This window comes from Ovis aries, chromosome 3, assembly GCF_016772045.2.
Source record: "Ovis aries strain OAR_USU_Benz2616 breed Rambouillet chromosome 3, ARS-UI_Ramb_v3.0, whole genome shotgun sequence".
In the NCBI taxonomy this organism is placed as follows: domain Eukaryota; kingdom Metazoa; phylum Chordata; class Mammalia; order Artiodactyla; family Bovidae; genus Ovis; species Ovis aries.
In genome coordinates, this window is record NC_056056.1 from 216,537,769 (window position 1) to 216,599,238 (window position 61,470).

At 50.5% G+C, this 61,470-nt stretch overlaps 1 protein-coding gene and 5 non-coding genes across 6 annotated transcripts; all 6 read right to left on the reverse strand.

Annotated features, from left to right (window-relative positions):
- Positions 1-25,353: 25,353 nt before the first annotated feature.
- Positions 25,354-25,488, reverse strand: LOC114114246 (small nucleolar RNA SNORA2/SNORA34 family). The gene has a single exon (XR_003589076.1). It is a non-coding gene; the product is annotated as a small nucleolar RNA SNORA2/SNORA34 family (small nucleolar RNA).
- Positions 25,489-28,190: 2,702 nt separating this feature from the next.
- On the reverse strand, positions 28,191-34,551 carry RPL3 (ribosomal protein L3). The gene is made up of 10 exons (XM_004006999.4): positions 34,384-34,551; positions 33,243-33,435; positions 32,316-32,484; positions 31,645-31,780; positions 30,538-30,724; positions 29,908-30,068; positions 29,306-29,407; positions 28,859-28,954; positions 28,492-28,611; positions 28,191-28,286 (listed from the first exon to the last, which is right to left on the reverse strand). The coding sequence occupies exons 1-10, from the start codon at positions 34,534-34,536 to the stop codon at positions 28,242-28,244; spliced, it is 1,362 nt and encodes a 453-aa protein (XP_004007048.2). The 5' UTR covers positions 34,537-34,551; the 3' UTR covers positions 28,191-28,241.
- On the reverse strand, positions 29,050-29,143 carry LOC114114264 (small nucleolar RNA U83B). Its single transcript, XR_003589094.1, has one exon. It is a non-coding gene; the product is annotated as a small nucleolar RNA U83B (small nucleolar RNA).
- Positions 30,385-30,478, reverse strand: LOC114114265 (small nucleolar RNA U83B). Its single transcript, XR_003589095.1, has one exon. It is a non-coding gene; the product is annotated as a small nucleolar RNA U83B (small nucleolar RNA).
- Positions 31,781-31,836, reverse strand: LOC114114277 (small nucleolar RNA U82P). The gene has a single exon (XR_003589105.1). It is a non-coding gene; the product is annotated as a small nucleolar RNA U82P (small nucleolar RNA).
- Positions 33,881-33,944, reverse strand: LOC114114229 (small nucleolar RNA SNORD43). Its single transcript, XR_003589059.1, has one exon. It is a non-coding gene; the product is annotated as a small nucleolar RNA SNORD43 (small nucleolar RNA).
- Positions 34,552-61,470: the final 26,919 nt, after the last annotated feature.

Here is a 61,470-nt window from a genome sequence, read left to right on the forward strand (position 1 = left end):
CCTGCGATATATTTTAATTGTTGGACACGTGAGCAGCAGCCTTCAGCAAGTGAATCATGTTTTAATTTGTTTCCATTGTCCCCTCTTCTTCTCCTCCTGTCACTCTCTGAACCTGGGACATGGAGGGGGATTTGCAGGTGTCCTGGGGTTGGGGGCAAGCTCCCTGGGAGCTAGAGAGATGGAAAAGGAGAGCTACCCCCTTGAGGCCTGCGGTATGTGTCCAGGCCCCAAGCGTGCGACCCTTTCAGTCCTCACAAAAACTCTGGGAGGTGAGGCTATTATGACCCCATTTAGGAAACTGAGCTGCAGGACCAGAAGTTATGGAAGGTGGCTCAGAGCTCAGGGCCCAGGTTTCCACGGCGTCCCTGCTCCTCCCTTTCTCTTTGTCCACTAAAGATCCACCGTCTGAGGTCTTCTTGGCCCAACCCAGGCCCCGGACCCCTGGCGCCTTCTTCAGACTCCTTCCTGAAAGTTACGAGGGCAGTTCCGGACCCCCAGCCACACCCTCATGCTCCTGCCCATTGAGCTGGACTCAGAGCGGCTGGTTTCCTTCCAGGAATGGCTCAACCCCAGGTCTGGAAACCATCTGGATTCCAACCAGAAGCATTCCCACCCCTGAACCTCCAGTCTAGCTGGGGGCTACACAGACCCCAGTGGAGCCTGAGTCTAGGACCCCCCAGTGCAGCCTGTCCAGGGTGGGATTTGCAGGCAGGATACCTCAAGAATTCATAGTGTCCCCTTAGACAACACAGCATCATCAAGAGGCTAGAGTCCCACTGATTCCTCCGATAAGGAGACCAGAAATGTTGTGCCATCAGCCTAAAGTCACACAGCAAATGGGGACTTTGGGCCAGTCACTTCCTTGCCAGGTCTCAGCTTCCTCCGCTGTGGAGGAAGATAGAATGACACGTCCTAGGCTATGAAGGGAAGAAGTGGGGGTCCACATGTGAACACAGACGGAAAAGAGGCTTCCCGAGCCTTAGAAGCTCAGGCTCCAGAGACGAATAAACAGGCTTGACTCTGAGAGTGAGGAACTCAGAGAAAGGGAGCTGGGAGCCCAGGGAATGCCCGAGGCCAGCCTGGGGGTCAGTAAGGACTTTCGGAGAAAGGGGCACATGGAAGGCCCTGGGGCAGAGCAGTTAAACTGGGTGAGTATAAGCCCTCAGGAGACCCAGCTATGACCAGACAGAGCAGGAAGCCCCTGAGTGGGGCTTTCTGGGCGGAAGTGGAGGTGGGGTTCCTCAAGGTGGAGAATGAGGTCAAGTCTTGGCCAACACCAGCAGGTGATTCCTTCTAGCCAGTTCCTGCCCTGTCCAGGGAGGTGAGCCCACCCCAGGGGGCCTTCCTCGTCACCAGCCAGTAGTCAGGCCTGGGCTGCCCAGTGCCCCCTGTGCTGACTCATATCCGCCCGGTTGGCCTTGGCTGAGGGAGGGGCGGACCCCATGCCACACTTGACCTTATCAGGCCTTGCTTGCATCCAGCGCCTGGACGTGGGCAGGGCCTCTGCACCTCCCCACCCCCTCACTGGCCTGGCCGCACAGGGCATGCCTGAGCTCATGGGAGCCTGAGGCGGGGACCAGAAGCCGGGGCAGTGGCCCAAGAAGCGGGGAGGGCAGTAGCCTGTCTAGGGTGCCCAGTGGGGCTGCCCATCGGCCCCCGGCCCGCTGGGACAGGGCTGGGCCTGGGCTATTTTTAGTTCCCAAATGAGGAATGGTGAGACCCGGATGTAACAGCTGCTACAGGGAGGGTTTTCACTGCCTCAGCCTGCCCTCGGGAGCACAAACCCACACACACGGACAAACCTGTGTACTTGGCACCCATGCCCCTCCACGGGCACATGTACACAAACATGCTTGCGCACAGAGGCGTGCACGCAAGCACAAGCACTGAGATATACCCGCGCCACGTATACCTACAGACATGCGTACATGGATCCTCGTGAGCACAGCCTGGCCAAAATACTCAGAGGCCTTGCACGCAAGACTCATGCAAGGGCACACTCAGGGGGCACAGGCTGGCTGAGGGCCACGCAGCCACAGCAAGCAGCTCCAGGGCCCCCACCTGTGTGCACACATCCCGTCCTCCCATGGGGCTCTTCAACCCCTTGCCAGCCATTCTGTTGATGCCCTTGAGGAGCTCCCAGCCTGGCAGCTATAAACAGGCTGTGACCACTCAGTGGGACCCATGTCATGGTGGGGAGAAAACAGGAGGCTGTAGATGCACAAAGGTGATAGCAGCTCAGCCTGGGATGGTCAGGGAAGGCTTCCTGGAGGAGGAAGCCCCCAAAGGAATGATCAGTGAAGGATCTGACTATTTTAATGAAGCCTGGAGTGGGTCATTTTTTTAGTGCTTACGATAATAATAATAACGGGCAACCACAGAAGCTGCCAAGCACCGTGGCTCGCACTCTGCCAGCCCCTCCACCCCTCATCTCATTCCACCCTCTCAGCGCCTCTCAAGGCAAGTGCTATTACAACCACTGTTTGCAGAGGCAGAAACAGAGGCTGAGAGAGATCTTGGGATAAGACTGGTGGGACTGACCCCAAAGCCTGTGTTCAGGCACTGGTGCTGATTTTTTTGGCTGTGGGGGTGTCTCAGTTAGCTGTCACTGTGTAACAAATGACCCCCAAATTTGTTGGCTTGAAACAAGAGCAAACAGATCTGCAAGTTAAGCAGAGCTCATCGGGGAAGGCACAGTCTTGCTCCAGGAGGCATCAGCTGGGGCAACTCGAGGGGGGACTGGAGGATCCATTAGCTCTGTGGGTGTGAGGGCCTCTGTTCCCCTCCACATGGCCCTTCCATGGAGCTGGTGGGCTTCATCACAGCATGGTGGTTGAGTTCCAAGTGTAAGCAACCCACTTTATGGGTAGTGGAAGCTGCCATTTCTTACAGCCTGGGTCTGACACAGCATCACTTCCACCATTTTGCCCAAGAATCCCCAGAACCCAGATTTAAGGGAAAGGAACACAGACACCTGCCCCCACCTCTTATAAGAAGACTGTCAGATACCAAGGGGCAGGGCATCTTCTAAAACCACCAAATTGAAGACAGAGGTGGCCCCAAGGCAGGAAACTACTATCTATCCCAGACCCCCTGAGCCCTGCCCCAGAGCCCAGCCCTCCAGCCACAGCTAGCAGATCAGTCCTAGAGCAGGTGGCCCCATTTCCCCTGTTCCCACCCTGCCCTCCATTCACGTCTCCTTCAGTGCCACGCACTGAGGGACCAGTGTGCGTGGCCATAGAGACCCAGCTGGCCCTGCACCCCAGCTGGAAAGGGGCAGCCTCAATGGGGCAGAAGAGCCGGGTGCCCAGGTTGGGGAGGTGCCTCGCTCTTGCCAGGGCTCTCCCAGGGCCCACCCCACCCCCAGTCCTATCTCCTCTGCTTTCTACTTGCTCACCCCAGAGGGACTCAGAGTGGTCACCTTGAGTCACCCCAAGTGAGACTCCAGCATAGATGTCCTTTCCAAGGACCCTTCTCCCTCTCACCCTCACGATTCTGGGGTTGGAAGTATCCAACACGATAAACACCTTCTCAGGTATCTAAGTTTCTAACACATTTTAACTCAATTTGACAAAACCAGTAGAATTGTACACAGGCTTACCCTTTGATTCAGGAATTTTTCTTCTGAGGGATCTTCTGTGCCCCGGAAACCATCAGGCATAAGAGATAGTGCAAAGATGCTCACGGTGGCGTTGTGCACACGGAGCAAAATGGAAACCGCCTGCACAGCCACCCACAAGGGCTCACTACACGAGCCGTGTAGAATCACGGGGCGGACTAACTACGGGTACTAGAAATGATGAAGTCAGCTGTAGGAGTAAGACCCTGGAGCCCTCCCCAGACACAGTGGACGGCGATGACAGCCACTTACAAGACGCGATGTGGGGTGTGTGTCTATCTGAAAAGCACAGTCTCTTGTATACAAGTTGGGTCTACATGGGGAGCAGAGAGAAGCCGTGGAGGGACAGACAGGGGACTGGGAAGGGCTCTGGGACGAGTCTGCAACGGTTTCCTGGGACTGCTGTAACAAACAACCGCAGACCAAGTGGCTAAAAGCAAGGGACGTTTATTCTCCTAGCTCCAGAGACCGGAAGTCCGAAAGCAAGGTGTCACAAGAGCCCGGCTCCCTCCGAAGTCTTAGGGCCGAATCCTTCCTGCCCTCCCGCAGCTGCTGGTGGCTCCCGCCACCCTGGACTTGTGGCCACGTCCTTCCCATCTCTGCTCCGTCTCCCTCTGTCCCTGTTTCCTCTTTCCTTGTTTCCATTTTCAAATCCCTCTCCTTTCTCTTATAAGGACATTGTCCTTGAATTTAGGACCTGCCCAATTCCAGGATAATCTTATTTTGAGATCCTTATTCTAATTGCATCTGAAAAAAAAACCAAAAACCTTTATTCCAAATAAGGTCATAATTTGAGGTTCTGGGTAGACATGAATCTGGGGGACACTATTCAACCCCTGCGGGGGCAGGTGAATGTGCCTTCCTACACGGTAGGTTGTCTTTATGGACTTTGATTTTACTTGCATTGTTGCATTTTAACTGTTTTTCTTTTTTGGCCCTGCCATGTAGCTTTTGGGGTCTTAGTTTCCCAATTAATGATCGAACCCGTGCCACCTGCAGTGAGAGTGTGGCGTCGTGACCACCGGACTTCCAGGGAAGTCCCACATTTCATCTTAATTTGAAAGAATTCTAAAATCTCAGAAGACCGGATGCATTCCAAGATCCCTTGCCTCCCAGGGTCAGCGTCTCAGGTTTCCTGGGAGGTCCAGTCTCCTCAGCAATGAGGTAAAAATTGTCACCGTGGGCAGGACTGAGCTCTGCCACACGAGCCCTAGCTGACCAAGCTAACAGTCGCCAGGAGACCTCAGATGACCAGATCAGGAGCCTCCCATGTTACTGGAGGGATGGCTCCTGGTATTCACAGCCCAGCACCTCCCCGGGAGGATGAGCCGAGCACCCAGTACATGGTGGGGGCAGGGAGGGGAGCGGTGGGCTTGGGGCTCCGCATGGCACCAACGACCCATTCTTTCACCCATTAAAAGTCCCCCCAGGGTCCTGGGCATTCACTGATGCGACCCCTCATTTTATACATGGGGAAACCGAGGCTGGAAAATCAGAAAGGATTAGGCCAAGGTCAGCCCTTGAATTAGGAGTCATGAGTCCGGTCCCGTCTCAGCAAGGACCTGCCCCCTACTTTCTACACCCACCATCTGCATTTCCACTGGAAGCTCATTCTTCCCAGGTGCCCCTGTGAGGCAAGCTGGGCAGCGAGGTAGGTGAGGGAAATAGGTGCAGCCCAGCGAAGAGCCAGAGGGGGTCAGAACCCAGCTGGGCCCGTCCCGTCCAGTCGGCAGACCCTGATTGGGCTCAGAGGGCCCTCAGAGCTGGCGTGGAGGTGGGCACCTATGACATCCAGCTCCCAGGGCACCCCGGGGGTCAAACAGACCCATGAAACAGAAGCCAGGACAGGGCACTGCAGCCCTCCTTGCCCTGCCTGGCCCCTCGGTTCTGTCCTGGCCCCCTGCTGCCTGCGGGCTGTGTGGTACCCACGGCCTGGGGCGGAGCAGTGAGAGTGACTCCTCTAACTGTCTCTGGGACTTGGGCGGGCCCTGCCTGTGTGTCCCCCTGCTCACCCTGGGAGCTGGGAGAGGGCTCCTGGGTCACAGGCACCCAGGGCACTAGACCGAGCCCCTCTAAGTCTCGGTAATTAATTAACCATCAGGCTGTTTAAAGGTTAACGAAAGCAGAACAGAGGAGGAGGAGCTCAGCCCTTCCCAGGCGACCCCTGGACAGGGTGACACAGGTGGGGTGTGAAAAGGCGGCTGGCTCTGAACCCCCCTCCTCTCTCTGCCTCTGCCCTTCCCGGCCTTACCTGGGGCAAGAGGGTTCCTCCAAGGACAAGATCCCTGGGCTTAGGGCCTTCTTGGTCGGGGAACTAAGAGCCCACCCACACCCCCTGCATACACCCCAGTACAACACACCCCCTCAAAAAACACCTGGAATCTTGGACTTAGGTCAGACCTCCTCCACCCACAGGCATTTAACTGGGCAGTGTGACCTTAGGTGGGTCACTGCCCCCAACCCCAGAGCCTCGCTTTCTTCACCTGCCAAAATGAGGACATGGCCAGCAGGCTGGTTTGAGGATTCTCTGAAATAATGCCTGCCAAACGGATATCACAAGCCAGGCACTTAGTAGGTGCCTGTGATGTTCTCCTAGCGGTTTGACACCCTAAGTCCTGGCCCTGAGTCCTCCCTCCACCCTCCATGGCAGAGTCACTGTCTTTATAAAACAGCCAAGTTCAAGTTCAATTCCAACCCCCAGGGAAGAGAAAGTGGCCCTTTCTCCAGGGCCAGATGGGGAAGGTGAATCAGCTTCCTCACCTGGGCTGATTCACACCTGTGCAGAGTATAGGACAGGAGGCAGGCAGGCAGACAGACAGACAGGGACATATTCCTTCCTTTGCACTGAGGCAACCGCATCCACAGTCCTTAAGTGGCCGGTTCCGGACAGCCTCTTCTGGAAGGTGGGATTCTAGATGAACCCCCTGAGGGGATGGTGTGATGCACCAGAGGCAACACAGAGTCAACACCCCGTGTCCAGGGGCGGACCCCCTCCTTCTTTCCCCCATCTCGCCCTGCACCGTTAGGTAATAGAGCCCCACCCTGTTTGCCAGCCCAGCCAGCTGCCTCCTTTCCTCCAAAGGTGCCCAGGGGCCAGTGAGTTAGGTGTGGGTGACTCAGGGGTGGGAAAGGCCCATGAAGTCATCCAACAGCCTCAGCCACCTCCGGAGTGCAGGAGCCTGTCTGGTCCTTGGACTCACCGGCTGGGGAGTTCCCTAGGGAGGGGGCTGTCTGCACCCCTTTCCCGTCCCGCCCTGGCTACAGGTTAGAGACAGCCCTGCTGGAGGAAGCGCCCAGCGCTGGACTCCGCTGGCCCAGACTGCAAGCCTCCTAGCCCACCCAGCTCCTTTCCTCACCCCAGCCAGGGAGAAGAGAGAAGTGGACGCCTTGAATGGGCAGTGGGCCAGGGACTCCAGGCTGTGCTGGTGTGAGAGTCAGGGAACATAACTGTTTCTTTTATTACTTGCTGGCCATTCCAGCTGAGCATTCTGAGCTTTTACTACCGTGATCATCTAAAAAGCTGACAATAAAGTGTTGCCTACAACCAAAGTCCTCAGACGCTGGAGTAACAGAGACAGGGGTTCAAATCCTGGCATTCTCTGGCCGCAAGGCTCGGAGTCATTCATAAACCCTCTCTGGGCCTCAGTTTTCTCGTCTTAAAATGGAGATCATGAAGATACCTGGCCTGGTGGCTGGGAGGAAAGCAAGTGAACGTATCAAGGTCCTGGCAGGAAACAGAGATAGGGCCTTTAGGAGAGGAAATCTTGGGGAAGGGACCCCTCTGAGCTATGGACAAATGAGATGTGAAGCCCCTGAAAAAGTGTCCGCGGAGTTGTGAGCTTCCCCAGAGCCGTGGAGGGACAAGGAGGCCTGAGGGTCTGCAAGCTGGTGAGAGGGGAGGCAGGGCGCAGGCCACACACAGAGGGGCTACAGCTGTGGCGGGCCCAGCTGCGACCAAGGAGGGGAACGGGGACAAATACCCCTCCTCCATCCTCCCACCTGTCCACCCACCAGCGCTTCCCACTGGCTGAAACCCACTGGAATCTGCTGAGCCAGAAACCCACTGCCCCGAGAACCCATGGGATGGGGCAACCAAAAGGCAGGATGAGAAGAGCAGAGAAAGGGCCTGGGGGCAACAAGCAGAGAATAATCCACATAATATGAATGCAGCTTCATTCAGCAAACGTTTCCTGAGCACAGCCACAGCCAGGCTTTGTTCTGGGCCTGGGGACAGAGTGGTGACCCAGACAGACCAAGTCCCCACTCCACGGAGCAGAATGAGGCAGAGTGATTCTCATGACTGGGCCATGAGAAATGTTTTAACCCAAGGAAATCCCTACAGGGCCATCAGAGACCATCTGCACAAACGGGGAAACGAGGCTGGAGGGAGGCAAGGGCTTGTCCAAGGTTACCCCGCAAGTCAATGGCACGGGGAAGCTCCCCCTATTCCCCTCGCCCTCACTCTTCCAATGCCCAGGAGGTTGCCTTGCAGGAGATGCGGACCCAGGAACTCCTAGCCTGCCTCCCTTGGCCATTGCGGGATACACACCAAGTGTCGCCGGGGGGGAGCCCCCATCAGGGAGCAGGCTGTGTGGGGAGCAACATGCCTGCATTCCCAGACAGGCTGGCACATTCCTGCTGGGGAGCCACTGTGCCACCCGCCCGGCCCCACCTGCTCCCCTACACACAGAGCCATTGTCTGCCCCAGACACTTTGAGCAGCCGCTGCCCCCGGCCGCCAACACCGCTCCACGTCCTCTATTGCCAGGTGGGGTTCCAGGAGCGGAACACCCCTGTCCCAGTCCCAAGCCCCAAAGGGCAGCCACACCACCTATCTTGGAGCCAAGCAGGGATCAGAGAGTGGAGATGACTTGCCCCAAGTCACAGAGGCCAAAATCCAAATCGCTGGACTCCCTACTTAATTACTGTTTCTTAAGAACGCCTCCTCTCCTTTATACCTGCACTCCTGGGCTGCTGGACACCCCTCCAGTGGGTCAGCCCTGGACTGGCCCTTGACGACCCCTCCCCGAGTGTGAATATCCCCATTTTACAGGCCGGGAAGCTGACTGGGGAGGAAGGAGTTTGCCAAGGCCACCCAGGCACAGTGATGAGATATAGCCCGGGTCATGAGTCCCAGCCCACACCCTCTTCTTCCTGCAAGAACAGCTCTGAGCTGCACCCAGGGGGAGAAATGTCCAAACAAATCCTCACGGCGAGGATGTGTGCCTGATACACAAAGGCCGGGCAGCCTGTCAGAGATTGTTCACTCACCTGGCACACGTGTGCCCAGCCCATGCCCAGGGGAGACACAGCTGGAAGCTTCAATGCAGGGTGAGGACTCAGGGCAACCCTGGCCCAAGGGAGACGGGAACCCCTTCAAGAGAAAACAACAGGTGCAGATGGGGTCAGATAAGAGGTGCTCTTCAAGACTTGCCTGGTGGCCTGGTGGCTAAGACTCCGCGCTCCCAATGTAGGGGGCCTGGGTTCCATCCCTGGTGGAACCGGGTCCCACGTGCCGCAACTAAGAGTTTACGTGCGACATCTGAAGATGCTGCATGCAAAAGGAAGACTGAAGATCCTAAGTGCTGGAACTAAGATGCAGCATAGTCAAACAAATTAAAAAAAATTTTTTTTAACCAAGTAGGGACTTCCCTGGGGTTCCACTGGTTAAGACTCCATGCTTCCATTTCAGGGAGCTTGGGTTCCATCCCTGATTGGGGCACTAAGATCCCATATGCTGGGTGGCACGATCAAAATACAGAGAAATCTCCCCGGTGGTCCAGGGCTTACAAGTCCTCCTTGCAATGAAGGGGACGTGGGTTCAACCTCTGGTTGAGGAACTAAGATCCCAGTGGAGCAACCAAGCCCATGCGCTGCAACTAGAGAGCTCATGCCCCACAAAGAAAGATCCCACGTGATGCAACTGGGACCTGAGGCAGCCAAATAAATAAAAAAAATTCAATTTAAATATATATATATATGTTGTGCGTGCATGCTCAGTCATGTCCAGCTCTTTGCAACCCCGTGGACTGTAGCCTGCCAGGCGTCTGTCCACAAAATTTTTCAGGCAAGAATACTAGGGTGGGTTGTTGTTTCCTACTGCAGGGGATCTTCCTGACCCAGGGACCAAACCCGCTCATCTCTTGTACTGGCAGACAGATTCTTTACCACTGCACCACCGGGGAAGATGTGTGTGTGTGTGTGTGTGTGTATCAGTCCCTAAAATGACAACCTCCAATGCCCCTCCTCTCACAATGACCTCTTCTAACCCCGCAGGGTGGATCAGGACCCTGTCTTCATCTCTCTTCTGAGGGCCGTTGCTCGCGCTGTCCTCCCAGGCCCCTTTCCTCACTTCCTTCCTGTCTCATCTCCCTGAACCTTCATCCACGCCATCCTAAGGGCTACAGTCCATGGGGTCGCAAAGAGTCGGACACGACTGAAGCAACTTAGCATGCATGCTTGCGTGAAGTAAAATCAAAACTGATAATTTGGTGTTTTTTTTGATACAACCTACCCACAAAACCGGCTCCAAGATCAAGACAAGATCTCTTCCGGCCTCCAGAAGCATCCTTGTTCTCCCTCTGGTCGGTACCCCGTCCCTGCCCAGGGAGAAACACCTGCCTGCTCTTGACTTTCACACACGTGCAGCCACAGCCCATGCTCCTTCCATGCCCTGGCTTCTTGCCCGCTGAGTGAGATTTGCCTGCGTAACTGTGGGCAGTAAGGGGGACCAGCGGGTTTTAGCCTAAGCAACAGGGTGGGCATGACGCCCTTACTGAGCTGAAGACTGCTGGAGAGGAGCAGGTGTGGGGGTCTAGAGCTCTGTCTGGGGCCTTGGGAGGGGAGCAGGCAGCCCAGCACCGGGCTGGGTTATGCATCAGCTCGGCTCAATGATGCCGTTAAAGCCTGAGTAGGGAGCGTTCGAGATGCCCCTGCTCCCAAGGGAACCATCCCTTTCTGCTGCTCACTCAGGGCCACCTGCCCTGGGTCAGGCTTCCCACCTGCTCCTCACTGGAAGGGCCTTCAAGGACCCAGTTTGGAAACTTACTCCTGTTTCAGGAGAGGAGTGGAAGCCCAGCAAGGAAGAGTGACTGGCCCAAGAGCACACGGCACAGAAACTCCTCGCTCTGCTCTGGAGACCCCTGCCCAGCCCTCTAGGCATGCCAGAAGGACCTGGAGTGGCTCGACTGGCACGCAGATGAAGGTCTAGCCCACAGTGAGGGTCTGGATTAGCTGAGAGGGTGTTCAGAGTCTCAGAGTAACCCACAAAGGCTCCCTATAGGATGCAGGCCAGAGGAGCCTGAGGCAGGTAACCCCCACCTGAGGTCACCGTCTCCCCAGCAGTGACATCACTGCTCTGGGCCACATAGCTGGAGGACCAGGCAAGCTGAAGGGGGGCCAAGCAGGCAGCTGGAAATACGCCACCAGCCCCGAGGCCAACCTCCCCAGCAGCCGAAGGCCCCTGGAAGATGACTGGCTCCCATGTGCCTTGGACACCTGAGTGAGAAGCCGGTGGGGTGGAGGAGGTGGACCCATCGTGGATGGTCCCAGTGTCTCATTTTATAGATAGGTAAACTGAGGCCTGGAGAGGACCACACGTCTCCCAAGGTTACACAGGAGTGAGGGGCAGATGTTCTCTGGGACAACATGCTGAGCCAAGGACCACAGTCCCCAGCACCCAGTTGGGTTAGGGTGCTAGGGGAGGCATGAGTGCTAGAAGAGGGCTGAGTTCAGAATGATCCAGAGGCTTCAAGGTCGGATGGTCCTGACCCCCAGGAGCTCACAGTCTGGGGAGCAGGTGCTGAGGGAGTACAACTCAGATGTGTCTGCCTTCATCATCTGTCTGCACCCAGAATATAAGTCCCCTGTGGGCAGCTTTTACTCACAGGTGTAGCCCAGCACCTAGTGCAACGCCTGGCACATAGTAGGTGCTCATTAAATACTTGAATCAGTGAATCCATAGAAGCGTATGTTGTTGTTACTGCTCAGTCGCTCAGGCGTGTCCGACTCTTTGCGACCCCATGGACTGCTGCACGCCAGGCCTCCTTCACTATCTCCTGGAGTCTGCTCAAACTCATGTCCATAGAGTCAAGGATGCCATCCAACTATCTCATCCTCTATCGCCGCCTTCTCCTCCTGCCCTCAATCTTTCCCAGCATCAGAGAAGGACATAGCAGGACCCTAAAGCCGTCCTCATCTGTACACAATGGCACTGGAGACAAGGGCTGTGGGACGTGGTCAGAACCCACTTCCCCTTCTGCTTCTTCCTCTCATAGGCCTGTCCTGCCTTGGGTGTCTCCAGACCATGGCTCCCTCCCAACCAACCCCCACTCAGTCCTGACTTCCAGACTGTTCTCTGCCCCTTCCCACCACTCCTCCTTCCCTGGGGGCTTGTTGGGAGCAAGCTGGAGGAATTCCTGGCCCGAGTCAGGGGAGGTGCCCCAGCAGGCGGGAGGCAGCGCGCACACGCCAGGGACCGCTCCAAATTCCAGCTCCCACGAGCCTGCTGGGAGGGAGCCAAGTGGGGCCGTGGGGCAGGGTGGGGAGGCCCTCCCCACGGAAGCCAGGAGGGCACAGGGGAGTCTGGGGAAGGGCCAGGGGCCAAAGAAGCAGACAGTCAGAGCAGATGTGGTCAGGGCCCCAGGGGCACAGGGCACACCTCCTCCAGGACACAGGCGGGAAGATTGAGGCCCCCAGGTATCAAACTCTAAGCTCCTGACCCGGGATGTTGTGGGAGTGAGAGTCTATGACCAGACACCAAACGTCTCGGGAAGAAGAGGGGTGTTTGAGGGGGTGCATAATGTGAGACCACATGGAAAGAGCCCTGGACTGGCAGCAGGAAGCTGGGGACAGGTCTTGGACCGCCCCTGTCCTCAGTGGGACCAGGCTGCGCCCAGAGTCCCCTACTTGTTCATGGGGGGCAAGGGGGTTCCCCTCAATGGGCCAGCACTCTCAGCTACTGGGAGTTCAGTGGGCAACGGGAGAAGGGTCCCAGGGAAGGAAGGAGGTGGCGGAGTGTCTGGAAAGTTCTCAGCCTAGCCTCTTCTGGGTCCCCTCCCAGTCCTGGGTCAGGGCCAGGTGCCATGAGCTCAGACAGCCGCCCCTGCCCAGCTGTCAGCAAGAGCTGCCGCCAACACCCACACCAGCGCACCTGGCCTGCCACCGTGCCACCCCCAACCGCCCCCTCCTCGGTGGCCCTCCTGCCCTACCACCAGCTCCTGGGCCATCCTCGACACAAGGTGTGGCAACAGGACTACAGGCAACTGGATCCAGACGTCCAGGACCACAGCGTCTGGGAATTAGAACACTCTAGAACCGTAGGTTCTCATAACCAGAAAATCCCAGGACCATCAGATATTGGAATGCTTTTATTCCAGGCCCCCAAGACTCTTTGAACCAAATAATTTCAGAAATGCAGTCTCTCACAGCCAAAGATGAGGACCACAGACACTTGGAGTTCCACGGTTTGGGGTTCTGGGACTCTCTGTCGTAGTCGTTTAGTTCTCTTTCGAGACCCCATGGACTGTTGCTCGCCAGGCTCCTCTGTCCGTGGGATTTCCCAGGCAAGAATACTGGAGTGGGTTGCCACTCTCTTCTCCAGGAGATCTTCCCAACCCAGAGATCAAGCTGGAGTCTCCTGCACTGGCAGGCGGATTAAGCAGAAAATTCCCAAATAACAAGCACATTATCCCAGAGGACACAAGCCCGGGGAATCTTCCCACCACCCAGACTAACAACCAGGAGCAGACCAAGCCAGGCCTTGGTGGGGTCATTCCACTGGCCCCTGCTTTGGGCAGGTCTCTCTGCTCATGGAACAGCAAAGGCAGGAAGGGAGAGGGGGCGCTTCTGAGCAAATCGAAGGAGCTGAGGGCCTCTCCTCCACGCCCTGGGCGGCTTCCTTTTGCCAACAGAGAGGAGAAGAGAAAGAAGGCCCTTGATGCTGCAGGTTCGGGAGGTGGGTGTGTGGTCACAGGGGTGGCAGGGTCTACCCCCTCCCTGGCTGGAGGAGCTTGGAATTTTCTCCTGGCAGGAAGGGCCCACCCTCCTAGGAATGGAAAACAATCCCTGGCATCTGGCCCCCGAGGCGTACAAGGTTTTGACAATCAAGCATTATTATTCTCCCTGCCTCGCCCCAGCTCTATGCAGAGGGGAAACCGAGGCAGGCGGGCTGTCTAAACCAAGAATCTGCCCCTGGCAGATTCCAGTCGTCCCCTTCCCTGACCGCGGAATGTCAGAGCTGAGACAGCCGTAGAGCACCTGGAGTCTGAGACCAGAGAGGGCAGCCGTTCACCCAAAGTCACCCAGCTCGCTGCAGCAGTCGCTTACAGCTTCCACTAAGGCTCACTTCCAGGGCATCTTCCTCCAGGAAGCCTTCCCAGATCAGGTTCCCCTGGGCCTCTCTGCCTGCTTAAGACTTCACTCCTCCACTAAGCTGCATGCTGTAATTACTCAGACCTTGCTGTCTCAGTATTGTGTACAAAAATGTCTCATCTTCTCAGCCTATGCTGGGAGGGTGCCTCCTCATTAGCCTGGAAGAAAAAGCCTTGGGCTTCCCTGGTGGCTCAGATGGTAAAGAACCTGCCTGCAATGCCGGAGACCCAGGGTTCGATCCCTGGGTTGGGAAGATCCCCTGGAGGAGGGCATGGCAACCCACTCCAGTATTCTTGCATAGGAAATCCCATGGACAAAAGAGCCTGGTGGGCTACAGGCCATGGGGTCGCAAAGAGTCAGACATGACTGAGTGATTAACACTTGCACTTTCTTCAGAAGCCTTGGGCAGAGGCCTCCAAGCCCCTGCTCAAATACCTCCCTGGCTCCCTGCTGCCCAGGGACAAAGTCTAAGGCAGCTCGGCTCTCGTTAGGGCTCTGTGGCTGCACTCAGTCTCATCCTATGATCCCACAGGCATGGGTCTCACTGAGTTCCTGGTGGCCTCTGCCAGGCCGTTTCTTTCCCTGCAGCTTCCTTGACTCCCCCATCCTTCCCAGGCCAGAGCATCCTCATCTCTGAGGCCTCAGTGAGACCACCTGCCTGGGGCCAGTGTCTCCTCTGGACCACCTCGGGCTTCCGCTCTGCAGCCCCACTGCCCTGCCAGTGGCGGCCTCTGCCGGGACACCCACTCCCCAAGGCTGGGCTGGGTCTTACCCCACCTGGGTCTTAGACTAGTGGGGACTGTGGGTCTTTACTGAGGCCCCACGGCTGGTTCCAGCCTCTCACAGGCCTTCACTCATCAGATCCCAGCAACAAAGCTAGGGACGGATTCTGGGCTGATCACGCCCATTTTACAGATGATGAGACCAAGCCCAGTGTGGCTGAATGGCTTCCTTAAAGTCACACAGTCAGCAACAGAGCTGAGATGGGGACCCTGAGAATCTGGATCCAGAGCCCACGTGCTGTCCTGTTAGGTCACATCGCCCTGGGAAGGCAAGGGACGGAAGCGCTGAGCCTGCAGCAGCACTGGGGAGTCTCGAGACCACTTAGCTCAACCCTACAGCCCACAGAGGGCAGAGCACTTATTTCAGGATCCCCTCCGCCCACCACCCACATACCTGTGTGCAGAGAAACACACACAGAGAAAAAGTCACACACATGCACACTCACACTTGGACACAAGCCCCCAGCCCCTGGGACCCGCCTGCAGGAAACCCTCAGCTGCCCAAGCCTTTTTCACTTCAGCTTTTTCCTAAATTTGCTTTGAGGAAGTTGCTGGCCTCTTGGAGTTCTCTCTCTCACGCGCTCCAGACCACATCCCTTTCCACGCACTTCCACCTTCTCTGGAAACCTGAGTTCCAACTTCTCAGAAAAACCTGAACTCTCCTGGAGAACAGGAGAGGGGGCGACAGACAGTAAACAGGATGCCTAAGTCCCTTCTGCAGATGGTAGTGAAACCGTGGAACGTGGTTTGGGACCTGAACCTGCAATCTTTTCACTGAAACCACATTCTTGGAGTCAGGACTTCACGAAGCTCAGGTTCTTGATGTCTCGTCACAGAAAGAATTCAGTAAGGGTCAAAGTGATAGGCAAGAAGCGGATTTATCTGAGCACCACCAGGGCCTGGGGGTTGTCAGTTTTTATAGGGGAGGGTAATTTCATGGACTAATGAGTGGGAGGAGTATTCCACCTATTTGGGGAAAAGGGTGGGGAATTTCCAGGAATTGGGTCGCGCTCACTTTTTGACCTTTATGGTCGGCCTTGGGACTGTCATGGTGCCTGTGGGTGTGTATTTAGCTTGCTGATGTGTTATAATGAGCATGTACTGAGGCTCAAGGTCTAGCAGAAGTTGGCTCATCTGCCATCTTGAACATATTTGGTTCTAACCCGTATATGTTGTGTCCTCAGGCTATGTCATTCTTTTAAAGGTTGTGCCCTGCCCCTTTCTCTCTGGTTTCAGTATCAGGGGACAGGCTGCAGAAGAAAGGTGTGGAGGGGTAGCAGGTCAAGAGTACCGGGGAAGCAGGTTCCAGCAGCAGTAAATAGGGTGATGTCTGCGGTGAGAAAGCAGCATCTCTCCCTGGGTCAAGAAGATCCCCTGGAGAGGGGAATGGCAACCCATTCCAATATTCTTGCTTGGAGAATTCCAAAGACAGACCATGAGGTCGTAAAGAGTCGGATACGACCGAGCAACAAACACACTGCAGACTTCTAAGCAGAGGCCTTGTGGGAAGAGGAAAGAGCCAGTGCAAAGGTCCTGGGGCAGGAGTGGGCCTGCCATGTCAGAGGAACAGAGAGGTCAGTGTGGCCGTGGATGAGCATGAGTTCGGGGAGAGTTAGAGAGGTGAGGTCGGGGTGGTAGGGTGTCTAGGGTGGCCCAGGCTTTTCCTCTAGTGACGGCATTGATGGGAACCATGCAGGGCTCTGAGCAGAGGAACGGTGCCATGTGTGTGCATGTGTTAAAATACAAGTAAGATGAAATATACCACCTTAACCATTTTTAAGTGCACAGTTCAGTGGTATGAAGTATATCCATGGGACTCCCCTGGTGGTCCAGCGGCTAAGACTCCACGCTTCCACTGCAGGAGGCCAGGGTTCGAGCCCTGGTCAGGGAACTAGATCCCTCGTGCCGCAACTAAAACCCAGTGCGGCTGAAGACATAAATCAATAAATACTGGTATACATTCACCCGGTTGGCAGCCACCACCCATCCCTGTCACTCTTCTCATCTTGTAAAACTGAAGCTCCATATGGAGGGAGGCAACCTGACTTGTGTTCTAACAGGGTCACTCCGGCTGCACGGTGGACCCTCCACAAGGACGTCCAGGCAGAAGCGGGAAAACCAGACAGAAGGCAAGAGGCAGGAGCCCTGGGTTCCCCCAGGGCCCCGCTTCCCTGACTACCTCGATGACCTTGGACAAACCATTTCATTCATTCTTAAGCTTGTTTATTCATGCCTTTGGTCAGTTGGTCTTTCAAGAAGTATCTGTTGAACACCTGCTATGCACACTGTGCTGTGTACAGAGGGCACAAAACGAGCAGAACAGACTGGCCTCTGACTCGGGGAGGTGCCGTGTGGCTGGGAAGACAGACATGGAGCAAAGAGCAGCAAAAATAATGGAGTGATAACGCTGGTGCGGATGGTGCAGGAGAAGCAGAGAGAGCGTCAGAGGGAAAGCATTCTAGCAGAAGCTCTGAGGCGTGGGCCTCCTGCTTCTGTGAAAAACTTCCTCTCCCTTCCCTCTTCTAGATAAAAGGGAGCAGAGGAACCCCAGAGGTCCAGCCCGGATTCCTAGCCTGTGAACTGGCTGTCCTCTCTGTGCCGGCTGCCCCTCTAGATGTGACGAGTAACTGAGCCAATGCAGGGAATTCCCTGGGGCTGCAGTGGTTAAGAATCCACCTTCCAAGGCAGGGGACTCAGGTTCAATCTTGGTGGTGGAGCTAAAAATCCCACATGTCACAGGACAACTAAGCCCGTGCCCTGCAATTACTGAGCCCACATGCCACAGCTAGAGAGAAGCCTGAACACCACAGTGCAGATCCCGTAGCATGACTAAAACCCGATGCAGCCAACAGAAAAATCAATGTTTTTTTTTAAAAAGAGAGAGAGGCGACTTCCCTGGTGGCCCCACGGTTAGGAATCTGCCTTCCAATTCAGGGGACAGAGGTTTGATCCCTGGTTGGGGAACTAAGATCCCACGTGCTGCAGGGCAACTAAGGCCCTAAAGAAGCCTGTGCATCACCAAAAATAAAAAATAAAATATGAGAGAGCCAATGGGTGGCAAGCTCCAGATACACAGATACACAAGGCCACGAGGCCCCACCCCCACCCACTCCAACCTGGTCTGCAAAAGTGGGCTCCCTCCGATGAGGTGCAACGACAGTCTCAGGGGAGACCTCCCACCAGCCACCCCCAAATCTCTCTCGACTTGCTTCCTGCTGTGCCTGAAATCCCTGTTACAAACTCATTCCTTTGCTCTGTGCTTTCCTACCCTTCCAGAACCACACATTTATTCAGGTTAGCCCTGGGCTGGGTGTTGCTCAGCTTTCAGAGACTCAAGCCTCCCTCTTTCAGGAAGCCTTCCCTGACTATTGCTGCCTGTGGAATCTCTCTTTCCCTCCCTTTTCCTCACTCTCTCTTTCCTTGCTCTGTGCTGGCTTTTGGCTTTCACTGTCTCAGCTAAAAGGGTCCTGAGAAATCCAACCCAGGCTGCCCTGAGCCCCCATTCTTTCAGATGAGGAAACTGAGGCCCAGATACTGAGTTCTCATGGCAAATGGTTTGGTCATCTGTGGAACAGAAGTAAAATACTGCCTCTTTGGGGTTCTGTCCAGACATTCAGTATTTACTGATAGGGAGTGTGGATTGGACATTGAGTGAAGACTCAGGTCAGTGGCGTGTCCCATAGAGGACCTGCTGAATCCTCACTGCGGTTTCCGGGGGCTGTCACGGTGCTAGAAGGGGCTGAGCTGGCATCCAGCCTGACTCACCTCATGAGGTCATCACAGCACAGCCAGAAGGCCTGGGCAGGATGACTCTGGTGGCCCCACATGACCAGGGCACACCAGCCTTCAATGAGCTGGAGGTTGACTGGGGCTAAATGGTGATACATGTTGAATGCCACACCAAGGTGCCTGATGCATTGCTGATGTTGTTCAGTCGCTGTCATGTCCAACTCTTTGCGACCCCATGGACTGCAAAACACCAGGCTTCCCTGTCCTTTGCCATCTCCCGGAGTTTGCTCAAACTCATGTCTATTGAGCCAGTGATGCCATCCAACCATCTCATCCTCTGTCACCGCCGTCTCCTCCTGCCCTCAATCTTCCTCAGCATCAGGGTCTCTTCCAGTGAGTCAGCTCTTCGCCTCAGGTGGCCAAAGTATTGGAGCTTCAGTTTCCGCATCTGTCCTTCCAATGAATATTCCGGGCTGATTCCCTTTAGGATTGACAGGTTTGATCTCCTTGCAGTCAAAGGGGCTCTCAAGAGTCTTCTCCAGCACCACAGTTCAAAAGCACCAATTCTTCGGTGCTCAGCCGGATGCACAGGATGTGATAAATACAAGTTTTTGCTGTATGCACAAAGAAATGTGCTGCGGAGAGTCATGGAAAGCTCTTGAGCAGGGTAGGGCCCTGCCTTTGACGGAACACATCTTGGAGCACTCAGGTGAGCGGCTGACCCTGAGGAAACAGGAGGGCGTGCTGTCTCCAGGGGCCTTCATGTCGCTGTGCTGGTGTGCTCACAGTCGGATGGAACCAGGTGACTGGGTCAGGGTGGAGGTGTGCTTGTGGGCACTGGGGCGTGAATGGGCTGCTATGCTCCAGGGAGCTGCTGTCCCCTTCTGCTCAGGCTCCCCACATAGAAAATGGGGGTGATAAAAAACTCCCCTCCTGTCACCTTGGGGGGCAGGGGGCAGGGACTTTGAGAATGGACAAGTCACATCCCTGCCTGGCCTAGCGCCTGGACAGTGGGGAACCTTCACATTAGGACCACGGCCTGGGTCCCTGTGTGATGCCCCAGGCTGGGTGACGAGGCTCTGGGGAGCGGCTGCTGTGGGGTGGGGGCCTGCTTGGAGGAGCCCGTGGCGGGGGACGAGGTGGTGGCCAAGGAGATGGGGAAGTTGGCCTGTCAGCTATCTTTAGCGCCTTCTCTCACAGCCCTTTTCCTCTGCCTGGCTACAAGGGGCTGGGGCAGGGAGCCAGGAGAAGAGGTCACTTCTCCATAGTCACATGAAGCCCGGTGACCCAGAGGCCAGCTGTGGGGCTCAGGCAAGTGGAGGGGGCCGACTGTGGTACCTGGTACCCCGCCAGTGTGCTGGCCGCCCTGAGGGCAGCATCCCCTGGTGCCCCCCATCGTGCCACCTCTCAAGCAAGCAGAGGCCGGAGTCGGGCATCTACGAGGGGTGGTCGGTGCCGTGGGGCTGCTGGGATGTGGCATCCTCTCTCGCTCCTTGTTCCTCGCCATGAGCCTCCAGGCCCCCATTCAATGAGGGCAGTGCAGTGCAGTGGTTAGCACCAGCCTCCTGGGGCCTGGACTTGGCTCTCCACATCAGCACTGCTGAGAGTCCCGTCTGAGTGAGGGCCTCTGATTTAGTCTCCCAGGTCTCAACGTCCTCACTGTGAAAACAGGAGTGACGCCAGGAACCTCGTCACACCGCTCAGAGGACTGTCACAATCACCCAGGGAGACAGCATCTAAGATGCCTGGCGGAGAACATTCTACCTCTCTGACCTGGAAAGAGTCTCTGAATCTCTCTGGGCCTCCATTTTCCCCAACTGTGAAATGGAAATAGTGGTTGCAAGGATTAAATAGAGTAGCTTTGAAAGGGTCTAACATAAGGTTTGGCACACAGTAGGTACTCAACAAATAAGCCTCCTTGGGCACTTTCCTGGCATTCCAGTGGTTAGGACTGCATGCCCCCCACTGCAGAGGGCAGGGGTTCTATCCCTGGTCAGGGAACTAAGATCTCGCATGCTACATGGCAATGCCCAAACAAAAACCAAAAACCAAATAAGCACCAACTCCTCCTCCTTTGAGCCAAAATATGCTTTGCAGGTCCTAATACCATAGGATTAGGGTGAAGAGATGCTCAGGTTCAAATCCCACCCCACAAGTTATACACTGTGTGCCCTTGGGCAAGTAGTACACTCTCTCTGAGCCTCAATTTATTTATAAAATGGGGGTAATAATTGGAGCTGCCTCAAGGGGTGATCCTGAGTATAGTTCAGTTCAGTTAAGTCGTTCAGCCATGTATGACTTTTTGCGACCCCATGGACTGCAGCACACCAGGCTTCCCTGTCCACCACCAACTCCCAGAACTTGCTCAAACTTATGTCCATCGAGTCAGTGATGCCGTCCAACCATCTCATCTTCTGTCACCTCCTTCTCCCACCTTCAATTTTTCCCAGAATCAGGGTCTTCTCCAATGAGTCAGTTCTTTTGCATCAGGTGGCCAAAGTATTGGAGTTTCAGCTTCAGCATCAGTCCTTCCAATGAACATTCAGGACTGATTTCCTTTAGGATTGACTGGTGTGACCTCCTTACTGTCCAAGGGGCTTGCAAGAATCTTCTCCAACCCCACACTTCATAAGCATCAATTCTTTGGTGCTCAGCCTTCTTCATAGTCCAACTCTCAGAGCCATACATGGCTACTGGAAAAGCCATAGCTTTGACTAGACAGACCTTTGTCCATAAAGTAATGTCTGCTTTTTAGTATGCTGTCTAGGTTGGTGATAGCTTTTCTTCCAAGGAGCAAGCGTCTTTTAATTTCATGACTGCAGTCACCATCTGCAGCAATTTTGGAGCCCCAAAAGATAAAGTCTGTCAGTATTTCCATTGTTTCGCCATCTATTTGCCATGAAGTGATGGGATCAGATGCCACAATCTTCATTTTTGAAATTTTGAGTTTTAAGCCAGCTTTTTCATTCTTCTCTTTCACTTTCATCAAGAGGCTCTTTAGTTCCTCTTCACTTTCTGCCATAAGGGTGGTGTCATCTGCGTATCTGAGGTTACTGATATTTCTCCCAGCAATCTTGATTCCAGCTTGTGCTTCATCCAGTCTGGCATTTCACATGATGTATTCTTCATATAAGTTAAATAAGCAAGGTGACAACATACAGCCTTGACATAATCCTTTCCCAGTTTGGAACCAGTCCATTGTTCCATGTTCAGTTCTAACTTTTGCTTCTTGATCTGCATATAGATTTCTCAGGAGACAGGTAAGGTGGTCTGATATTCTCATCTCTTTAAGAATTTTCCACAGTTTACTGTGATCCACACCGTCAAAGGCTTTAGTGTAGTCAATGAAGCAGAAGTTGATGTTTTCCTGGAACCCTCTTGCTTTTTCTTTGATCCAGTGGATGTTGGCAATTTTATCTTTGGTTCCTCTGCCTTTTCTAAATCCAGCTTGAACATCTGGAAGTCCTCGGTTCATGTACTTTTGAAGCCTAACTTGGAGAATTTTGAGCATTACTTTGCTAGCATGTGAGATGAGTGCAATTGTGAGGTAATTTGAACATTCTTTGGCATTGCCTTTCTTTGGAACTGGAATGAAAACTGACATTTTTCAGGCCTGCAGCCACTGCTGAGTTTCCCAAATTTGCTGGTATATTGAGTGCAGCACTTCCACAGCATCATCTTTCAGGATTTGAAATAGCCCAGCTGGAATTTCATCACCTCCTTTAGCTCATAGTGATGCTTCCTAAGGCCCACTTGACTTCACACTCCAGGATGTCTGGCTCTAGGTGAGTGATCACACCATCGTGGTCATCTGGGTCACGAAGGTCTTTTCTGTACAGTTCTGTGTATTCTTGCCACCTCTTTTTAATCTCTTCTGCTTCTGTTAGGTCCATACCATTTCTGTCCTTTATTGAGCCCATCTTTGCATGAAATGTTCCTTGGTATCTCTAATTTTCTTGAAGAGATCTCTAGTCTTTCCCATTTCTATTGTTTTTCTCTGTTTCTTTGCATTAATCACTTAGGAAGGCTTTCTTATCTCTCCTTTGGAACTCTGCATTCAGATGGATGTATCTTTCCTTTTCTCCTTTGCCTGAGTATTGAGTTTATATATATGAAGTACATAGGACAGTGACCGATAGGTATAAATTATTCATAGTTATTACCACCTGCTAACCCAGGCACCACCCTCTGGAGGCCTTCAAAGTCAACATGAGCGCTGGTTATCAAGGGCAAGGAGCTGGTGAAGTTGGGCCCTGGGCAGCATGTGGGTCCAGACGGCTGATGGGTGCCAAGGGCAGTCATTCAACATTTAACAGTTCTGATGTTAACAGGGGCTTCCCTGGTAGCTCAGTGGTAAAGAATCCGCACGCCAATGCAGGAGATGCGAGTTCAATCCCTGGGTCAGGAAGATCCCTGGAGAAGGAAATGGCAACCTACTCCAGTATTCTTGCCTGGGAAATCCCATGGATAGAGAAGCCTGGCCGGCAACAGTTCATGGGGTCACAGAAGAGTTGGACACAACTTAGCGGCTGAACAACGTGTTAATAGGGCCTGGAAGTGTCCTGAATGCCACCTCCCTCATTTCTGGGCTCATAGATGTTAACCCTCTCTCCTCGTAGGGGTCCAGCTCAGGCTTTGGAGCCTCTGCTGGAAGGACAGGGAGAGCTCTTGGGGTTCCTGGGAGCAGCCAGGAGTCCGGATCCTGGAAGGCATAGGGAGCTGGAGGGGACAGCAGGCCCTGAGTGCCAGCCTAGCAGCAGAATGTCGTAAGGAAGGCGGGGGACCCACAGAAGCTTCAGACAAGCCGCTGCGTGCCGAGAGCCGATGGGAGAAGGGTGACGTCGCTAGAAGCCAAGGCCAGGCACCTGGGGGCCAGGGGCAGGGCTGGGGGTGATGGCGGATGAGGACTGAGGGGCAAGGATTGGGGAAGAGCACCTCCACCCCCAAGCCCGTATCCAGGTGAGCTCCACAAAGTTGCTGGCTCTGCCTTTTAAGGCAATGGTGGCTTCTGCCATCTCCATGTTCTCACTTGCTCAGAAATTTCCAGCATTTTCTTTATTCTTTTTTTTAGGAGGAATGGAATGAAGCTCCTTGTTTTGTCACCGCAGGATTCCGGAGAGGCCTGTATGGGGTTCTGGTGACAGGAAACACAGACCTCTGGGCACTTGGAGACCGCTCTCCGTGACACGCACAGACATGGATCTCAGGAGGCCCGGATGCCTGTCCCGCCCACTGCAGGCCCACGGAAAGGCCTGGGGACCCCCGTTCGGGACACCCAAGCACTGATGAGTCCCAGAGATGCAGGGAACGTTTATTGAGCACCTGCTACATGCCCACTCACTCAGACTTTCCCCTGGAGAGTTGTTTCCTTTCAGAGCTCAGATCTGAGCCCCAAAGCCTCGTTCCCACCTCAGGGCCTATGCACCCACTGGTCTTTTTGAGTGGGGCATGTTCACCCCTTAGAGCTCCACGAGGTTGGATCCAATACACCCTCAGGTTTCAGAAAGGCCTCCCCTGCCCCATCTCTCTCGATCCCTGTTTTATTTCTTTACAGCATTTAGCACTTCTTTTTTAAAAATTAATTTATTTAATTGAAAGCTAATTACTTTATAATATTGTTGTGGTTTTTGCCATACATTGACATGAATCAGCCATGTGTACATGTGTCTCCCATCCTGAACCCCCCTCCCTCTTCTTTTAAAAGTGCATTTAGGGGAGTTCCCTGGCAGTTCAATGGTTAAGACTCCATGCTTTCACTGCCGAGGCCCGTGTTCAATCCCTGGTCAGAGAACTAAGATTCCACAAGCTGCACAGCACAGCCAAAAAGCATATACTATGAAAGAAACGTTCTCAATCAATGTCTGTAATATAGAGCCCTTCACTATCCAGTGTGTGTGTGTGTGTGTGTGCGCGCGTGTGTGTGGGTTGCTTCAGTCATGTCCAACTCTTTGCAACCCTATGGACGGTAGCTCATCAGACTCCTCCGTCCATGGGATTCTCCAGGCAAGGATACTGGAGTGGGTTGCCATGCCCTCCTCCAGGGGATCTTCCCGACCCAGGGATCAAACCCACATCTCTTTAAGTCTCTGGCGTTGGCAGGCAGGTTCTTTACCACTAGTGCCACTTGGGAAGGCCCTCATAATCCAAGACTCAGCTCAAAAAGTTTAACAACCCAATAGTAAATATAAGTTTCCAATTTGAATGAAGAGTAAAATATACCAGTCAGGGCCCTGGTATACCCAGGACCTTACAAAATGATAATATTCAAAAGAAGCTCACAGTTTGGAGGGCTTCCCAGGTGGCCCCAGTGGTAAAGAACCTGCCTGCCAACGTGGGAGAAAGAAGAGACACAGATTCGATCCCTGGGCTGGAAAGAGCTCCTGGAGGAGGAAAGGGCAATCCACCCCAGTATTCTTGCCTGGAGAATCCCGTGGACTGCAGCTACACAGCACGCACAGTTCAGAATCATCCTACTGGTTTTAGACCCACAGCAATTCTTTTTGTAATAATTGGATTTAACAGTATCATAATTCTAATGAACAAGTTAAATCATGTGTGTATGCTCAGTTCTGTCTGACTCTTTGGGACCCCATGGACTGTAGCCCAGCAGGCTCCTCTGTCCGTGGGATTTTCCAGGCAAGAATACCGGAGTGGGTTGCCGTTTCTTCCTCCAGGGGATCCTCCCAACCCAGGGATTGAACCCATGTCTCCTACATTGGGAGGCAGATTCTTTACCACTGAGCTACTTGGGAAGCCCCAAGTTATATCAGGGATCTCTAAATTCTGGAATCGACTAACAGATGCATCAATCAACTACAAGTAAGTATTACCCCACATCTATCACCAATGACTCAGATGTTTCTTTTGAATCATTCGACTATTTCATTTTCAAAGTTCTGAAAAGGCCAACAGACCATACAAAGATTTCTTTAGGCTCCTGCTTAACATTGACAGCTTCCGCAAACTGCTGGCCTTGATTCAGGGCCAAAGCATCCATCGCTTCTATTATCTAAATAATAAACCTTAGCAGACCAACGCTTTTTTTTTTTTTTAAACTTTTTTACGCTGTGAGACACAGCCTAGGAGATTATTTCCATGACCAGGGATAGAATCTGTACCCCCCTGCAGTGGAAGCTCGGAGTCTTAACCACTGGACCGCCAGGGAAGTCCCTCATCACTTCTAAAACTGTCCTGTTTGCCAGTGTTTACTGTCTGCCCTCCCCAACTAGAGGATAAGCTCAAGAGCTGGGCCTCTAAGCTCAGCACGGCTTCCCCAGCACCTGTGTGCCTGGCGGGCACTCAGGGTTTCTTAAGAGTGAAGCTGATCCCACACACATGGGTGGGCTTAGTGCTGCCCCTGGGAAGCCCAAATTCTCATTCTGACCACAGCTCCAGTGGTTCTGTGAACCCACTGGGTCCACCTTCTGCACTGGGTCCCACAACCCCCACTGCCAAGGTGTCAGTCTCCAACCAGCTGAGGCTGAGGTTCAGATCTGTGACCTGGAAGGTGCCCAAGATCACTCCCTGGCCAGGGGCAGGGCAGAAACAAAGAGGAGGATGGGGACACAGGGATACAGGGATGGTCGGCAGACAGGGGCTCAGTCAAGCAAGCCTGCTCCTGAAGTCTCTCTGTGTGCAGGTGTGGGGCCAGGAGGGTGCGGTCTGTCTCTGCTGCCGGATGCATGTGCGCACGCATCAGCCTGTTCTCTGGGCCCCATCTCTACAGTTGTCATCCTCTGCAACTGGGCAGATTCCTAAAAGGGAGTGAGGCCCAGCCAAGACATCTCAAACCAGCAAAGCCTTTCCTACCTGGGCTGGATGGGCAGCTAGGCTCCAGGGCTGACATAAGGTCCGCGCAGGCCCCCGGGCTCAGAGGCCAAGGGCAACTGGGGTGGGCAAGGGGACCAGGTGGGGCCTCAACCATCTCAGCACCTTCCCCAGGACGGGAGAAGCTTCTGCAGTGACAAGACCAGGAACCCAGCTCCCATCCTCTGGTTCTGCCAGAGCTGCCTGGTGGCCTTGGGGCAGGTCCTGACCCTCTCTGGCTGCAGGCTTGACTCCGGGGACTATGGGGCATCTGAAGCGGCCCTGGTTGAGGAGGGAACTGAGCCTCCTGCAGTCCAGAGCCCTCCTGCAAGGCTGTCCCAACAGGGAGCTGCCCACTCTTGCCCCCTGGTGGCTGCAGCCTTGAGTGCAGCTCAGGGCCCGGGTCCTGGGAAGACGGGTGTTGCAAGGGTAGCAAACTAGCAGAGGCGGGCTTTAAGGCCCACTGCCCGACTCAGCTCAGAAGGGACTCCAGGAAAGCTGGGCAAAGATGGTGGGGAGGGGCCCCAGGCTTAAGGGTTCTTGCTCAGCCTCCTCTACCACAGAACCCAACCAAGTGTGGAGGGGGCGGGGGGTGGTGTGTGGGGGGCATGTTTATTGAGAACCAGAGGCTCAATTCAGGCCACCTCCAGTAATCCTGACACAGAACCCGCAGTGCCTTGAGTTAGGTTCCTTGGTCAGGGAGATCCCATGAAGGAAATGGCAACCCACTCCTGGACTCGTCTGCAAAATGGCACAGGGGAGCCTGGCATCTACACAGTCCATTGGGTCAGAGTCACACAATGGAGCACATACGCTCACTGGGCCAATCTTCCCATTACAACTCCTCCAAAAGAATAGAAAACCAAGGCTCAGAGAATACCAGAACCAGCCGGCTGCTAAGATGCTGGGCAGGGATGTCAGAAGTGCGGGGGCTGTGGTCTCTGCCCTGCTTAGGTGGGGCCAAGGCAAAACATGCCACTTAGATGACATGGGCAGCTGGGACTGGAAAGGAGATGCTGGGATTCACTGCACCAAAGGGTGGGCGAGACCCCAGAAGCCAGCGCAGAGGTCCAGGAACCAAGCTCTCAACAGCCTGGGTTCGATCCCTGGGTTGGGAAGATACCCTGGAGAAGGGAAATGCTACCCACTTGTGTTCTGGCCTGGAGAATTCCATGGACTGTAGTCAGTCCATGGGGTCAGAGTCAGGCACGACTGACTTTCACAATGCACTGCGGCACTCCAGGTTTCCCTCACCATCTCCCAGTTGTTTGCTGACTGGCCTACAAGATGCCAGATGCTCAACAATGGTCAGCACAACAGGAGCCAGAGACCAGAATGCAAACAGGGTTTCAATAACATGACAAGCCATGTGAGCCAGGTCCAAACACTTAACCCCCACCAACCCATATTCTCATTCTAATGAAGTCACTTTTAATCACCAGGGGCTTCCACAAAGCAAATTCTTGTTCTGGGCCCCAAGGGACATGCAGGCCCTTCGGCTGTCAACATCCATTCTCTCCCACAGCCAGAACCTGGCTGATGGCTATGAAAGAACCTCAGCAAGCCCCAACTGGAATCCCTCCAGTGATCACTGACTAAACCATGTAGCTGGACACTCAGCAGAGCCAGGGTCTGCCCTGCCAGTGGGTGACAAGGACTCCAGATCCCCACTGCCTCATGCACTGCCACACAAGCAACCAAGACACCTTGCCCAATGACAAACATTTCACACAAAGCTCACTCCCCAGGCTGGCTGGCTCTCAACTTCTGCTCATCTTCACAAGGCTGGGGCCACCGTGGTAGGGCAAAGAGCTGGGGGGACCCAGGGAGCATGAGGGCCCAAGGAAGTGGCCATAACTGAGAAAGCAAAGTCAGAGGCAGATGTCACTGGAAAATAATTTTATTGAGATTCTACCAGCTGTATAATCTGTTCTATTAGGCCCCTTCTTCCTTTGCAATTCGGTCCTTCTTAAGTGGTCCCTGTGGAGAGAGAACCAGCAACATTAGAGGCAGAAGGCAGCAGTCACAACTTTCCCAACCCCAGTGGGTCAGACTCTGGAATGGTCTCCCCAGCCCTGGCACAAAGAAGCACCTTCTGTATCAGCACCACATGGGCAGGCTAACAGGTAATAGCAGCTGAAAGCCACCCCCACCCCAGCCTGAGGGCAGCAAGCTAAGTACTTACCATGAAGGCTTTCTTCTCCTCCACAGTCTGGAAGCGACCATGACCAAATTTGGAGGTGGTGTCAATAAATTTGAGGTCGATCTTCTCCAGGGCCCGCCGTTTGGTCTGCACCAGCAAGGACTGTGGGCCAAGAGGGGAAGGTTAGAGAGCCAAGCCTTTCCCTGTACCACCTTAGTTCATAGCCCTTCATCTTAGAGGGATGAGGTGAGAATACAGATGAGGAATATATACATATATAGGCAAGCAACAAACATCTGGGCCAAGCCAGCCGGAATTTTCTCCTCCCAAGACGTCAGGCATAGCAATTCCTGCTTTTCCTCCCAACCAACTCCCCTAACAGAGCTCGGCATTCCCCTCCCAGCCTCACCTTGCGCAGAGTGAGCACTCGCTTCTTGGTTCCCACCACGCAGCCTTTGAGCATGACAAAGTCATTGGTCACCTCACCATAGTGGACAAAGCCACCCTGGGAAGGAGCAAGGTCACCGGGTCAGCACAGATCAAGCATGAGGCTGTAGCCAGATCTGACCACGCCCACACCCTGGTCCTGGTGGGCCCAGAGCTGTTCTCAGAAGGAAGGCAGCGAGGAATACTTCCGCAGTCTGACTCGGGCGCTGTGCCCAGCGCTCATTCCAGGGTCTCATCACTGAACAGCTGGCCCCACCCCACAAACAGTCCCCACTGTGGCTGGATGCTGCCCAGGGGACCAGTGAACTGTGGGGAAAAACTGATCTTGAGCCCCTAAGGGAGGCCTGGGACTCAGGGAAATCCCCCGCCAGACCAGACAGGATTTGCAAGGACAGCTCCCATTACTCACCAGAGGGTTGATGCTCTTGTCAGACAGATCGTAATCAGTAGAGGCATTGTTCTTGATCAGTTTGCCGTCCTTGATGAGGTAGCCCTGACCAATCTTGTAGATCTAAAGGAAGAAATGAGCATAAATATTTGATTAACAAGAAAACAAGGCAGGGACTCAAGCTGACTGGAGGCAAGGACTGCCATCAGGGACAAACGATTCCCCAACTTGGGGGCAGGGGAGCCTACAAAGGACTCTGGGAAAGCAGTTATGACCTTGACCCTCATGATGGGGCATCCCAGGCTTGTAGCAAAGAAAAGCTGCCTGGGCCGAACAATCCAGGGAAATAAGGGATGGGGCCTCACCAACACCATGGGACAGAAGAGGATAAACGAGGCTCCCATCCTCAACCTGACCAGAATCACCTTCAAGGATGGCACTTTACAAACCAGGACACTAACGAGTCACAACGGTGCCACCAGGCATGAGCAACTAAGTCCATGTGAGGCTCCACCCAATGGACTGAGGATGACAAGGACTAGAACCCCCCACAACCCCCAATAACGGAGCCACTCAGCTCCCCTAAGGTTTAAGTCTCCACAGGGGCCCCACGTGCACCTCACCTTCTTGTTGATCTCAGTGCGGTGATGGTAGCCTTTCTGCCCAGCCCGAGCCACAGAGAAGGCCACCCGGGCAGGATGCCATGCCCCAATACAGGCAACCTTGCGCAGCCCTCGATGGGTCTTACGGGGCAGCTTCTTGGTGTGCCAACGGCTGGTGACACCTGGGAGAGACAGTCTGTTAACACCATGCCACTGGCCCTTTCATGCTACGAATGCCCAACTTCAGTTCGCGGTGCTCTGTCCACCACCACCTGACTGCAACAATCCTCTCCCTCTATATGCCTCCATCCATCCAGGGTCATTATCAGCTTAGACATGCACCGTTTCAGCAACAAGATCAGGCCTTAGAGAATCATCCCTGTACCAGAATATCATGTGGACCCAAGAGGATTTACGAAGCCTGGAGCCCATTGTTTTGCAGTGTGTTCGAAAGCCATTCACCCCAGTCCCACACACTGACCCAACCACCTGACCAGAGCTATTCTCAGAAGGCAGGCAGCAAGGAACATTTCCGCAGTCTGACTCGGGCGCTGTGCCCAGCACTCATTCCACGGCCTCATCACTCAACAGCGGGGCCCAGCATCACTCTCCCAGGGTAACCACAGCAACTCAGGCCACTGCAAAGCTCACCTTTGTAGCCTTTACCCTTGGTCACCCCAATGACATCAATCATCTCATCCTGGCCAAACACTTGGCTCACAGGGACCTGCTGCTCAAGCCTCTCGCGGGCCCAGTCCAGTTTCTCGGCCACAGTGCCTCCGTTCACCTGGACCTCCATGAGGTGGGCCTTCTTCTGGCGCAGAGGAAGCAGGCGCATCTAGAAAGGCACAGGGAATTCAGTGTGAGAGGACCTCAAGCCGGGCCAAACATCAAGAACCTTCCACCAACCAGCTCCCTGTTCCAGACGTCCTTTTGGCCAGTGCCTCTGGGGTACCCGCTCTGGTTTACCCTAGCCGTCTAGCATGCTCTTTACTGCCAACAAGCCACTTTTAAAAAGAGCAGTATAGCACTGCAAATACAAGCTATGAGGAACAAAATCTAAACCAAGCTTTTTAAAAGCTGGCCGGTGCTATAATACTGAGCTACCTTCAGTGGACACAGCACGAGGCTGTGGTAATGTGTCACCACTAACCACACAAGACGACTCTTCACTTAGAAATGACAGGTAAACACACAGGTTTAACAACCCAGATTACACCCAGTCTAACCCAGAAAACTAAAAGCTAAAGCTAATTCAACTCAAGCCAGGTCTGAAGTGCAAACTCAAGTCAGCCTCTCAACACTATTTTCAGTTAGGTGCTAGACTACCTACGTAAGTTATGACTCACCAATTCCTTCAACCAGTTTTCCTAAAAACGGGGCATGGTTTTATCTAAGTAAGATTCACTGGGGACACAGTGCCCTCTGCTGGTAACAAAAAGCCCTGCGTGGAGCCACTGGATGCCTTCTCAAGCCACCGTGTCCTTAGGTTCCAGCCCCAGGAACCCAGGTCTCAAGGCAGGGCCTTGGCTGGACTGTGTTGCTTTTAACAATCTCTCACCCACCAGGAAAATACATTTAAAGACCTGAAAATCTTACTATTCCTGAAATCATGAGGTCTGGCACAAAACGTTGAGCACAGAATCAATTCAGAAGATAACAGAGTCCCCCCAAAGCCACCGGTGACCACGTAGGCCACCGCCCTCACAGACGGGCAGCAGCGGGTAGTCACCCTCCTCTTGGCCCTGGCCAGCTCACCTGGGTGTGGGCAATGACACGGATGACCTGGCAGTACTTCTTCATGCTGCTGAAGTCCCTCTCAAGCTGCTTCTTGCCATCTACGTCCTGCCACTTCTTGCAGTATTTGGTGAAGGCCTTCTTCTTAGACTTATGCCTTCAGGAGCAGAGCAGAGTTGGGGAGGGGGCCCAGGTGCCAGCCTTGATCACCCCTCCACCAGGTGAGGGGGAGGCATACAGGCACCGTGTGGGGATGGGGCTCATTGCCGGCTTCTAAGGAGCCTTTTCCACCGGCAAGCGGAGCCTGGATGGAGCTCATCGGGCAGAGCCGAGCGGAGCTGAGCAGAGGTCCACAAGGTTAATAATGAAACATGACATTTGGATACACAAATTCTTGCTCCAAGTTAGCCATTAACCAGACCACACACCTGGGGTGGGCTGGGGGCGTTAGTCACCGCTCTGTAGACCCCCATACCTGTCAGTAACCAAGAGGCTTGCTGAACTGAGGCAGCACCCAAGGTCTACACCAAAGGAACTGTCCGGGACGCTGCCCCCATTGTCCCTGAGAACTGTTCTGCCCAAGAGGAAACTAAGCCTGACACGAGAGCAGCTGCCCTGCCGTCGGCCATGGAGCTGAGGCCCTACACAGCACACAGCCCTTTCCCCGCGGAGCCCAGCCGCGGCTCCCTTACCAGTTCTTGTAGAAGCGCCTCTTGCACTCGTCGCTGATGTGCTCAGCAAAGATGGTCTTAAAGGTCCGGAGGCCTCGGGGTGTTTCCACGTAGCCCACGATGCCCACGATCACCATGGGCGGAGTCTCCACGATGGTCACGGCCTCCACAACTTCCTTCTTGTTCACCTCTGCAAACAGAGCGAGCAGTCAGAAGCTGAGCGGACCAGCGAGGCCCTACACGTGCCCTCCCAGGCCAGCAATCTGCCACAGGACAGGGGTCTGCAGCAGTCTGCACCTCTCAGGCCTGTCCTCACTACAGACTGTTCAGCTGGCGCGCAGATATTTTCAACTCAATCAAACCCATCTGGACCCTACTCAACCACGTTAAGTCTGGCTCCAGGTCTGGTCAGTTATAACCACCTCTAGAGACTAATTCCTCATTGCTTTCACAAGAATACCAAGTATAGTAAGGTAGTAACACCGGAGCCTAGAAACCATTTTAACTGTCCAACGCTATCTGTTTCAGTACTCAGTGCTACGTGTTCTACTCAGTCACTTTTCTACTTCAGTTTCCCAGGAAAAAAATACTGCAACGTGCTGCCATTTCCTTTTCCAGGGATCTTACCAACCCAGGGGTCTCCAGCTTGGCAGGCAGGTTTTTTTTTTTTTTACCACTGAGCCAGCAGGGGAATCCTTCTATTCTTTGGCTCTTAACAAATTTACTCGCCCATGCTCCTTGACTTCATTACACCCCTCTGCCTATAACAATGCCAGTCACCTGAACTCTGGGGCACTAATCAATCCTAAAATATATTTCCATTCTCAAGTCCAGAGGTTCTGTTGATCTCCCCCAAAGCCTGCTCCCTTCTGACTGCTTGGCCCCATCTAGTCAGTTCCCACCAACTCCAGCTCTCCCATCAGCTAGAAAGATGCAGCATGTACTTACTGGACCCTGGCCTATCGACCTCCCTCACAATGTGGGTCATGCCAGCCTTGTAGCCAAGAAAGGCGGTGAGGTGCACGGGCTTGGAAGAGTCATCCTTGGGGAAGCTCTTCACCTTCCCGCGGTGCCGGCTGCTGCGCTTCCGAGGCAGGAAGCCCAGGGACCCGTGCCTGGGAGCAGAGAACTTCCTGTGAGACTAAGAGAAATAGAAGAACGTTAGCACCTTCTGAGGAGCTTCGTTCCCAGAGGCCTAGGTTTCAAGAGGATTTCAAGCAATGATGACTCCACGCCAGCAACCCAGGTTAAAAAATTTACATTCTGAACTAAGTTAAATTCTCTGTAATCACACATCCAGAAGGCATTATTCAGCCACACCTGAATTGAATATTTACCTCAACCCCTCACCTTATAACTTAAAAGGAACCATCCCCTTTGTCCTCTTAAAGACAAAGACACACCAGAGAGTCGCATTAAGAATGGCTTAACAAGCCTTACGCTCAAGATTCTGATCATCATTGTTGCCACTTTGCCCAGGGACTCCTTGTCAAAGGGCTGGGTGGTGGGCAACGGTACTGAAGGATTCCCGATGCTCCCAGCGGGAGCCAAACTGGAAAATGGAGGCCACTAGAACTCGGCAGAGCCAAATCAGAACATGACAATCAGCACAGCGTCTCTGTCCGCCCGTCAATAAGTTCATCATTTCTGGTTTCTGACAACTCTAGAGGCCAAAGGAGCTGTACCAACCTTCCCAGACGTTTCAGAATGAGGCCTCAACAACTCCTGCCCCGAATACCCTCCCCAGCCTGACAGCCTGTATTTCTGCACCTCTTTAACACTCGAGCCAAACAATCGCACACACTGTCCTCCTGCCAAAAGGCTCAAGACTTGAATCTCGAATGCTGAGATCGAAATCCAGGAAGTCAGTCTATGGTTTGAAAATTGTCGGGCCCAGGCCTCTCGGCCGCCCCCACACCATCCTCAAGTCCCAGACGTTTCCAGGAAATAGACCTGACCGCGGGTTCCGCTGAGTGCCCCGTGCTATTACAGCAGAACCCCGGCGCCGGGTGAGCCGAGATGGCGGCGATGTGCCGCGGATTCAGCCAGGCCACCACGACAAAGAGGAAGCCGCCATGACACTACATACCATCCTGCCGTCGGAAGCTGCCGGTAGAGGTCGGCCCGCGGGCCGCGCGAGATATATAAATGCTAGTCTGGCTCCGCCCCTTCCGGCGTACGAGCGCGCACCCGCGGCAGACGTCGGGTCGCGGAGCAGACACTGGACTCCATTTCCGCGCATGCTCGTTCTCGCCTTGCTTGCGCTCCGACCAGGGCGTCAGTTTGGTAGGCGGGATTTAGAGGTCCTACAGCGAGCGGCTGGGATCACACTTCGAGAAAATTTTCGGACGCGCCGGCATAAAATGAAAGTACTGTTACCCTACAGCGTTGGACAGTAGCCAACTTTTAAGGAAACGTTGAAACGCGCTATTACGCTGAAAGGAGATGGTCAGTCACCTCTGGAATTGAATAACCCTATCGGGGCTTCAGTTCCTAAGCGTTTTCACACGTGGTATATCCTTTCCCTCCAGCACTCTGGATCATCGATGTTGCCATTTTGCAGGCATATTGGGAAGTGGAATCAGTTCCGCAGCCCCCACCAACTCAAAGTTAGAAAAGACTGAACCCCTGGTTTTCCTGGTTCCCAACTCAGAGGCTCTTCCCGACACCAGCTTGCCTTTAATACGTGCTGATTTGGGATTTCCCCTCCCTCTAGCTCCATCTAGGCCATTCCTCCCACTATCGGGCTGCGGGGCCTGGCTCTTGATTCTGAAGGTCTGAGGCGGCGAAACCCTCACCAGCTGCCGGGCGTCACGAAGCCTGGCTCTCCCTGCCTCCCAGATCCTCTGCATGAAGGACCCTCGCTCATCTCTGCCTGGGCTCGTCGTCACCTAGGAGTCTCCTAGTTGCTCACCCTCCCGCCAGGCTTGTCCATCCAGATCTAAAAATCGTATTATCTTTTGGTTACTTCCCGTGCCCTTCCTCACCCCCACTCCTAGTTATTTCCTCTGGTGTAAGGCTTAGCTCCTGAGCCTGCAAGCCAAGAATCTGCCCTAACTAGCTGCTCCAGCCTCTTTTCTGTGGGTGAACACACACACACTTTCCCACCTTCTACCTCCATCCCACCCCGTTCTGTTCTTTGATTCTGGGCCTGGCCATTGCTCACACCGTTATTAAGAAAACGTTCTCAACTAACCTTCACTCCATCCCCCAGTGGCAGTGTTGAGAGTCCTCAGCCCCTTATGGGAAATCTTTGAGGCCAGATCTGTTTCCAAATTGAGCATTTTCCATGTTTTAGATAATATCATGCAGTATGGTGCACATACTGTATATTATGTAATCCTCCCTAAGCTCTTTAATGAAACACATTAATTCTGTAAAGAGACATGAATATTCACATGGAGTGGAATAAATAGCCCCACAGTTCAAGGCTAACGTTGCTGCCTAAAAAATTCAGATTAGTTTCGTTTTTGCCGCCAACTGACTTAAGTTTTTCATAATTCAATTTACAGCAATATGGATGGACCTAGAGAGTACTCTTGCCTGGAGAATCCCGTGGACGGAGGAGCCTGGTGGGCTGCAGTCCATGGGGTCGCTAAGAGTCGGACACGACTGAGCGACTTCTCTTTCACTTTTCACTTTCATGCATTGGAGAAGGAAATGGCAACCCACTCCAGCGTTCTTGCCTGGAGAATCCCAGGGATGGGGGAGCCTGGTGGGCTGCCGTCTATGGGGTCGCGCAGAGTCGGACACGACTGAAGCGACGCAGCAGCAGCAGCAGCAGAGAGTATCATACTGAGTAAAGACAGAAAAAGACAAATACTGTGATATCACTTGTGTGGAATCTAAAATATGATACAAATGAACTTACTTACCAAACAGAAGCAGACTCACATAGAAGACAAAGGTATGGTTACCAAAGAGAAAAAGGGTTAGGGAAGGAATGAATTGGGAGATTGGGATTAGATACAAATTGCTGTGTATAAAATAGAGAAACAAGGTCCTATTGTATGCCACAGGGAACTGTATTCAATATCCTATACTAAACCATAGTGGAAAAGAATATGAAAAAGAATATATGACCAAATCACTTTCCTTTATACCAGAAACTTAACATTATAAATCAAAACTTTTTATTTCAGAATGGCAGACAAGGAATTATGGCCCACACTGTCCCCTTTTACAGAGAAAACTAAGTTCAGGCCAAAAAGGAATAATTTGGCAAAAGTCATACAATTAAGAAAGGACAGAGCTCAAGTCTGATTCTAGGTTAGGTTTTCATGACATCAGACTCAGGGTTCAGTCACCTCTTCACTGGAAAAGGAGCTCTGGGGTCCTGAGTCACTCATTTGCTCAATAAGAAATTCTTCCTGGAGTCTCGCTGCATCTCAGATGCTGCACCAGGCTGTGGGAATGACGCAAAAGGGAAGGGGGCAGGGCACAACCTTTGAAAGAATGACACATCCTGAGGACACCACGTACTGATTAAAACCAAATAGGTCCAAGATAACAGACTAGTCCACTTCCACTAGACCTTGAGCTTCAGTATGTGGTCACTGGAACACATCAGCAAGCTACCTGACACACTCGCCAGTTCCAAGGCCACCCATCAAAGACGAAAAAGTGGGGCATTGGCCCAATTCCAGGCCTTTCACATGATGTACTCTGCATATAAGGTAAATTTTCAGTGTGACAATATACAGTCTTGCTGTACTCCTTTCCCATTTTGAACCAGTCTATTGTTTCATGTCCGGTTCTAACTGTTGCTTTTCTTTTTTTCCAACTGTTGCTTCTTGACCTGCATACAGGTTTCTCAGGAGAGATAAGTAAGGTGGTCTGGTATTCCCATCTTTTAAGAATTTTTCACAGTTTGGTGTGATCCACACAGTCAAAGGCTTCAGCATAGTCACTGAAGCAGAAGCAGATGTTTTTCTGGAATTCCTTTGCTTTTTCTATGATCCAACAGATGTTGGCAATTTGATCTCTGGTTCCTCTGTCTTTTCTAAATCCAGCTTGTACATCTGAAAGTTCTTGGTTCATGTTCTGTTGAAGCTTAGCTTGAAGGATTTTGAGCATGACCTTGTTAGCATGTGAAATGAGCACAATTGTACAGTAATTTGAACATTCTTTGGCGTTGCCTTTCTTTGGGATTGAAATGAAAATTGACCTTTTCCAGTTTTGTGGTCTCTGCTGAGTTTTCCAAATTTGCTGAAATATTGAGTACAGCACTTTAACAGCATCGTCTTTTCCAGTTCTGTGGCCTCTGCTGTTTTCTAAATTTGCTGGCATATTGAGTATAGCACTTTAACTGCATCATCTTTTAGAATTTTAAATAGCTCTGCTTGAATTCTATCACCTCCACTAGCTTTGTTCATAGTAATGCTTCCTAAGGCCCACTTGACTTCACATTCCAGGATGTCTGGCTCTAGGTGAGTGACCACACCGTCATGGTATCAGAGTCATTAAGAACTGTTTTGTATAGTCCATCTGTGTATTCTTGCCACTTCTTAATCTCTTCTGCTTCTGTTAGGTCCTTGCCATTTCTGTCCTTTATTATGCTCATCTTTGCATGAAATATTCCTTCAGTAACTCCAGTTTTCTTGAAGAGATCTCTAGTCTTTCCCATGCTACTGTTTTCCTCTAGAGATATTGCCTTAGGCCTCAGCTTTCCCATCTGTCAAATGAAGGATTCATTCATTCATTCAGCAGATGGGGATCAAATTGCCAACATCCACTGGATCATCGAAAAAGCAAGAGAGTTCCAGAAAAACATGTGCTTTATTGACTATGCCAAAACCTTTGACTGTGTAGATGACAACAAACTGTGGAAAATTCTAAAAGAGATGGGAATACCAGACCACCTGACCTGCCTCCTGAGAAATCTGTATGCAGGTCAAGAAGCAAAAGTTAAAGCTGTATATGGAACAACAGACTGATTCCAAATCAGGAAAGGAGTACGTCAAGGCTGTATATTGTCACCATGCTTATTTAACTTCTATGCAGAGTACATCATGAGAAATGCCCAGCTGGATGAACCACAAGCTGGAATCAAGATTGCTGGGAGAAATATCGATTACCTCAGATATGCAGATGATACCACCCTTATGGCAGAAAGCAAAGAAGAGCTAAAGAGCCTCTTGATGAAAGTGAAAGAGGAGAGTGAAAAAGTTGGCTTGAAACTCGACATTCAGAAAACAAAGATCATGGCATCCAGTCCCATCACTTCATGGCAAATAGATGGGGAAACAGTGGAAACAGTGTCATACTTTATTTTGGGGGGCTTCAAAATCACTGCAGATGGTGACTGCAGCCATGAAACTAAAAGACACTTGCTCCTTGGAAGAAAAACTATGACCAACCTAGATAGCACATTAAAAAGCAGAGACATTACTTTGCCAAAAACGGTCCGTCTAGTCAAATCTATGGTTTTTCCAGTGGTCATGTATGGATGTGAGGGTTGGACTATAAAGAAAACTGAGCACTGAAGAACTGATGCTTTTGAACTGTAATTGTTGGAGAAGACTCTTGAGAGTCCCTTGGACTGCAAGGAGATCTGACCAGTCAATCCTAAAGGAAATCAACCCTGAATATTCATTGGAAGGACTGATGCTGAAGCTGAAGCTGAAACTCCAATACTTTGGCCACCTGATGTGAAGAACTGACTCATTTGAAAAGACCCTGGTGCTGGGAAAGATTAAGGGCAGGAGGAGAAGAGGACGACAGAGGGTGAGATGGTTGGATAGCATCACTGACTTGATGAATATGAGTTTGAGTAAGCTCCAGGAGTTGGTGATGGACAGGGAAACCTGGCGTGCTGCAGTCCATGGGGTCGCAAAGAGTCAGACACAACTGAACAACTGAACTGAACTGAAAGATGGGAATAAAGCAGAAGGGCTTTCACTATTCCTTGCAAGCCATCAGGTGGGTGACCAGGAAAAGGACCCTGAAAGTTGACATGAACGATCAGAATCAGAAGATCTTTAGGATCCATAGGATCTGGAGACTATTTGTATGAGTCACTGTGAGGGACCTGGGAGAGCAAGCAGAGATGGCAGGAGTTAAGATAACCATTTTGGAATATTGGATAGATAGTGTTACTTTTGGGGCTTCCCTGGTAGCTCAGCTGGTAAAGAATCCACCTGCAATGCTGGAGACCCTGGTTCAATTCCTGAATCGGGAAGATCCCCTGGAGAAGGGGTAGGCTACCCACTCCAGTATTCTTGGGCTTCCCTGGTGGCTCAGATGGTAAAGAATCTGCTTGCATTGCGTGAGACCTGGGTTTGATTCCTGAGTTGGGAAGATCCCCTGGAGGAGGGCATGGCAACCCACTCCAGTATTCTTGCCTGGAGAATCCCCAAGGACAGAGGAGTCTGGCAAGCTACAGGCCATGGGGTTGTAAAGAGTCTGAGCAACTAAGCACAGCACAGTGTTACTTTTACAAAGGATAGATTAACTTCTGTGTATAGGTTTAGATGCAGAGTACATCATGAGAAACGCTGGACTGGAAGAAACACAAGCTGGAATCGAGATTGCCGGGAGAAATATCAATAACCTCAGATATGCAGATGACACCACCCTTATGGCAGAAAGTGAAGAGGAACTAAAGAGCCTCTTGATGAAAGTGATGAAAGTGAAAGAGGAGAGTGAAAAAGTTGGCTTAAAGCTCAACATTCAGAAAATGAAGATCATAGCATCCAGTCCCATCACTTCATGGGAAATAGATGGGGAAACAGTGGAAACAGTGTCAGACTTTATTTTGGGGGGCTCCAAAATCACTGCAGATGGTGACTGCAGCCATGAAATTACATGAAATTACGCTTACTCCTTGGAAGAAAAGTTATGACCAACCTAGATAGTATATTCAAAAGCAGAGACATTACTTTGCTGACTAAGATCCGTCTAGTCAAGGCTATGGTTTTTCCTGTGGTCATGTGTGGATGTGAGTGTTGGACTGTGAAGAAGGCTGAGCGCTGAAAAATTGATGCTTTTGAACTGTGGTGTTGGAGAAGACTCTTGAGAGTCCCTTGGACTGCAAAGAGATCCAACCAATCCATTCTGAAGGAGATCAGCCCTGGATGTTCTTTGGAAGGAATGATGCTAAAGCTGAAACTCCAGTACTTTGGCCACCTCATGTGAAGAGTTGACTCATTGGAAAAGACTCTGATGGTGGGAGGGATTGGGGGCAGGAGGAGAAGGGGACGACAGAGGATGAGATGGCTGGATGGCATCACCGACTCGATGGACGTGAGTCTGAGTGAACTCTGGGAGTTGGTGATGGACAGGGAGGCCTGGTATGCTGTGATTCATGGGGTCACAAAGAGTCGGACACGACTGAGCGACTGAACTGAACTGAACTGATAGGTTTAGAATCATTTATGGGGTTAACTCTATCATCTCTTCTTCCAAGAACAAGTCTAAGGCTACACAGCAAGATGTATGCAAATTAACAAGAAGAAACTAAGGATGTGAGAGAAGGGAAATATGAAGCCCGAGAGGGATTGATGCCAAAAGCTCAGTTTTTCTGTATATACTGGTGCAGAATCGAATCACGCAGAGGGTTTTGGCTGAAGCAGGAAAGAAAAGCTTTATTGCTTTGCCAGGCAAAGGGCTTGGGAGTTTGGTAAGGAGTTTTATGGCAACAGATCATGGTGAGGTTGCTGATAAGAGTAAGGGTGTGTGTAGGGTCTCTGATGAGCTTCTCTGATCCCTTTAATCTTTTTTTTCTCCTTTGACATATTTATTTATTTGGCTGTCTTGGGTCTTAGTTATGGCACATGGGATCTTTCATTGCAACAGGAACTTTCTAGTTGGGGCGTGTGGCTCCAGAGCATGTGGGCTCAGTAGTTATGGTGTGGAGGCTTAGTTATTTTGTGGCGAATGAGATCCTAGGTCCTGGACCAGGAATTGAACCTGCATCTCCTGCATTTTGAGGCAGATTCTTAACCACTGGACAGTCTCTTTAATCTTTCCTCAGCCAAAGTTCTTGGCTGTACCTACCTTGATTAGCAACTGCTGGGACTGGCCTTTTGGAACTTGGGGAAGGTCATGGAGGCTGGAGTCTTGCCTACAAGGAACGGGGGACAAAAAGGCCTCCATGACCGGGAACCCGACAGGGCACCACTCAGTTTCAGGATCACACCCAAACACACATTATAGACCACTCTTCATGCCAGAGTAGTCCTTCCATTTGGCTTCAAGCCTCTTCCAGCCAAATACAAAAGATAAATATGATTAGTAACATGATTCACAACATCCACATGATAAAAACAAACAATGGCCAGAGGAGTCCACTGTGCCTGGAATAAGGCTTTAAAGAAATTTCTCAGGGAGATGGGGTTCTCCTAAAGGGATCAAAATGGGATGCAGCTAATGACACCCTGAACATCACCCCACAGTGAATACACAGTTAAGCACATTTGTGCAGACCAGTGAAATCTGGGTGACACACCAAGCCCATCTGGGTGAGCTGTTTGCAACAGGTCAAAACAAAGGAGTTAGGTTACTTGATCCCCGATTACTAATTTAATCCAAAGAAAAAATCCAGAGTCTGGAAAGAAGTGAACTGACTCTGTTCATAAATGGGCCTCTGTCAATAGTGATTTTGAAAATGGAACTCGTAGTAAGGAATGGAAAAGGGCCCATGTTTTGCTCAAATCATTGAAGGGCAGTTATTTTCTGCTGCTAGGTAAAACCCAAAGCGTGGACCAACCTTGGCAGCAGGAGGTTAGGGGGACCAGAAAAGCAGAATGGGGAAGCACAGGGGAATTCCCTGCTGGTCTGGTGGTTAGGACACAGCTCTCTCACTTCCGGGGCCCCAGGTTCAATCCCTCTGCTTTCTTTCATAGCAGAGAGAGAAAGAAAAAAAAAGGAGAAGTATGAGGGCAAGAGGCAAGAGAGGACTTGAGTGAGGCAGTTTTGTCATGAGTGTATTTCAATGTCCATCTCTCTTGTTGTTCAGTTGCTCAGTCATATCTGACTCTTTGTGACCCCATGGACTGCAGAACACCAGGCTTCCCTGTCCTTCACCATCTCCCTGACTCAAACTCATGTCCGTTGATGTCAGTGATGTCATCCAACTGTCTCATCTTCCCTTGCCCCCTTCTCCTCTTGCGCTCAGTCTTTTCCAGCATCAGGGTATTTTCCAATGAGTCGGCTGTTTGCATTAGGTGGCCAAAGTACTGGAGCTTCAGCTTCAGCATCAGTCCTTCCAATGAATATTCAGGACTGATTTCCTTTAGGATGGACTGGTTTGATCTCCTTGCAGTCCAAACGAACCTCAAGAGTCTTCTCCAACACCACAGTTTAAAAGCATCAATTCTTTGGCACTCTTCAGCCTTCTTGAAGATCCAACTCTCACATCCATACATGACCACTGGAAAAACCAATTTTGACTATATGGACCTTTGTCAGCAAAGTGATGACTCTTCTTTTAAATACACTGTTAAGGTTTGTCATCTCTCTTGCCAGACCACAAGCTTCACGGCGGCCGAGATTGCAGGGCCTAGCTCCGAGAAGGCTCAGGCTGCCATTTGTCAGATGTGGGCATGAACACAGCGGGCCCCACCTAAACTTCATAGCTTCAAAGGCTGCCTCCCTTACCCACTGAGGCAATAATGCTCCCTCTTTGACAAGAGCTCACATCCTGATCTTTTGTGCTGTCACTGATTGTTGCACAACCACCTGGCTCAGCTGACAGGGTATTTGGGCCAGAGGGCCAGTTAATATGAGCTTGTGGCATGAGGGCAGCTCCATGCCCCCAGAACGGGAGGCTGGGCACAGAGCCTCTGGGTCATGAAGGCCCCTCTCCCGGCTCCTCCACCACCATCTGCCAAGGTGATGCCCCACAGAATGGGAGCGGGCTGGCCCGAGGCACCTGGCAGCTCCTGCTCCTGTGTGGGCCCAGCCTGGTGAAATTCTACCGGCCACTGCTGGGGCTGCAGGCCGCCGTGGCAAACATGGCTTCCCACTGCCTGCCTCTCTACATGCTGGGCTTCTGCGTCTTCTGGGGCAGCAATCTACAGGTGACGGGGGTGCTCTTCCTGGCCCAGAAGCTGTGTATGGAGGTGCTGCTGCCCGCCCAGCAGACCGTGTGGCGCCTGCTGACCATCGCGCGGGGCTGGGGCCTTCAGCTGCTGGCCACCCTGATGCACAGAGCCTGCCGCTGCGTCCCGTGGCTCCAGTGGCACTTGCGATGGGAGGCCCACCTCGCCCTGCTGTCTGTGGCCCAGTGTGCCTACTACAGCCTGGTCGACTTCCACCATGAGCACAGAAGGGCCTTGGAGCTGCTGCCACAGGCTGTGCTGCAGCAGACGGCCGTGTCTCTGCTGCTCCGCTGCCTGGACAGGCTGGGGGTGGCCATGGGACAGGTGGCCAGAGCCATGTGGGGCGGTGGCCTGCGGTCCCTGGGATGGGCCAGGCTGTGCAAGGCACCCTCTGAAGATCTGGATGCGGTCACCACCGTCCTTCCAGTGACCACCATTCCTTTTAGCCAGCGCTTCCCTGGGCCTGACCCAGCCACCCTGAGCAGGCTCAGGCCAGCCTCCGTCAGTCTGTGCCTAGTGGTTGAGGACAAGGATGCCAGCGAGGGAGAAGGAGGCTGCAGTCAGGGGACCAGCAAGGTGCCCATTAGCACCAGGTTCCACAACAGTAGCACAAGCAAGATGGACTTCAGATCTTCATCCAGGCAAGCCCTCGCACAACAAGTCAAAGCGACCTGTATTCTTATTGTTCTTCTGTATATCTACGCCGCGTGTCTCTTTGTGCAGGTCTTAAAATAAATGACTAAATGTGAGCCAGCCTGTGAAATGTCCATGATTTACCTTTGTCAATGAGAGATTGACTGGCATCAGATCTGTTCACTTAAGCCTTTGCTGAGCCGGGGGCAAGGATGGGTAATACTCAGTATGCAAGACACATTGAGTGCCAGGGCCTGGGCTAGGGGGCCTGGTTTCAGCTCTGTCACTTCTATGTGTCCTTGGCAAAGTTCCTTGACCCTTCTGGGCCTGTTTCCTTTTCTGTAAAATGTGGATTAAAAAAAAGCTCCAGGGAGAGGGGATATATAAAAATAAGTCATTTGTAAGTTGTAGAATGTTCTTCCCCCTCAATTATCCTAACAGAGCATACAAGGCCTTCTTGGAGAACACTTCAGTCAGTTCAGTTCAGTCGCTCAGTCATGTCCATGGGGTCTTTGCGACCCCATGAATCACAGCACGCCAGGCCTCCCTCTCCGTCACCAACTCCCGGAATTCACTCAGACTCACGCCCATCGAGTCAGTGATGCCATCCAGCCATCTCATCCTCTGTCGTCCCCTTCTCCTCCTGCCCCCAATCCCTCCCAGCATGAGTCTTTTCCAATGAGTCAACTCTTCGCATGAGGTGGCCAAAGTACTGGAGTTTCAGCTTTAGCATCATTCCTTCCAAAGAAATCCCAGGGCTGATCTCCTTCAGAATGGACTGAAAGGACATAAAAAGAAGACCAGAATAAAAACGGACATAGTTCGTGGGTGAACTAACCTAATGTCTTAAAAGAGTCAATTTTCTCCAAATTATAAAGTCATTAGGATTGCAACCCAAATCCCAAGGCATTTGGGGCAGGAGGGGAAATACTCATAAACTGATCCTAAGATGTATATGGAAAATCAAGGTCCTTAAAATTTTAAGGCATTTTAAAAAAAGCACACCGAAGGTGGGAGCCTTGCTCTACCAGATATTAAGACATATTACAAAATCACAGTAACTAAAACAAAGTGGCAGAAAAAGCAGGCAGACAAATCGAATAGAATGCAGAGTCCAGACATAAGCTGGCTACAAATGGGAACGTGGTACAAATGGGCACTTAGAACATTGAAAAGGTGATATCACAAATGAGTGGGGAGGGACTCCCTGGTGGTCCAGTGCCCAGGGGCCTCACTGCCAAGGTTGGCTTTCAGTGGCTAAGTTGCGTCCAACTCTTTGCAACCCTGTGGACTACAGCACACCAGGCTCCTCTGTCCTTCACTGTCTCCCAGAGTTTGCTCAAACTCATGTCCACTGAGTCATTGATGCTATCTACCCATCTCATCCTCTGCCACCCCTTCTCCTTTTGCCTCAGTCTTTCCCAGCATTGGGGTCTTTAATCAGCTCTTCACCACTGCCAGGGCCTGGGTTCCATCTCTGGTTGGGGAACAAAGATCCCACAAGTCCTGCAGCATGGACAAAACAAACGAAAAAAACAGTAGGGAGAGCAGGGATTATGTAGCAGACAGAGTTGGAGAAACTGGTTCACATATGAAAAAATAAATTAACGTGGGTTTTTCTAGTTGGTTCAGTAGTGCTCTCCCAAAGACAACAGTTCAACAATTCAGTTGCTCAGTCGTGTCCAACTCTGCGACCCCATGGACTGCAGCACGCCAGGCCTCCCTGTCCATCAGGGAGTTTACTCAAACTCATGTCCATTGAGTCGGTGATGCCATCCAACCATCTCTTCCCTAAGACATGCCCATCTAAAACCTGTAAATGTGGCCTTATTTGGAGAAAGGGTCTTTGCCAAGGATACTTTGAACTGAGGATCTAGAGATTAGGTTATCCTGAATTAGGATGGGGCCTAACCCTAATGACCCCACTCCAGTACTCTTGCCTGGCAAATTCCATGGATGGAGGAGCCTGGAAGGCTGCAGTCCATGGGGTCGCTAAGAGTCAGACACAACTGAGAGACTTCACTTTCACCCATTGGAGAAGGAAATGGCAACCCACTCCAGTGTTCTTGCCTGGAGAATCCCAAGGACGGGGCAGCCTGGTGGGCTGCCGTCTATGGGGTCGCACAGAGTCGGACACTACTGAAGCGACTTAGCAGCAGCAGCAGCAACCCTAATGACAGCCATCTTAATAAGAGAAGCTAAGGGAGGAGAAAAAGAAGAGAAGGCCATGAGAAGAGGGAAACAGATTAGCCAAGGAATGCTGATGCCACCTGTAGCCACCAGAAGCCAGGAGAGGCATGCAACAGTCAGCTTCTTCCTCAGAGCCTCTGGAAGAAACCAGCCCTGCCAACATCTGCTTTCAGACTTCCTGTCTCCAGAGCTGCAGTAGAGTTTCTGTTCTTTAAGCCACCAATTTTTGATAATTTGTTACAGCGGCCACAGGAAACAATAGATCTTATCTTGTATCTCAGCTTCATAGAAGGTTCAAAAACATTTATAGCACTATACCAATGCAAAGGTTAGTTTAATGTGCTCAAGGCATTCATTATTCTTTGAAATAAAATTGGCTGCCACTTATTGAGGGCGGAATCGTTTTTTATTTCATTGGATTGTTCAATCAACCCACTCTTGTATCATCTCCATTTTAAAGGAGATTTCTCAAAAGAAGTAACTTCCTGGAACTTCCCTGGTGGTCCAGGGGCTAACACTCCGTGCTCCCAATGCAAGGGGCCTAGGTTCAATCCCTGGTCAGGGAACTAGATCCCATATGCCCCTATGCTCCTGCATGCCACAACAAAGGTCAAAGATCACAAGTCAGCAATTAAGACCTGGGGCAGATGATAAATTATGTAAATATACATATTATATATGTATAAAATATAATAATTATATTAATATAATATAAATATATATTTTGTATATTTATATAATTTATCATCTGCCCCAGGTCTTTATATATATAATTTTTGGCTTCCTTGGTGGCCCAGCGAAAAAGAAACAGTTTGCCAGGGCAGGAGACATGGGCTTGATCCCTAGGTCTGGAAGATACCCTGGAGGAAATGGCAACATACTCCAGTATTCTTGCCTGGGAAATCCCACGGACAGAAGAACCTGGTGGGCCATGTCCATGGAAGCCCATGTGAGTCGGACACGAGTTGGCGACTAAACAACAAGAATGTATCTATTTATTTTTTGAAAAAGAATCAGGTAACTCCCTGAGATCATCCAGTGGAGCACTCTCCTTCAACCACAAACCTTCCCCTCCCGCTCAGGGTTTCTGTGCCCACTTTGACGCCCCGCACTAGCACGCTGGTGTCTGGTGTCAGTGCCTGCGAGCTCGGCTGAGCTCCCTCTGTGCTCCCAGGCCTAGGGCATTTACCCTGTGAATGAGATCAGATGCGCTGCCCGCTTGTAGCCTTTCGCCTGCGCCATCCCCATTTATTTGTGCTTCAGCTAATACTGCTGCCTCCTCAGCGCTCAACCCACTAAGGCCAGACCGCGGTGACCCCCCACCTGGATTGCTGAACCCGTCCCCACGTGCGTCCTCGTGGTCCCCCTTCTGCCCGTTCAAGACATTCTTTCTCCACCCAGCTGCTAGATGGCTTTTACACCAAGAATCAGACCGTTATACCACAGATTAACACCCTCCAGGGACTTCCCTGGTGGTCCAGTGGCTAAGATTCTGTGCTCCCAATGCAGGGGGCCCGGGTTCGATCTCTGGTCCAGGAACTAGATCCCACATGCCATAATGAAGACGTCACAGGCTGCAACTAAAGACCCTGCATGATGCACCTAAGGCCTGGCACAGCCAAATAAATAAATAATTAAAAAAAAAAAAAAGACCCTCCATGGACTTCCGGTTCAATCCTGGTCTGGGAAAATTGCACATGCCACAGAGCAACTAAGCCCAAGAGCCACAGCTACTGAGCCTGCGTGCTGCAGCTACTGAAGCTCATGTGCCTAGAGCCTGTGCTCTGCAAGAAGAGACGCCACCACGATGAGAAGCCTGCCCACCGCAACGAAGAATAGCCCCTGCTTGCTGCAGTTAGAGAAGGCCCGTGCCACAACAAAGACCCAAAGCAATCAAACTTAAGTCAGTAAATTAAAAAAAGATCTTCCAGTGTCTTCCCATGAGAGCTGCAGGACTGCCACCTGGGACCCACCACACCCCATGTTCCTCAGGTTGCCCCTCTCACTGACCTCCCCACTTCCACCTGAGACCCCACCCAAAGCAGAACCTTGAGATCTGCTTCTCTTCCTGCCTGGAACACAAGCTGACTTCTATTCTTGTTAAAGCATAAATTGTAAAAGATGATAAAATCACGACACTTGTACAGATATAAAATGAACATATGTCAAAGATTTTTATTTAGCTCATTAATTAACGAGGGAACCAGGCATATGCCACAAACAGATCAAAGTAGAACACAGAATCACGTAGTTATATGGAGGCAAGAAATGTTTAAATGAATTTACAAATAGACGTAAAACTGGCTTTTTCTGCTGGGCTGAGAGGTGTCATTTCTCTGGACAGGGTTTATTTGCATGTGTATAGGTAAGGCTTATTTGTATGGCTATCCTTTATCTACAGTGTATAGAGCTGCAAAATAGTTTAAGGGCAAAGAAGAACCTTTAAACTACAAAGAACTCATCTCTAAGATTCTAGCTTGTCATTAAAAGGATAACTAGGGATCTCTCTGTTTTTCAGAAAAATAATTATTTATTTGGCTGCGTCGGGTCTTACTTGGGTCATGTGGGATCTTTTGTGGTGATGCAGGGACTGTCTAATTGGGGAGCACAGCCCCGGAGCCCTCAGGCTCAGTAGTGGTGGTTCACAGGTTTAGTTGCCCTGAGGCACATGAGATCTTAATTCTCCTACCAGGGATTGAACCTGCATCCTCTGCGTTGCAAGTTAGATTCGTAACCACTGGACCACCAGGGAAGTCCCAGTGATTTCTTTTGCTTATTCTTAATCTTTAAATATTCCTGTACTCTTCAGATTGTACCTTCTATATAATCTCTTTGGGAGCCTTCCCCAGTCACTTGATCTTGTAAACCAGTCTCTCCCCTCCTCAGACCTTATCCACACTGTGGATTTTAACTTAGCTTCTTCAGTGCTAGTGCTAATGCTTAGTCAAATATCCGACTCTTTGCAACCCCATGGACTGTAGCCTGCTAGGCTCCTTTGCCCATGGGGATTCTCCAGGCAAGAATACTGGAGTGAGTTGCCATACCCTCTTCCAGGCAATCTTTCCAACCCAGGGATTGAACTCAGGTCTCCTGCATTGCAGGTGGACTCTTTACCATCTGAGCAATTAGGGAAGCCCAAGAATACTGGAATGGGTAGCCTATCCCTTCCCCAGGGCATCTTTCCTACCCAGAAATCAAACCAGGGTCTCCTGCGTTGTAGGTAGATTCTTTACCAGCTGAAGCCCAGGCTTTTCAGAGATGAAACTATTTTTTTTTGTTTTGTCCAGCACCAAGCGCATAGGCAGGCTGTGTAAATATTTTGGACAAATGGAAGGGTGAGCCTTCCATTTTAGGGTATGTTTGTTTTAGCGTATACGTAGTTGGACCTCCTAGGTCTCTCTAACAAAAATACATTTCTCTTCCCTGGAGGGGTATGAGGATAAGGAGCCCTTTCTCCCAGAATATACAAAAGTGCAGTGTGTGTCCTGGCCTTCAAGTCTCTGGAAGCTTCCTTTTTTGCCATCCCCCAGATGGTTGGATGACATCACTGACTCGATGGACATGAGTTTGAGCAAGCTCTGGGAGTTGGTGATGGACAGGGAAGCCTGGTGTGCTGCAGCCCATGGGGTCACAAAGAGTCCGACAGGAGTGAGAGGCTGAACTGAACTGAAACACCAAGCCCATCGCCCCCGGCATTTTACGAGTTTAACCGGCTCTCCTAGTAGCCAACGGAGCCTTTGTTTCCTCAGGTGTAAAACAGGAAAAATCACGTCTAAATCAAGGAGTCACTCATTTATTCATTCAGTGAAAACATGATGAGTGCCTGTTACCAGATGCTGTTAGACTCATTATATGTAATTCATTATACAATTATAGTATTTACTATCTCAGTCAATCTTCAAAATCTCCTGAAACTTTAGTAAGCAAACAATTCACCAGGCAGCTTGTTAGAATATGGATTCCAGTTCAGGATAGGGTGGAGAAGGCAATGGCAGCCCACTCCAGTACTCTCACCTGGAAAATCCCATGGATGGAGGAGCCTGGTGGGCTACAGCCCATGGGGTCGCTAAGAGTCGGACACGACCGAGCGCCTTCACTTTCACTTTTCCTTTCATGTATTGGAGAAGGAAATGGCAACCCACTCCAGTGTTCTTGCCTGGAGAATCCCAGGGACAGCGGAGCCTGGTGGGCTGCCATCTCTGGGGTTGCACGGAGTCGGACACGACTGAGGCGACTTAGTAGTAGTAGTAGGGGTGCCAAGGCTACTGGTTCGTGGAATACAGTTGTTTTTTCCTTTTTGGTTGCGCTGAGTCTGTTTTGGTGTGCGAGCTTCTCCTGTTGCGGAGCACAGGCTCTAGCGCACGTGGGCTTCAGTAGTTGCGGCGTACCGGTTTAGTTGATCTTCAGTTAGGATCAAACCCGTGTTCCCTGCATTAGAAGGCAGATTCTTTACTGCTGGACCACCAGGGAAGTCCCAGGACACATTTTAAATAGCAAGGCCCTAAGTACAGCTTATTACTTATACCCATTTTATAGCCCAAGTCACTGAGGGTCAGAGTGGTTGAGGGGCCCACAGCTGGCCAAGGTGGAGAGGAGTTTCAGGGACAGAGTCCTTCACACTTGGCTGCACATTAGAATCATCCATGGAGATTTTTTTCACCACACATGGAGGCATGTAGGATCTTAGTTCCCTGACCAGGGATCAAACCCATGCACCCTGCAGTGGAAGTGTAAAGTCTTAGTGTTAACCACTGAAGAACCAACAGGGAAGTCCCTGGACCGCATTTGGAATTGACAAGATTCCAGCTTGTGATTCATCCAGCCCAGCATTTCACATAATGTACTCTGCACATAAGTTAAATAAGCGGGGTGATAATGTATAGCCTTGTAGTTTCCCAATTTTAAGCCAGTCAGCCGTGTCTGAATCTGTTCCTTCTTGACCTGTGTGTTAACATTGATACCACATAGACACATGGGAGAAACCCATGAGTAACTCAAACATGTGGCTCAACCTCAGGCTTATTTTGCACCTGCAACAAAGGACAACCGAGTTGTAGGGAAGTGACGAGAGGAAGGAAATGGCTTTAAGCTTCCAAGGTGGCAAATCGTGGGGAAGTAAATACTGGGTTAGTCAAAAAATTCATTTGGGTTTGTCTGTAAGGTGCTGTGGGAAAAGCTGAATGAACTTTTTGACCCACTCAATATATGGGGGAAAATGAATGGAATACAGTTTGTTTTCAGATTCCTCCAGTGCTGTCTCTGGGCTAGAAGTCTAGAGTTGTCTCCAGGAAAGGAAAATTTATACCCTACAAGAGGGAAGGGGAAAGAGAGATTTTTCTGTATTTGCTACATCTTAATTGTCTTAAGTCTTCCCCCGTGGCTCAGTAAAGAATCTGCCTGCAGTGCAGGAGACCTGGGTTCAATCTTTGAGTTGGGAAGAACCCCTGGAGAAGGAAAATGCAACCCACTCCAGTATTCTTGCCTGGAGAATCCCATGGACAGAGGGGCCCAGTGGGCTACAGTCCATGGGGTCGCAAAGAGTTGGACATGACTGAGCAACTAACACACACACACACAGTGGTCTTATAAGTTCAAAAGGATTCTTATGTCAATGAGACATGTTTTGGGGTGACATATTCTGGTCTCCTTCAATGATATTTCTGTATAGTGAAATAGTTTGCAGCCTGTTGACTAGGATTAGGTAGATCTATAAACAGTGACTTGAGAAATACATCATTAAGTAAAACAAGCAATTCATGGAACAGTGCAAATGCCATAACCGTACTTATTTAAAAACTAGATGCATGTCCATGCACATATAGTGAGTAAATTAATAGAAAAATGACCAGAAGGTAACTTATCAAACTGGATGCATTTGAGCAGCGTCATGGGCATAAGGGATGGGGTGCAGGTGACTTTCCCAGATAGTTTTGTGTATGGGGCTCTATTCTTCACAAAAAATGGACCTGGTAATTATTTATACAATTAAAAAAATTAAAAACAATGTAAATTTCTGAGAAGAAACAAAACAAGAGTCATCTGGGCTTCTTCAAAGTATAGATACCGCCCCCGGGGCCTGCTGAGTCAGGAGCTGGGGGAAGGAGAAACACAGCTATGTGTAAAGGAACCCCATGTGATTTTGATGGGCACGCCCCATTAAGCACCACTCAGCTAGGGAAAGCATGAGCAAACCATTTAAGCTTAAAATCCAAGTAACTGTATATGTCTTGGCTGTATACCAGGAAGCTCCTGTAGGATACTGCAAAGCTCATGTTGGAAGCCTTTGTTGTTTAGTCCCTAAAGGGAAACAACGGAAGTCGCTCAGTCGCGTCCCCATGGTCTGTAGCCCACCAGGCTCCTCTGTCCATGGGATTTTCCAGGCAAAGACACTGGAGTGGGTTACCATTCCCTTCTCCAAGGGATCTTCCGGACAGGGAACTAACCCCTGTCTCTTGCACTGTAGGCGGATTCTTTACCGCTGAGCTACCAGGCAAGCCCCAGGAAGGAGCCTTAGAGCAAATTCCTTTCCATCTCTGGAAAATGATGCAGTTGAACCAGAATCTCTTTCCTGGATGATCCCAGGCCCCTTCCACTTAGTTTTAGGATTCTAAATAGGCTGTGTTTCTAATCCAACCAATCAAAACCTAGCACTGTGCTGTTAAGAACAAAACACCAGATAACAGCTCTCTTAATAAACACAGAATAAAAATAGAAAAATCACCCCTTGGTAATCCCTAATTGAATTAGGCAAGTATTGTCAAGAGACCTTAAAACTCTTGGATGAAACACAGCTGAAAAACACTTTAGTCATGCAAAGTATCAGCTACAGATTGCTTATTAATGAGCAAGGAAAAGTGCACTTCAATATCAAGGAGAGGCTGACGGTCACACTTTAAGCCAACAGCAGATAGTGGGACAGTCTGGCATTGTGTCTCTCCCAACTGGATGCACGCTGAAGTGCACGACATCATGTGTGAACTACTAAAGTCCAAATGTTTCAAATACATGTTGTCATGAGGAAACAGTGGAGAAGAAAATGGCAAAACACTCCAGTATTCTTGCCTGGAAGATCCCCACGGACAGAGGAGCCTGGCAGGATACAGTCCATTGGGGCGCAAAGAAGCGGCTGAGCACGCACTCAGGCACGCATGAAGAGACAGACTAGTCATGCCTCTCCGGCTTTCAGTTTCACTAGGCCCCTTCTCAAGCTCTCCCTTCAGCCCTCTACATTTATTGCAGCTCCCGCAGACGCGGTTTGCAGTGTATGCAGAGGTGACGTATGACAGCTACAACATAAAGCAGGAAGAAAGTGAAAGTCGCTCAGTTTTCTACTTTTACTCTTTGCGACCCCATGGACTATACAGTCCATGGAATTCTCCAGGCCAGAATACTGGAGGGGTTAGCCTTTCCCTTCTCCAAGGGATCTTCTCAACCCAGGAATCGAACCCAGGTCTCCCGCATTGAGGGCGGATTCTTTACCAGTTGAACCACAAGAGAATTTTTTTTTCTTTTGGCTATACTGTGTCTTCGTTGCTGCCAGATGGCTTTCTCTAGTTTCAGTGACCGGGGAACATGACATTCTGGAATGTGAAGTCCAGTGGGCCTTAGGAGCATCACTATGAACAAAGCTAGTGGAGGTGATGGAATTCCAGCTGAGCTATTTCAAATCCTAAAAGATGATGCTTGAGAGTCCCTTGGACTGCAAGGAGATCCAACCAGTCCATTCTGAAAGAGATGAGCCCTGGGATTTCTTTGGAGGGAATGATGCTGAAGCTGAAATTCCAGTACTTTGGCCACCTCATGCGAAGAGTTGACTCATTGGAAAAGACTCTGATGCTGGGAGGGATTGGGGGCAGGAGGAGAAGGGGACGACAGAGAATGAGATGGCTGGATGGCATCACTGACTCGATGGATGTGAGTTTGAATGAACTCCAGGAGCTGGTGATGGACAGGGAGGCCTGGCGTACTGCAATACATGGGGTCGCAAAGAGTCGGACACCACTGAGTGACTGAACTGAACTGAACTGAGCAACTGAACTGAACTGAAAAGATGATGCTGTGAAAGTGCTGCACTCAATATGCCAGCAAATTTGGAAAACTTAGTAGTGGCCATGGGACTGGAAAATGTCGATTTTTATTCCAATCCCAGAGAAAGGCAATGCCAAAGAATGCTCAAACTACCACACAATTGCACTCATCTCACATACTAGCAAAGTAATGCTCAAAATTCTCCAAACCAGGCTTCAGCGATATGTGAACCATGAACTTCCAGATGTTCAGGCTGGATTTAGAAAAGGCAGAGGAACCAGAGCTCAAATTGTCAACATCCGTGTATCATCAAAAAAGCAAGAGAGTTCCCCCCAAAAATATATTTCTGCTTTACTGACTATGCCAAAACCTTTGACTGTGTAGATCGCAACAAACTGTGGAAAATTCTAAAAGAGATGGGAATACCAGACCACCTTACCTGCCTCTTGAGAAATGTGTATGCAAGTCAGGAAGCAGTTAGAACTGGACATGGAACAACAGACTGGTTCCAAATCAGGAAAGGAGTACATCAAGGCTGTATATTGTCACCATGCTTATTTAACTTATATGCAGAGTACATCACAAGAAACGCTGGGCTAGATGAAGCACAAGCTGGAATCAGGATTGCCAGGAGAAATATCAATAACCTCAGATATGCAGATCTTACCACCCTTATGGCAGGAAATGAAGAACAACTAAAGAGCCTCTTGATGAAAGTGAAAGAGGAGAGTGAAAAAGTTGACTTAAAGCTCAACATGAAGAAATCTAAGGTCATAGTATCTGGTCCCATCACTTCATGGCAAATAGATGGGGAAACAGTGGCTGACTTTCTTTTGGGGGGCTCCAAAATCACTGCAGATGGTGACTGCAGCCATGAAATTAAAAGACACTTACTCCTCGGAAGGAAAGTTAGGACCAACCTAGACAGCATATTAAAAAGCAGAGACTTTACTTTGCCAGCAAAGGTCTGTCTAGTCAAGGCTATGGTTTTTCCAGTAGTCATGTATGGATGTGAGAATCGGACTGTAAAGAAAGCTGAGCACTGAAGAATTGATGCTTTTGAACTGTGGTGTTGGAGAAAACTCTTGAGAGTCTCTTGGACTGCAAGGAGATCCAACCAGTGCATCCTAAAGGAGATCAGTCCTGGGTGTTCACTGGAAGGACTGATGTTGGAGCTGAAGTTCCAATACTTTGGCCACCTGATGCAAAGAGCTGACTCATTTGAAAAAACCCTGATGCTGGGAAAGATTGAAGGCTGGAGAAGAAGGGGACGACAGAGGATGAGATAGTTGGATGGCATCCTCGACTCAATGGACATGAGTTTGGGTAAACTCCGGGAGTTGGTGATGGACAGGGAGGCCTGGCGTGCTGCAGTCCACGGGGTCGCACAGAGTCGGACATGACTGAGCGACTGAACTGAACTGAGCTGAGTGAACGGGGGCTACTCTCCAGTTGCGGGTCACAGGCTTCCCATTGCAGCGGCTTCTCTTGTTGTGGAGCCTAGGCTCTAGGACACGTGGGCTTCAGCGGTTGCAGCACGTGGGCTCAGTAGTTGTGCACACAGGCTTAGCTGCTCCGAGGCATGTGGAATCTTCCCAGACCCGGCATGGAACCCTCATCCCCGCACTGGCAGGCATATTCTTAATCACCAGGGAAGTCCTAGGGTGGTGAGGTTTTTACATTGCACTTGTATCAGCCGAGGTCCTCCAGAGAAACAGAACCGACAGAACCAATAAAAATATATGTACAATTTATTTATTTTAAGGAATTAGTTCATGTGGTCGTAAGGGGTGGCAAGTCTAATATCTGTAGGGCCAGCCAACGGACTGGAAATTCAGACAGGGGCTGATGTAATCTGAATTCCTTCCACTCTGAGAAGCCTTAAGGCTTTCACCTGGTGAGATGAGAGGCCCACCCACATTATTGAGGGTAATCTCCTTTACTTAGTCAAATGAGTGTATGTTGATCACATCTACAAAATACTTCCACAAGAACCTCTAGACCAGTGTTTGACCAAATAACTGGGCACCCTAGCCATTAGTAAAACTGCGCCAGGGCATTTAATCACTCTGACCAGCTTCATCACTAATTCATTCCTCAGATGCATTCATGCTATTTTCTCCACCTATTGTGTTCTTTTTGTCAATGTTTATATTTCTCATTCAATACTTCAAAGGAGTTCCCTGGCAGCCTAGTGGTTAGGATTCTGGGCTTTCACTACTGTGCCCTGGGTTCAATCCCTGGTTGGGGAACTGAGATCCTGCAAGCCGAGTGGCCAAAAGACACAAAGGTTCTATTTGATTCACTTTATTTTTTTTTGGCTGTGCCAGATCTTAGTTAGGGCATGCGAGATATAGTTCTCTGACCACGAATGGAACCCAGGCCCCCTGCATTGGAAGTGTGGAGTCTTAGCCACAGGACCACCAGGGAAATCCCACCACCCTACCCCAGCCCCGCCTCCACCACCTGAGCAGCCTGTGTTTCTACTCTGTGGTATTCAGCTGGTACACGAGTCAGTCTGGAGGGTTCAGGACAGTGGTGTTGGTGGCTGGGAAAGTGCTGAGTCCTAACCACTGGACCACCAGGGAATTCCCTCAGCTGGGATTCTTGACCCAAGTGTGAACATGATGTCTCAGTGGTATCAACACTGACTCCTTACATGACAGCTCAGGGCTGAGTGTTCCCAGAAGGGGAATGTGAAAGCTGTTTTTTTTCCCTTAAGTCCTGGGCCAGGAAATGGCACGATGTCATCCTATTGATCAACGAATCTCAAACCTGCCCATGTTCAAGGGAAGGCGAACTGGACTCCACTTCTCTGTAGGAGGAGTATCAGAGAGACCATTCTTCAGTGGCCTGGTGCCCAGTGGTGTTACATATATACGGAACAAATGACTCTGAGTGTGCAACCGAGGCCTGGAGCTAACTATATCTGTGTGCGCCTCCTACCTTCCCTCCTTGGGAAAAGAAAGGGATTGCTATATCAAAAGCCATCAGTTTTTTTTTTTTTAAATAAACTTTTTATTTTGTACTGGAGTATAGCCGATTAACAATGTTGTGATACTTTCAGGTAGACAGTGAAGGGACTCAGTCATACGTATATATGTATCCATTCTCCCCTAAACTCCCCTCCCATTCAGGCTGCTATATAACATTGAGCAGAGTTCCCTGTGATATACAGTAGGTCCTTGTTGGTCATCCATTTGAAATATAGCATTGTGTACATGTCCATCCCAAACTCCCTATCTCTTCCCTCCATTCTCCACACCCCTCTCACCCTGCAACCTCAACCATAGGTTCCTTCTCTAAGTCTGTGAGTCTGTTTTGTAAATAAAAGGCACATTTTTTAAAAAAATTCAGTTGAAAGACACTGCCAAACAGCTCCCCAGAAAGGTATCTTTGGCAAATTTTTAATATTATCATTAGGCTTTGGTTCATCCACTCAAATACAATGAATGCATTTTTTGCCCAGGCAACTCCACATTCAGAGAAAACAGACCTAACACCTACAATACTAAAGTAGCCTCCAGGGGGCAGGAGAGAAGGAGCAAAAGCAGGTTACAGCTCGGTCTGGGCTGGGAACTGGAATGTCCGGACAGAATAAGGCAGCTAGCTCTAGGTTTGCAAAAGCTTGACCTACAAAGGACAACCTGACTTCCTCCTTCGGCTTTGCTGCTAATGCAGAACACATAAATACAGACAGTAGAAGAGGAAGCTGTTCCTCTGACCTGCAACGATAGGTAAAAAGGAGAGATTCCTAGGTAAGTCAGGAGGCCACCCCCGTGTAGGGCTTTGTTTAAGAAAATACCTACCTACCCTGTCGTACACACCTACCTTGAAGACCAACGGGGCTGGGAGGCTAAAAGCCTTTGTGTCAGGCACTATTCCAAGCACATTTTGTGCATTCTCTCATTTAATCCTGGCGGTAATCCTCAGGGATAGGCACTAAGCTTATTTCCAGTTTTCAGATGAGCAAACAGGCACAGAGAGTTGAAGCTATTTGTCCAAGGTCACACAGTGAGTGGAGGAGGGTTGGGGGAGCCAGGATGCCCACCCAAGAATATCTCAGTCTGAAGTTCAGGTTCCTAAATACTACCCTTTCTGAGATTTTTTTCATTAGTGTGATCAGACTTTACAGCTGGAAGGGCTAGAGACAGTCTCTAAACTCTTCACACTTATGGCCCTATGCCTAGCAACAAGCCTAATGCAAGGTGGGCTTCAAATAAATATTTATTGAATAAATAAATAAATGAGCATGGCTCACTGATCTGAATATTATTCATGGATTCAGACCATCAACCTTGCTCACTTTTCTCTCCATAAAAAAATATAGGAATAACTTAAACAAATTGAAAATCACCCTTTTTATGGACATTTTTGCAAAATTTGACAAACATATATGGTCAATTGTGTAACCATCACCCCAGACAAGATATAGAATGATTCCATCATCCCCCCAAATTTCCCTGTGCTTCTTAGTAGTAAACCCTACACACACACACACACACACACACACACACGCACACACCCTCACCCCCAGCCCCTGTCAACCACTGGTCTTTTTTTTTGTTCCTATAGTTTTGCGTTACCAAGAATGTCACATGAAGGAAGTCACACAGCCTGTAGTCTCTTGTGTTTGAGTGTATTAATTGTTCATTCCTCTTGATTCCTGAGTAATATTTCATTGTATGAATGTTCCACAATTTGTTTATACAATCTACAGTTAAGGAGCATTTGGGTCATTTCTGGGTTTCAGCTATTCCCAGTGGAATTTCCATAAACATTCCTGTGCAGGGTTTTGTGTGAACATAGCTTCTCATTCCTCTAGGATCAATATCTAGGAGAGGAATTGCAAGGTCATATGGCAAATGTGTAGTTAATTATATAAGAAGCTGCTATAAGTGGCTGCACTATTTTGTATTTCCACCAGCAATGTACAAATGTTCCAGTTGTTCTAAATCCTCATTAGCACTCAAAATTGTCAAATTTTAAAAATGTTAGCTATTTCAATAGGTGTGTGAAATTACAGTATCTCATTCTGGTTTTAATTTGCATTTCCCTAATGACTAATGATGTTGAGCATCTTTTCGTGTACTTATTTGCCATCTGCATATCTTTGGTGAAGTGCGTCTGTTAAAATCTTTTGCCCATTTTTTTTTAAAGGATTGTTTTCTTACGATTGACTTTTTAAAGTCCTTTATATATTTAGGACACAAATGCTTTGTCATAAATATGCTTTGCAAATATTTTCTCCCAGACTGTGGTTTGCCTTTTCAGTCATTCTTTGAACAAGGTCTTTTGATGAGTGTTCTGAATTTTGATGACATCTAACCCATCGATTGTTTTCTTTTATGGATCATGCATTAGGTAATACATCTAAGAACTCTTCGACTAACCCAAAGTCACAAAAAAATTTGTTTTCTCTTAGAAGTTTCATACAACCATAGAATACAATTGCTGTATCAAATGAGATAACATAAGCAAAGCCCTTAGCTCTCGGCCTGCTGCAGAGTTAACATAAGAATCAATAAACAGAGTCTAAGGTGGATATTTGTGTATGGAATGTTTATAAGAGGTGCCCTCACACCCAGCACATTTCCTCTGCACAGATCTGGTGTCCTGTCATCACAGAATTCAAGATATTCTGTCATCACCGGGGCAACAAAGGCCCCTGCAGATAGATACCTTTATCCAACCACCTCCTGGAACCAGTGGGGACACGGAGGCCCTGGGGACTACGAGTCATCCTGAGAGCCAGACTTGGAAGCCATCATCCTCACTGCAGTGAACAGTCTTCCATCCAGCCTCTGTTTCCATGATACCTGGAGCTCTAGGCCAAGCAGTGACAGGGTGATGGGGACTAGGGTCTGTTTACTGAGCACCTACTGTCACAACAGACTGTGGAAAATTCTTAAAGAGATGGGAATACTAGACCACCTTACCTGACTCCTGAGAAATCTGTATGCAGGTCAAGAAGTAAGAGTTAGAACTGGACATGGAACAACAGACTGGTTCCAAATCAGGAAAGGAGTACGTCAAGGCTGTATATTGTCACCCTGCTTATTTAACTTATATGCACAGTACATCATGCAAAATGCCAGGCTGGAGGAAGCACAAGCTGAACTCAAGATTGCCAGGAGAAATATCAATAACCTCAGATACGCAGATGATACCACCCTTATGGCAGAAAGCGAAGAACAACCAAAGAGTCTCTTGATAGTGAGAGAGGAGAGTGAAAAAGTTGGCTTAAAGCTCAACATTCAGAAAACGAAGATCATGGCATCCGGTCCCATCACTTCATGGCAAATAGATGGGGAAACAATGGAAACAGTGACAGACCTTAATTTCTTGGGCTTCAAAATCACTGCAGATGGTGACTGCAGCCATGAGGTTAAAAGATGCTTGCTCCTTGGAAAAAAAGCTATGACCAACCTAGACAGCATATTAAAAAGCAGAGACATTACTTTGCCAACAAAGGTCCATCTAGTCAAAACTATGGTTTTTCCAGTGGTCATGTATGAATATGAGAGTTGGACTATAAAGAAAGCTGACCACTGAAGAATTGATGCTTTTGAACTGTGGTGTTGGAGAAGCCTCTTGAGAGTCCTTTGGACTGCAAGGAGATCCAACCAGTCCATCCTAAAGGAAATCAGTCCTGAATGTTCATTGGAAGGACTGATGCTGAAGCTGAAACTCCAATATTTGGCCACCTGATGCGAAGAACTGACTCCTTGGTAAAGACCCTGATGCTGGGAAAGATTGAGGGCAGGAGGAGAAGGGGACGACAGAGGATGAGATGGCTGGATGGCATCACCTATGCGATGGACAAGAGTTTGAACAGGCTCTAGGAGTTGGTGATGGACAGGGAGGCCTGGTGTGCTGCAGTCCATGGGGTCGCAAAGAGTCAGACAGGACTGAGTGACTGAACTGTGTGCCAGGCCCTTGGTTACAGCAGTGAACAAAGTAGACAAAATCCACACACTAGCAGAGGAAGACGATGAACAAATAATACTAATTACTGGAAGCACAGTATGATGGTGGGCTGGCATTCCTGCATGCCCAGTTCTGTCCCACACTTTGCAACCCCATGGGCTGTAGACCGCCAGGCTCCTGCGTCCATGGAATTTCCCCCGAAAGAATACTGGCGCGAGTTACCTTTCCTCCTCTAGAGGATCTTCCTGGCCCAAGGATTGAACCATCATCTCCTGAAATGCCAGGCAGATAATTTACCACTGAGCTACCTGGGAAGCCTGCTGGTAGGGTGGGGGTAGGCAGGACCTCTCCCA

Excerpts from the sequence above, each read along its gene's own strand:
- RPL3 (XM_004006999.4), bottom strand. The coding sequence starts at position 34,536 with ATGCGCGGAAATGGAGTCCAGTGTCTGCTCCGCGACCCGACGTCTGCC. Across the intron at positions 30,725-31,644 it reads GTGTCATTGCCCACACCCAG|ATGCGCCTGCTTCCTCTGCG; the intron begins GTGAGCTGGCCA and ends GTGCCTTTCTAG. Across the intron at positions 28,287-28,491 it reads AGGAGAAGAAAGCCTTCATG|GGACCACTTAAGAAGGACCG; the intron begins GTAAGTACTTAG and ends CTCTCTCCACAG.